At 38.8% G+C, this 69,129-nt stretch overlaps 30 non-coding genes and 2 pseudogenes across 30 annotated transcripts; 31 read left to right on the top strand and 1 right to left on the bottom strand.

Moving 5' to 3' along the window:
* Nucleotides 1–16,984: 16,984 nt before the first annotated feature.
* TRNAN-AUU (transfer RNA asparagine (anticodon AUU)) lies at nt 16,985–17,058 on the bottom strand. Its single transcript has one exon. It is a non-coding gene; the product is annotated as a tRNA-Asn (tRNA).
* Nucleotides 17,059–25,710: 8,652 nt separating this feature from the next.
* Nucleotides 25,711–25,873, top strand: LOC135030969 (U1 spliceosomal RNA). The gene has a single exon (XR_010226866.1). It is a non-coding gene; the product is annotated as a U1 spliceosomal RNA (small nuclear RNA).
* Nucleotides 25,874–26,544: 671 nt separating this feature from the next.
* Nucleotides 26,545–26,708, top strand: LOC135030943 (U1 spliceosomal RNA). The gene has a single exon (XR_010226842.1). It is a non-coding gene; the product is annotated as a U1 spliceosomal RNA (small nuclear RNA).
* A 152-nt stretch (nt 26,709–26,860) lies between these two features.
* On the top strand, nt 26,861–27,023 carry LOC135030981 (U1 spliceosomal RNA). The gene has a single exon (XR_010226877.1). It is a non-coding gene; the product is annotated as a U1 spliceosomal RNA (small nuclear RNA).
* Nucleotides 27,024–27,669: 646 nt separating this feature from the next.
* Nucleotides 27,670–27,833, top strand: LOC135030956 (U1 spliceosomal RNA). The gene has a single exon (XR_010226853.1). It is a non-coding gene; the product is annotated as a U1 spliceosomal RNA (small nuclear RNA).
* A 152-nt stretch (nt 27,834–27,985) lies between these two features.
* LOC135030985 (U1 spliceosomal RNA) lies at nt 27,986–28,148 on the top strand. Its single transcript, XR_010226881.1, has one exon. It is a non-coding gene; the product is annotated as a U1 spliceosomal RNA (small nuclear RNA).
* Nucleotides 28,149–28,819: 671 nt separating this feature from the next.
* On the top strand, nt 28,820–28,983 carry LOC135030945 (U1 spliceosomal RNA). The gene has a single exon (XR_010226844.1). It is a non-coding gene; the product is annotated as a U1 spliceosomal RNA (small nuclear RNA).
* A 152-nt stretch (nt 28,984–29,135) lies between these two features.
* LOC135030974 (U1 spliceosomal RNA) lies at nt 29,136–29,298 on the top strand. The gene has a single exon (XR_010226871.1). It is a non-coding gene; the product is annotated as a U1 spliceosomal RNA (small nuclear RNA).
* Nucleotides 29,299–29,968: 670 nt separating this feature from the next.
* Nucleotides 29,969–30,132, top strand: LOC135030957 (U1 spliceosomal RNA). The gene has a single exon (XR_010226854.1). It is a non-coding gene; the product is annotated as a U1 spliceosomal RNA (small nuclear RNA).
* Nucleotides 30,133–30,284: 152 nt separating this feature from the next.
* On the top strand, nt 30,285–30,447 carry LOC135030976 (U1 spliceosomal RNA). The gene has a single exon (XR_010226873.1). It is a non-coding gene; the product is annotated as a U1 spliceosomal RNA (small nuclear RNA).
* Nucleotides 30,448–31,118: 671 nt separating this feature from the next.
* On the top strand, nt 31,119–31,282 carry LOC135030958 (U1 spliceosomal RNA). The gene has a single exon (XR_010226855.1). It is a non-coding gene; the product is annotated as a U1 spliceosomal RNA (small nuclear RNA).
* Nucleotides 31,283–31,434: 152 nt separating this feature from the next.
* Nucleotides 31,435–31,597, top strand: LOC135030971 (U1 spliceosomal RNA). Its single transcript, XR_010226868.1, has one exon. It is a non-coding gene; the product is annotated as a U1 spliceosomal RNA (small nuclear RNA).
* Nucleotides 31,598–32,268: 671 nt separating this feature from the next.
* On the top strand, nt 32,269–32,432 carry LOC135030963 (U1 spliceosomal RNA). The gene has a single exon (XR_010226860.1). It is a non-coding gene; the product is annotated as a U1 spliceosomal RNA (small nuclear RNA).
* A 152-nt stretch (nt 32,433–32,584) lies between these two features.
* On the top strand, nt 32,585–32,720 carry LOC135030938 (U1 spliceosomal RNA; annotated as a pseudogene).
* Nucleotides 32,721–33,418: 698 nt separating this feature from the next.
* On the top strand, nt 33,419–33,582 carry LOC135030946 (U1 spliceosomal RNA). Its single transcript, XR_010226845.1, has one exon. It is a non-coding gene; the product is annotated as a U1 spliceosomal RNA (small nuclear RNA).
* A 152-nt stretch (nt 33,583–33,734) lies between these two features.
* LOC135030975 (U1 spliceosomal RNA) lies at nt 33,735–33,897 on the top strand. Its single transcript, XR_010226872.1, has one exon. It is a non-coding gene; the product is annotated as a U1 spliceosomal RNA (small nuclear RNA).
* A 671-nt stretch (nt 33,898–34,568) lies between these two features.
* On the top strand, nt 34,569–34,732 carry LOC135030959 (U1 spliceosomal RNA). The gene has a single exon (XR_010226856.1). It is a non-coding gene; the product is annotated as a U1 spliceosomal RNA (small nuclear RNA).
* A 152-nt stretch (nt 34,733–34,884) lies between these two features.
* LOC135030972 (U1 spliceosomal RNA) lies at nt 34,885–35,047 on the top strand. The gene has a single exon (XR_010226869.1). It is a non-coding gene; the product is annotated as a U1 spliceosomal RNA (small nuclear RNA).
* A 671-nt stretch (nt 35,048–35,718) lies between these two features.
* Nucleotides 35,719–35,882, top strand: LOC135030960 (U1 spliceosomal RNA). The gene has a single exon (XR_010226857.1). It is a non-coding gene; the product is annotated as a U1 spliceosomal RNA (small nuclear RNA).
* Nucleotides 35,883–36,034: 152 nt separating this feature from the next.
* On the top strand, nt 36,035–36,197 carry LOC135030973 (U1 spliceosomal RNA). The gene has a single exon (XR_010226870.1). It is a non-coding gene; the product is annotated as a U1 spliceosomal RNA (small nuclear RNA).
* Nucleotides 36,198–36,868: 671 nt separating this feature from the next.
* LOC135030964 (U1 spliceosomal RNA) lies at nt 36,869–37,032 on the top strand. The gene has a single exon (XR_010226861.1). It is a non-coding gene; the product is annotated as a U1 spliceosomal RNA (small nuclear RNA).
* A 152-nt stretch (nt 37,033–37,184) lies between these two features.
* On the top strand, nt 37,185–37,320 carry LOC135030939 (U1 spliceosomal RNA; annotated as a pseudogene).
* Nucleotides 37,321–38,018: 698 nt separating this feature from the next.
* LOC135030949 (U1 spliceosomal RNA) lies at nt 38,019–38,182 on the top strand. The gene has a single exon (XR_010226848.1). It is a non-coding gene; the product is annotated as a U1 spliceosomal RNA (small nuclear RNA).
* Nucleotides 38,183–38,334: 152 nt separating this feature from the next.
* Nucleotides 38,335–38,497, top strand: LOC135030982 (U1 spliceosomal RNA). Its single transcript, XR_010226878.1, has one exon. It is a non-coding gene; the product is annotated as a U1 spliceosomal RNA (small nuclear RNA).
* Nucleotides 38,498–39,170: 673 nt separating this feature from the next.
* On the top strand, nt 39,171–39,334 carry LOC135030953 (U1 spliceosomal RNA). Its single transcript, XR_010226850.1, has one exon. It is a non-coding gene; the product is annotated as a U1 spliceosomal RNA (small nuclear RNA).
* Nucleotides 39,335–39,486: 152 nt separating this feature from the next.
* Nucleotides 39,487–39,649, top strand: LOC135030984 (U1 spliceosomal RNA). The gene has a single exon (XR_010226880.1). It is a non-coding gene; the product is annotated as a U1 spliceosomal RNA (small nuclear RNA).
* Nucleotides 39,650–40,320: 671 nt separating this feature from the next.
* On the top strand, nt 40,321–40,484 carry LOC135030962 (U1 spliceosomal RNA). Its single transcript, XR_010226859.1, has one exon. It is a non-coding gene; the product is annotated as a U1 spliceosomal RNA (small nuclear RNA).
* Nucleotides 40,485–40,636: 152 nt separating this feature from the next.
* LOC135030980 (U1 spliceosomal RNA) lies at nt 40,637–40,799 on the top strand. Its single transcript, XR_010226876.1, has one exon. It is a non-coding gene; the product is annotated as a U1 spliceosomal RNA (small nuclear RNA).
* Nucleotides 40,800–41,470: 671 nt separating this feature from the next.
* Nucleotides 41,471–41,634, top strand: LOC135030947 (U1 spliceosomal RNA). Its single transcript, XR_010226846.1, has one exon. It is a non-coding gene; the product is annotated as a U1 spliceosomal RNA (small nuclear RNA).
* A 152-nt stretch (nt 41,635–41,786) lies between these two features.
* Nucleotides 41,787–41,949, top strand: LOC135030968 (U1 spliceosomal RNA). Its single transcript, XR_010226865.1, has one exon. It is a non-coding gene; the product is annotated as a U1 spliceosomal RNA (small nuclear RNA).
* A 671-nt stretch (nt 41,950–42,620) lies between these two features.
* LOC135030948 (U1 spliceosomal RNA) lies at nt 42,621–42,784 on the top strand. The gene has a single exon (XR_010226847.1). It is a non-coding gene; the product is annotated as a U1 spliceosomal RNA (small nuclear RNA).
* Nucleotides 42,785–42,936: 152 nt separating this feature from the next.
* Nucleotides 42,937–43,099, top strand: LOC135030983 (U1 spliceosomal RNA). The gene has a single exon (XR_010226879.1). It is a non-coding gene; the product is annotated as a U1 spliceosomal RNA (small nuclear RNA).
* Nucleotides 43,100–69,129: the final 26,030 nt, after the last annotated feature.

Consider the following 69,129-nt stretch of genomic DNA (forward strand, 5'->3'; position numbering starts at 1 on the left):
AGCAATACAAAATGTACAAGTGATATATTAAAATCATCTTTCCAGCTTGAATTTCAATGATGCATTGGGGCAACGATTTTGTGAGAAACATCTTCACCCTTAAATAAAGATTTTCTTAATTCCTTACCTGTGTGCTAATTAGATATCACCTTGTTTTCACATTAAACAGACTTCCACATGAGAAAGCAGCAAGGATGCAGTGGCGTTAATGTTTCCTGGTGTCAACCTGTATTATTTCAGTAGACATTGAAATGAGGATGCATCTTGCTGCCTTTCCAATGAAGCAAGTTTAATTTAGTAATAGGTGAAAAACCATTCTTACAAAGGTGTTAATCAGAGACTTGGCTTTGTGGACACTTTTCAGAGAACAAATTTGTTAGCATAAAAATAAAGCCAGAAAATGAAGAGCTGTTTAATCACGCAATTTGATTTTTTTGCCAGCATATTTCTTTTTCTCTGCAACCCACTGCTAAATTGTGCTTCCTAGATGTTTTTATAAAATCACTGAATCAAATCTAACTCTGATTACATCAGAGAAGGCCAGGTACCCTACACCATAACAGGGGGTATGAAATTTGACTTGTCTACTTAAAGATCACCAAAATCTGATAACAAGGTCAACTAGGTCTCTGGGTGGGATTGAACCACCAACCTCTTGGTTAATAGCCATACATACTAACTGATTGCGCCACAGAGACACTTTGCAAAAGTCCATACTGACAAAGGATAATAAGCATTCATCTAAAACGTTTCCTAGAAAAACTTTAAAAAGTCAATAATCGGGAGAGTTTTTGTAAGATGTTTCTTCCATCAACCAACGAAGAAACACATTGGTACTTTCCCATGATGAGTGAGTGCTTCAGGATCTCTTGAACTTACATGTGCAGCAGAGTACTGCAATGGAAGCATGCTGGGCCCATAACCCAGAGGTAGGCAGATTGAAACTATCCTCTGCTATATGCATTTTTTTTTTGTTAAAGTAATCCAAAACTGGGATTGATATTTTGTCTCTTTTATTTTTACTTAAAGTACAATAACTTTTACCATTTTTATTTGTTTTAATAGTATATTGACAGTATTGTTTTCTTTCAAAAATCCACTTCATTTTCTTTACCCTATTATTAAAATGGTAATTGACAAAAACAAACTACATTGTCACCAGAAGAGCAATACAAAATGTACAAGTGATATATTAAAATCATCTTTCCAGCTTGAATTTCAATGATGCATTGGGTCAACAATTTTGTGAGAAACATCTTCACCCTTAAATAAAGATTTTCTTAATTCCTTACCTGTGTGCTAATTAGATATCACCTTGTTTTCACATTAAACAGACTTCCACATGAGAAAGCAGCAAGGATGCAGTGGCGTTAATGTTTCCTGGTGTCAACTTGTATTATTTCAGTAGACATTGAAATGAGGATGCATCTTGCTGCCTTTCCAATGAAGCAAGTTTAATTTAGTAATAGGTGAAAAACCATCCTTACAAAGGTGTTAATCAGAGACTTGGCTTTGTGGACACTTTTCAGAGAACAAATTTGTTAGCATAAAAAAAAGCCAGAAAATGAAGAGCTGTTTAATCACTCGATTGGATTTTTCTGCCAGCATATTTTTTTTCTCTGCAACCCACTGCTAAATTGTGCTTCCTAGCTGTTTTTTATAAAATCACTGAATCAAATCTAACTCTGATTACATCAGAGAAGGCCAGGTACCCTACACAATAAGAGGGGGTTTGAAATTTTGACTTGTCTACTTAAATATCACCAAAATCTGATCACAAGGTCAATTACGTCCCTGGGTGGGATTGAACCACCAACCTTTTGGTTAATAGCCGAACACACTAACCGATTGCGCCACAGAGACACTTTGCAAAAAGTACATACTGACAAAGGCTAATAAGCATACATCTAGAACGTTTCCTAGAAAAACATTAAAAAATCAATAATCTGGAGAGTTTTTGTAAGATGTTTCTTCCATCAACCAATGAATAAACACATTGGTACTTTCCCATGATGAGTGAGTGCTTCAGGATCTCTTGCACTTACATGTGCAGCAGAGTACTGCAATGGAAGCATGCTGGACCCATAACCCAGAGGTAGGCAGATTGAAACTATCCTTTGCTATATGCATTTTTTTTTGTTAATTTAAGTAATCAAAACTGGGATTGATATTTTTGCTCTTTTATTTTTACTTAAAGTACAATAACTTTTACCATTTTAATTTGTTTTAATAGTATATTGACAGTATAGTTTTCTTTCAAAAATCCACTTAATTTTCTTTACCCTATTATTAAAATGGTAATTGACAAAAAAAACTACATTGTCACCAGAAGTGCAATACAAAATGTACAAGTGATATATTAAAATCATCTTTCCAGCTTGAATTTCAATGATGCATTGGGGCAACAATTTTGTGAGAAACATCTTCACCCTTAAATAAAGATTTTCGTAATTTCTTACCTGTGTGCTAATTAGATATCACCTTGTTTTCACATTAAACAGACTTCCACATGAGAAAGCAGCAAGGATGCAGTGGCGTTAATGTTTCCTGGTGTCAACCTGTATTATTTCAGTAGACATTGAAATGAGGATGCATCTTGCTGCCTTTCCAATGAAGCAAGTTTAATTTAGTAATAGGTGAAAAACCATCCCTACAAAGGTGTTAATCAGAGACTTGGCTTTGTGGACACTTTTCAGAGAACAAATTTGTTAGCATAAAAATAAAGCCAGAAAATGAAGAGCTGTTTAATCACGCAATTTGATTTTTTTGCCAGCATATTTCTTTTTCTCTGCAACCCACTGCTAAATTGTGCTTCCTAGATGTTTTTATAAAATCACTGAATCAAATCTAACTCTGATTACATCAGAGAAGGCCAGGTACCCTACACCATAACAGGGGGTATGAAATTTGACTTGTCTACTTAAAGATCACCAAAATCTGATAACAAGGTCAATTAGGTCCCTGGGTGGGATTGAACCACCAACCTTTTGGTTAATAGCCGAACATACTAACTGATTGCGCCACAGAGACACTTTGCAAAAGTTCATACTGACAAAGGCTAATAAGCATTCATCTAAAACGTTTCCTAGAAAAACTTTAAAAAGTCAATAATCTGGAGAGTTTTTGTAAGATGTTTCTTCCATCAACCAACGAAGAAACACATTGGTACTTTCCCATGATGAGTGAGTGCTTCAGGATCTCTTGCACTTACATGTGCAGCAGAGTACTGCAATGGAAGCATGCTGGGCCCATAACCCAGAGGTAGGCAGATTGAAACTATCCTCTGCTATATGCATTTTTTTTTGTTAATTAAAGTAATCCAAAACTGGGATTGATATTTTGGCTCTTTTATTTTTACTTAAAGTACAATAACTTTTACCATTTTAATTTGTTTTAATAGTATATTGACAGTATTGTTTTCTTTCAAAAATCCACTTCATTTTCTTTACCCTATTATTAAAATGGTAATTGACAAAAACAAACTACATTGTCACCAGAAGAGCAATACAAAATGTACAAGTGATATATTAAAATCATCTTTCCAGCTTGAATTTCAATGATGCATTGGGGCAACGATTTTGTGAGAAACATCTTCACCCTTAAATAAAGATTTTCTTAATTCCTTACCTGTGTGCTAATTAGATATCACCTTGTTTTCACATTAAACAGACTTCCACATGAGAAAGCAGCAAGGATGCAGTGGCGTTAATGTTTCCTGGTGTCAACCTGTATTATTTCAGTAGACATTGAAATGAGGATGCATCTTGCTGCCTTTCCAATGAAGCAAGTTTAATTTAGTAATAGGTGAAAAACCATCCTTACAAAGGTGTTAATCAGAGACTTGGCTTTGTGGACACTTTTCAGAGAACAAATTTGTTAGCATAAAAATAAAGCCAGAAAATAAAGAGCTGTTTAATCACTCAATTGGATTTTTCTGCCAGCATATTTTTTTTCTCTGCAACCCACTGCTAAATTGTGCTTCCTAGCTGTTTTTATAAAATCACTGAATCAAATCTAACTCTGATTACATCAGAGAAGGCCAGGTACCCTACACCATAACAGGGGGTTTGAAATTTTGACTTGTCTACTTAAAGATCACCAAAATCTGATAACAAGGTCAATTAGGTCCCTGGGTGCGATTGAACCACCAACCTTTTGGTTAATAGCCGTACATACTAACTGATTGCGCCACAGAGACACTTTGCAAAAGTCCATACTGACAAAGGCTAATAAGCATTCATCTAAAACGTTTCCTAGAAAAACTTTAAAAAGTCAATAATCTGGAGAGTTTTTGTAAGATGTTTCTTCCATCAACCAACGAAGAAACACATTGGTACTTTCCCATGATGAGTGAGTGCTTCAGGATCTCTTGCACTTACATGTGCAGCAGAGTACTGCAATGGAAGCATGCTGGGCCCATAACCCAGAGGTAGGCAGATTGAAACTATCCTCTGCTATATGCATTTTTTTTTTGTTAATTAAAGTAATCCAAAACTGGGATTGATATTTTGTCTCTTTTATTTTTACTTAAAGTACAATAACTTTTACCATTTTAATTTGTTTTAATAGTATATTGACAGTATTGTTTTCTTTCAAAAATCCACTTCATTTTCTTTACCCTATTATTAAAATGGTAATTGACAAAAACAAACTACATTGTCACCAGAAGAGCAATACAAAATGTACAAGTGATATATTAAAATCATATTTCCAGCTTGAATTTCAATGATGCATTGGGGCAACGATTTTGTGAGAAACATCTTCACCCTTAAATAAAGATTTTCTTAATTCCTTACCTGTGTGCTAATTAGATATCACCTTGTTTTCACATTAAACAGACTTCCACATGAGAAAGCAGCAAGGATGCAGTGGCGTTAATGTTTCCTGGTGTCAACTTGTATTATTTCAGTAGACATTGAAATGAGGATGCATCTTGCTGCCTTTCCAATGAATCAAGTTTAATTTAGTAATAGGTGAAAAACCATCCTTACAAAGGTGTTAATCAGAGACTTGGCTTTGTGGACACTTTTCAGAGAACAAATTTGTTAGCATAAAAATAAAGCCAGAAAATGAAGAGCTGTTTAATCACTCAATTGGATTTTTCTGCCAGCATATTTTTTTTCTCTGCAACCCACTGCTAAATTGTGCTTCCTAGCTGTTTTTATAAAATCACTGAATCAAATCTAACTCTGATTACATCAGAGAAGGCCAGGTGCCCTACACCATAACAGGGGGTTTGAAATTTTGACTTGTCTACTTAAAGATCACCAAAATCTGATAACAAGGTCAATTAGGTCCCTGGGTGGGATTGAACCACCAACCTTATGGTTAATAGCCGTACATACTAACCGATTGCGCCACAGAGACACTTTGCGAAAGTCCATACTGACAAAGGCTAATAAGCATTCATCTAAAACGTTTCCTAGAAAAACTTTAAAAAGTCAATAATCTGGAGAGTTTTTGTAAGATGTTTCTTCCATCAACCAACGAAGAAACACATTGGTACTTTCCCATGATGAGTGAGTGCTTCAGGATCTCCTGCACTTACATGTGCAGCAGAGTACTGCAATGGAAGCATGCTGTGCCCATAACCCAGAGGTAGGCAGATTGAAACTATCCTCTGCTATATGCATTTTTTTTTGTTAATTAAAGTAATCCAAAACTGGGATTGATATTTTGTCTCTTTTATTTTTACTTAAAGTACAATAACTTTTACTATTTTAATTTGTTTTAATAGTATATTGACAGTATTGTTTTCTTTCAAAAATCCACTTCATTTTCTTTACCCTATTATTAAAATGGTGATTGACAAAAACAAACTACATTGTCACCAGAAGAGCAATACAAAATGTACAAGTGATATATTAAAATCATCTTTCCAGCTTGAATTTCAATGATGCATTGGGGCAACGATTTTGTGAGAAACATCTTCACCCTTAAATAAAGATTTTCTTAATTCCTTACCTGTGTGCTAATTAGATATCACCTTGTTTTCACATTAAACAGACTTCCACATGAGAAAGCAGCAAGGATGCAGTGGCGTTAATGTTTCCTGGTGTCAACCTGTATTATTTCAGTAGACATTGAAATGAGGATACATCTTGCTGCCTTTCCAATGAAGCAAGTTTAATTTAGTAATAGGTGAAAAACCATCCCTACAAAGGTGTTAATCAGAGACTTGGCTTTGTGGACACTTTTCAGAGAACAAATTTGTTAGCATAAAAATAAAGCTAGAAAATGAAGAGCTGTTTAATCACGCAATTTGGTTTTTTTGCCAGCATATTTCTTTTTCTCTGCAACCCACTGCTAAATTGTGCTTCCTAGATGTTTTTATAAAATCACTGAATCAAATCTAACTCTGATTACATCAGAGAAGGCCAGGTACCCTACACCATAACAGGGGGTATGAAATTTGACTTGTCTACTTAAAGATCACCAAAATCTGATAACAATGTCAATTACGTCCCTGGGTGGGATTGAACCACCAACCTTTTGGTTAATAGCCGTACACACTAACTGATTGCGCCACAGAGACACTTTGCAAAAAGTACATACTGACAAATGCTAATAAGCATTCATCTAAAACGTTTCCTAGAAAAACTTAAAAAAGTCAATAATCTGGAGAGTTTTTGTAAGATGTTTCTTCTATCAACCAACGAAGAAACACATTGGTACTTTCCCATGATGAGTGAGTGCTTCAGGATCTCTTGCACTTACATGTGCAGCAGAGTACAGCAATGGAAGCATGCTGGGCCCATAACCCAGAGGTAGGCAGATTGAAACTATCCTCTGCTATATGCATTTTTTTTTTGTTAATTAAAGTAATCCAAAACTGGGATTGATATTTTGTCTCTTTTATTTTTACTTAAAGTACAATAACTTTTACCATTTTAATTTGTTTTAATAGTATATTGACAGTATTGTTTTCTTTCAAAAATCCACTTCATTTTCTTTACCCTATTATTAAAATGGTAATTGACAAAAACAAACTACATTGTCACCAGAAGAGCAATACAAAATGTACAAGTGATATATTAAAATCATATTTCCAGCTTGAATTTCAATGATGCATTGGGGCAACGATTTTGTGAGAAACATCTTCACCCTTAAATAAAGATTTTCTTAATTCCTTACCTGTGTGCTAATTAGATATCACCTTGTTTTCACATTAAACAGACTTCCACATGAGAAAGCAGCAAGGATGCAGTGGCGTTAATGTTTCCTGGTGTCAACTTGTATTATTTCAGTAGACATTGAAATGAGGATGCATCTTGCTGCCTTTCCAATGAATCAAGTTTAATTTAGTAATAGGTGAAAAACCATCCTTACAAAGGTGTTAATCAGAGACTTGGCTTTGTGGACACTTTTCAGAGAACAAATTTGTTAGCATAAAAATAAAGCCAGAAAATGAAGAGCTGTTTAATCACTCAATTGGATTTTTCTGCCAGCATATTTTTTTTCTCTGCAACCCACTGCTAAATTGTGCTTCCTAGCTGTTTTTATAAAATCACTGAATCAAATCTAACTCTGATTACATCAGAGAAGGCCAGGTGCCCTACACCATAACAGGGGGTTTGAAATTTTGACTTGTCTACTTAAAGATCACCAAAATCTGATAACAAGGTCAATTAGGTCCCTGGGTGGGATTGAACCACCAACCTTATGGTTAATAGCCGTACATACTAACCGATTGCGCCACAGAGACACTTTGCGAAAGTCCATACTGACAAAGGCTAATAAGCATTCATCTAAAACGTTTCCTAGAAAAACTTTAAAAAGTCAATAATCTGGAGAGTTTTTGTAAGATGTTTCTTCCATCAACCAACGAAGAAACACATTGGTACTTTCCCATGATGAGTGAGTGCTTCAGGATCTCCTGCACTTACATGTGCAGCAGAGTACTGCAATGGAAGCATGCTGGGCCCATAACCCAGAGGTAGGCAGATTGAAACTATCCTCTGCTATATGCATTTTTTTTTGTTAATTAAAGTAATCCAAAACTGGGATTGATATTTTGTCTCTTTTATTTTTACTTAAAGTACAATAACTTTTACTATTTTAATTTGTTTTAATAGTATATTGACAGTATTGTTTTCTTTCAAAAATCCACTTCATTTTCTTTACCCTATTATTAAAATGGTGATTGACAAAAACAAACTACATTGTCACCAGAAGAGCAATACAAAATGTACAAGTGATATATTAAAATCATCTTTCCAGCTTGAATTTCAATGATGCATTGGGGCAACGATTTTGTGAGAAACATCTTCACCCTTAAATAAAGATTTTCTTAATTCCTTACCTGTGTGCTAATTAGATATCACCTTGTTTTCACATTAAACAGACTTCCACATGAGAAAGCAGCAAGGATGCAGTGGCGTTAATGTTTCCTGGTGTCAACCTGTATTATTTCAGTAGACATTGAAATGAGGATACATCTTGCTGCCTTTCCAATGAAGCAAGTTTAATTTAGTAATAGGTGAAAAACCATCCCTACAAAGGTGTTAATCAGAGACTTGGCTTTGTGGACACTTTTCAGAGAACAAATTTGTTAGCATAAAAATAAAGCTAGAAAATGAAGAGCTGTTTAATCACGCAATTTGGTTATTTTGCCAGCATATTTCTTTTTCTCTGCAACCCACTGCTAAATTGTGCTTCCTAGATGTTTTTATAAAATCACTGAATCAAATCTAACTCTGATTACATCAGAGAAGGCCAGGTACCCTACACCATAACAGGGGGTATGAAATTTGACTTGTCTACTTAAAGATCACCAAAATCTGATAACAATGTCAATTACGTCCCTGGGTGGGATTGAACCACCAACCTTTTGGTTAATAGCCGTACACACTAACTGATTGCGCCACAGAGACACTTTGCAAAAAGTACATACTGACAAATGCTAATAAGCATTCATCTAAAACGTTTCCTAGAAAAACTTAAAAAAGTCAATAATCTGGAGAGTTTTTGTAAGATGTTTCTTCTATCAACCAACGAAGAAACACATTGGTACTTTCCCATGATGAGTGAGTGCTTCAGGATCTCTTGCACTTACATGTGCAGCAGAGTACAGCAATGGAAGCATGCTGGGCCCATAACCCAGAGGTAGGCAGATTGAAACTATCCTCTGCTATATGCATTTTTTTGTTTGTTAATTAAAGTAATCCAATACTGGGATTGATATTTTGGCTCTTTTATTTTTACTTAAAGTACAATAACTTTTACCATTTTAATTTGTTTTAATAGTATATTGACAGTATTGTTTTCTTTCAAAAATCCACTTAATTTTCTTTACCCTATTATTAAAATGGTAATTGACAAAAACAAACTACATTGTCACCAGAAGAGCAATACAAAATGTTCAAGTGATATATTAAAATCATCTTTCCAGCTTGAATTTCAATGATGCATTGGGGCAACGATTTTGTGAGAAACATCTTCACCCTTAAATAAAGATTTTCTTAATTCCTTACCTGTGTGCTAATTAGATATCACCTTGTTTTCACATTAAACAGACTTCCACATGAGAAAGCAGCAAGGATGCAGTGGCGTTAATGTTTCCTGGTGTCAACCTGTATTATTTCAGTAGACATTGAAATGAGGATGCATCTTGCTGCCTTTCCAATGAAGCAAGTTTAATTTAGTAATAGGTGAAAAACCATCCCTACAAAGGTGTTAATCAGAGACTTGGCTTTGTGGACACTTTTCAGAGAACAAATATGTTAGCATAAAAATAAAGCCAGAAAATGAAGAGCTGTTTAATCACGCAATTTGATTTTTTTGCCAGCATATTTTTTTTTCTCTGCAACCCACTGCTAAATTGTGCTTCCTAGATGTTTTTATAAAATCACTGAATCAAATCTAACTCTGATTACATCAGAGAAGGCCAGGTACCCTACACCATAACAGGGGGTATGAAATTTGACTTGTCTACTTAAAGATCACCAAAATCTGATAACAAGGTCAATTAGGTCCCTGGGTGGGATTGAACCACCAACCTTTTGGTTAATAGCCATACATACTAACTGATTGCGCCACAGAGACACTTTGCAAAAGTTCATACTGACAAAGGCTAATAAGCATTCATCTAAAACGTTTCCTAGAAAAACTTAAAAAAGTCAATAATCTGGAGAGTTTTTGTAAGATGTTTCTTCTATCAACCAACGAAGAAACACATTGGTACTTTCCCATGATGAGTGAGTGCTTCAGGATCTCTTGCACTTACATGTGCAGCAGAGTACAGCAATGGAAGCATGCTGGGCCCATAACCCAGAGGTAGGCAGATTGAAACTATCCTCTGCTATATGCATTTTTTGTTTGTTAATTAAAGTAATCCAAAACTGGGATTGATATTTTGTCTCTTTTATTTTTACTTAAAGTACAATAACTTTTACCATTTTAATTTGTTTTAATAGTATATTGACAGTATTGTTTTCTTTCAAAAATCCACTTCATTTTCTTTACCCTATTATTAAAATGGTAATTGACAAAAACAAACTACATTGTCACCAGAAGAGCAATACAAAATGTACAAGTGATATATTAAAATCATCTTTCCAGCTTGAATTTCAATGATGCATTGGGGCAACGATTTTGTGAGAAACATCTTCACCCTTAAATAAAGATTTTCTTAATTCCTTACCTGTGTGCTAATTAGATATCACCTTGTTTTCACATTAAACAGACTTCCACATGAGAAAGCAGCAAGGATGCAGTGGCGTTAATGTTTCCTGGTGTCAACCTGTATTATTTCAGTAGACATTGAAATGAGGATGCATCTTGCTGCCTTTCCAATGAAGCAAGTTTAATTTAGTAATAGGTGAAAAACCATCCTTACAAAGGTGTTAATCAGAGACTTGGCTTTGTGGACACTTTTCAGAGAACAAATTTGTTAGCATAAAAATAAAGCCAGAAAATGAAGAGCTGTTTAATCACGCAATTTGATTTTTTTGCCAGCATATTTCTTTTTCTCTGCAACCCACTGCTAAATTGTGCTTCCTAGATGTTTTTATAAAATCACTGAATCAAATCTAACTCTGATTACATCAGAGAAGGCCAGGTACCCTACACCATAACAGGGGGTATGAAATTTGACTTGTCTACTTAAAGATCACCAAAATCTGATAACAATGTCAATTACGTCCCTGGGTGGGATTGAACCACCAACCTTTTGGTTAATAGCCGTACACACTAACTGATTGCGCCACAGAGACACTTTGCAAAAATTACATACTGACAAATGCTAATAAGCATTCATCTAAAACGTTTCCTAGAAAAACTTAAAAAAGTCAATAATCTGGAGAGTTTTTGTAAGATGTTTCTTCCATCAACCAACGAAGAAACACATTGGTACTTTCCCATGATGAGTGAGTGCTTCAGGATCTCTTGCACTTACATGTGCAGCAGAGTACTGCAATGGAAGCATGCTGGGCCCATAACCCAGAGGTAGGCAGATTGAAACTATCCTCTGCTATATGCATTTTTTTTTGTTAATTAAAGTAATCCAAAACTGGGATTGATATTTTGGCTCTTTTATTTTTACTTAAAGTACAATAACTTTTACCATTTTAATTTGTTTTAATAGTATATTGACAGTATTGTTTTCTTTCAAAAATCCACTTCATTTTCTTTACCCTATTATTAAAATGGTAATTGACAAAAACAAACTACATTGTCACCAGAAGAGCAATACAAAATGTACAAGTGATATATTAAAATCATCTTTCCAGCTTGAATTTCAATGATGCATTGGGGCAACGATTTTGTGAGAAACATCTTCACCCTTAAATAAAGATTTTCTTAATTCCTTACCTGTGTGCTAATTAGATATCACCTTGTTTTCACATTAAACAGACTTCCACATGAGAAAGCAGCAAGGATGCAGTGGCGTTAATGTTTCCTGGTGTCAACCTGTATTATTTCAGTAGACATTGAAATGAGGATGCATCTTGCTGCCTTTCCAATGAAGCAAGTTTAATTTAGTAATAGGTGAAAAACCATCCTTACAAAGGTGTTAATCAGAGACTTGGCTTTGTGGACACTTTTCAGAGAACAAATTTGTTAGCATAAAAATAAAGCCAGAAAATAAAGAGCTGTTTAATCACTCAATTGGATTTTTCTGCCAGCATATTTTTTTTCTCTGCAACCCACTGCTAAATTGTGCTTCCTAGCTGTTTTTATAAAATCACTGAATCAAATCTAACTCTGATTACATCAGAGAAGGCCAGGTACCCTACACCATAACAGGGGATTTGAAATTTTGACTTGTCTACTTAAAGATCACCAAAATCTGATAACAAGGTCAATTAAGTCCCTGGGTGCGATTGAACCACCAACCTTTTGGTTAATAGCCGTACATACTAACTGATTGCGCCACAGAGACACTTTGCGAAAGTCCATACTGACAAAGGCTAATAAGCATTCATCTAAAACGTTTCCTAGAAAAACTTTAAAAAGTCAATAATCTGGAGAGTTTTTGTAAGATGTTTCTTCCATCAACCAACGAAGAAACACATTGGTACTTTCCCATGATGAGTGAGTGCTTCAGGATCTCTTGCACTTACATGTGCAGCAGAGTACTGCAATGGAAGCATGCTGGGCCCATAACCCAGAGGTAGGCAGATTGAAACTATCCTCTGCTATATGCATTTTTTTTTGTTAATTAAAGTAATCCAAAACTGGGATTGATATTTTGTCTCTTTTATTTTTACTTAAAGTACAATAACTTTTACCATTTTAATTTGTTTTAATAGTATATTGACAGTATTGTTTTCTTTCAAAAATCCACTTCATTTTCTTTACCCTATTATTAAAATGGTAATTGACAAAAACAAACTACATTGTCACCAGAAGAGCAATACAAAATGTACAAGTGATATATTAAAATCATCTTTCCAGCTTGAATTTCAATGATGCATTGGGGCAACGATTTTGTGAGAAACATCTTCACCCTTAAATAAAGATTTTCTTAATTCCTTACCTGTGTGCTAATTAGATATCACCTTGTTTTCACATTAAACAGACTTCCACATGAGAAAGCAGCAAGGATGCAGTGGCGTTAATGTTTCCTGGTGTCAACCTGTATTATTTCAGTAGACATTGAAATGAGGATGCATCTTGCTGCCTTTCCAATGAAGCAAGTTTAATTTAGTAATAGGTGAAAAACCATCCTTACAAAGGTGTTAATCAGAGACTTGGCTTTGTGGACACTTTTCAGAGAACAAATTTGTTAGCATAAAAATAAAGCCAGAAAATGAAGAGCTGTTTAATCACGCAATTTGATTTTTTTGCCAGCATATTTCTTTTTCTCTGCAACCCACTGCTAAATTGTGCTTCCTAGATGTTTTTATAAAATCACTGAATCAAATCTAACTCTGATTACATCAGAGAAGGCCAGGTACCCTACACCATAACAGGGGGTATGAAATTTGACTTGTCTACTTAAAGATCACCAAAATCTGATAACAAGGTCAATTACGTCCCTGGGTGGGATTGAACCACCAACCTTTTGGTTAATAGCCGTACACACTAACTGATTGCGCCACAGAGACACTTTGCAAAAGTACATACTGACAAATGCTAATAAGCATTCATCTAAAACGTTTCCTAGAAAAACTTAAAAAAGTCAATAATCTGGAGAGTTTTTGTAAGATGTTTCTTCTATCAACCAACGAAGAAACACATTGGTACTTTCCCATGATGAGTGAGTGCTTCAGGATCTCTTGCACTTACATGTGCAGCAGAGTACAGCAATGGAAGCATGCTGGGCCCATAACCCAGAGGTAGGCAGATTGAAACTATCCTCTGCTATATGCATTTTTTGTTTGTTAATTAAAGTAATCCAAAACTGGGATTGATATTTTGTCTCTTTTATTTTTACTTAAAGTACAATAACTTTTACCATTTTAATTTGTTTTAATAGTATATTGACAGTATTGTTTTCTTTCAAAAATCCACTTCATTTTCTTTACCCTATTATTAAAATGGTAATTGACAAAAACAAACTACATTGTCACCAGAAGAGCAATACAAAATGTACAAGTGATATATTAAAATCATCTTTCCAGCTTGAATTTCAATGATGCATTGGGGCAACGATTTTGTGAGAAACATCTTCACCCTTAAATAAAGATTTTCTTAATTCCTTACCTGTGTGCTAATTAGATATCACCTTGTTTTCACATTAAACAGACTTCCACATGAGAAAGCAGCAAGGATGCAGTGGCGTTAATGTTTCCTGGTGTCAACCTGTATTATTTCAGTAGACATTGAAATGAGGATGCATCTTGCTGCCTTTCCAATGAAGCAAGTTTAATTTAGTAATAGGTGAAAAACCATCCTTACAAAGGTGTTAATCAGAGACTTGGCTTTGTGGACACTTTTCAGAGAACAAATTTGTTAGCATAAAAATAAAGCCAGAAAATGAAGAGCTGTTTAATCACGCAATTTGATTTTTTTGCCAGCATATTTCTTTTTCTCTGCAACCCACTGCTAAATTGTGCTTCCTAGATGTTTTTATAAAATCACTGAATCAAATCTAACTCTGATTACATCAGAGAAGGCCAGGTACCCTACACCATAACAGGGGGTATGAAATTTGACTTGTCTACTTAAAGATCACCAAAATCTGATAACAATGTCAATTACGTCCCTGGGTGGGATTGAACCACCAACCTTTTGGTTAATAGCCGTACACACTAACTGATTGCGCCACAGAGACACTTTGCAAAAATTACATACTGACAAATGCTAATAAGCATTCATCTAAAACGTTTCCTAGAAAAACTTAAAAAAGTCAATAATCTGGAGAGTTTTTGTAAGATGTTTCTTCCATCAACCAACGAAGAAACACATTGGTACTTTCCCATGATGAGTGAGTGCTTCAGGATCTCTTGCACTTACATGTGCAGCAGAGTACTGCAATGGAAGCATGCTGGGCCCATAACCCAGAGGTAGGCAGATTGAAACTATCCTCTGCTATATGCATTTTTTTTTGTTAATTAAAGTAATCCAAAACTGGGATTGATATTTTGGCTCTTTTATTTTTACTTAAAGTACAATAACTTTTACCATTTTAATTTGTTTTAATAGTATATTGACAGTATTGTTTTCTTTCAAAAATCCACTTCATTTTCTTTACCCTATTATTAAAATGGTAATTGACAAAAACAAACTACATTGTCACCAGAAGAGCAATACAAAATGTACAAGTGATATATTAAAATCATCTTTCCAGCTTGAATTTCAATGATGCATTGGGGCAACGATTTTGTGAGAAACATCTTCACCCTTAAATAAAGATTTTCTTAATTCCTTACCTGTGTGCTAATTAGATATCACCTTGTTTTCACATTAAACAGACTTCCACATGAGAAAGCAGCAAGGATGCAGTGGCGTTAATGTTTCCTGGTGTCAACCTGTATTATTTCAGTAGACATTGAAATGAGGATGCATCTTGCTGCCTTTCCAATGAAGCAAGTTTAATTTAGTAATAGGTGAAAAACCATCCTTACAAAGGTGTTAATCAGAGACTTGGCTTTGTGGACACTTTTCAGAGAACAAATTTGTTAGCATAAAAATAAAGCCAGAAAATAAAGAGCTGTTTAATCACTCAATTGGATTTTTCTGCCAGCATATTTTTTTTCTCTGCAACCCACTGCTAAATTGTGCTTCCTAGCTGTTTTTATAAAATCACTGAATCAAATCTAACTCTGATTACATCAGAGAAGGCCAGGTACCCTACACCATAACAGGGGGTTTGAAATTTTGACTTGTCTACTTAAAGATCACCAAAATCTGATAACAAGGTCAATTAGGTCCCTGGGTGGGATTGAACCACCAACCCTTTGGTTAATGGCCGTACATACTAACTGATTGCGCCACAGAGACACTTTGCAAAAGTCCATACTGACAAAGGCTAATAAGCATTTAACTAAAACGTTTCCTAGAAAAACTTTAAAAAGTCAATAATCTGGAGAGTTTTTGTAAGATGTTTCTTCCATCAACCAACGAAGAAACACATTGGTACTTTCCCATGATGAGTGAGTGCTTCAGGATCTCTTGAACTTACATGTGCAGCAGAGTACAGCAATGGAAGCATGCTGGGCCCATAACCCAGAGGTAGGCAGATTGAAACTATCCTCTGCTATATGCATTTTTTTTTTGTTAATTAAAGTAATCCAAAACTGGGATTGATATTTTGTCTCTTTTATTTTTACTTAAAGTACAATAACTTTTACCATTTTAATTTGTTTTAATAGTATATTGACAGTATTGTTTTCTTTCATAAATCCACTTCATTTTCTTTACCCTATTATTAAAATGGTAATTGACTAAAACAAACTACATTGTCACCAGAAGAGCAATACAAAATGTACAAGTGATATATTAAAATCATCTTTCCAGCTTGAATTTCAATGATGCATTGGGTCAACAATTTTGTGAGAAACATCTTCACCCTTAAATAAAGATTTTCTTAATTCCTTACCTGTGTGCTAATTATATATCACCTTGTTTTCACATTAAACAGACTTCCACATGAGAAAGCAGCAAGGATGCAGTGGCGTTAATGTTTCCTGGTGTCAACTTGTATTATTTCAGTAGACATTGAAATGAGGATGCATCTTGCTGCCTTTCCAATGAAGCAAGTTTAATTTAGTAATAGGTGAAAAACCATCCTTACAAAGGTGTTAATCAGAGACTTGGCTTTGTGGACACTTTTCAGAGAACAAATTTGTTAGCATAAAAATAAAGCCAGAAAATGAAGAGCTGTTTAATCACTCGATTGGATTTTTCTGCCAGCATATTTTTTTTCTCTGCAACCCACTGCTAAATTGTGCTTCCTAGCTGTTTTTTATAAAATCACTGAATCAAATCTAACTCTGATTACATCAGAGAAGGCCATGTACCCTACACCATAAGAGGAGGTTTGACATTTTGACTTGTCTACTTAAATATCACCAAAATCTGATCACAAGGTTAATTACGTCCCTGGGTGGGATTGAACCACCAACCTTTTGGTTAATAGCCAAACACACTAACCGATTGCGCCACAGAGACACTTTGCAAAAAGTACATACTGACAAAGGCTAATAAGCATACATCTAGAACGTTTCCTAGAAAAACATTAAAAAATCAATAATCTGGAGAGTTTTTGTAAGATGTTTCTTCCATCAACCAACGAATAAACACATTGGTACTTTCCCATGATGAGTGAGTGCTTCAGGATCTCTTGCACTTACATGGGCAGCAGAGTACTGCAATGGAAGCATGCTGGACCCATAACCCAGAGGTAGGCAGATTGAAACTATCCTTTGCTATATGCATTTTTTTTGTTAATTTAAGTAATCAAAACTGGGATTGATATTTTTGCTCTTTTATTTTTACTTAAAGTACAATAACTTTTACCATTTTAATTTGTTTTAATAGTATATTGACAGTATAGTTTTCTTTCAAAAATCCACTTAATTTTCTTTACCCTGTTATTAAAATGGTAATTGACAAAAAAACTACATTGTCACCAGAAGAGCAATACAAAATGTACAAGTGATATATTAAAATCATCTTTCCAGCTTGAATTTCAATGATGCATTGGGGCAACAATTTTGTGAGAAACATCTTCACCCTTAAATAAAGATTTTCGTAATTCCTTACCTGTGTGCTAATTAGATATCACCTTGTTTTCACATTAAACAGACTTCCACATGAGAAAGCAGCAAGGATGCAGTGGCGTTAATGTTTCCTGGTGTCAACCTGTATTATTTCAGTAGACATTGAAATGAGGATGCATCTTGCTGCCTTTCCAATGAAGCAAGTTTAATTTAGTAATAGGTGAAAAACCATCCTTACAAAGGTGTTAATCAGAGACTTGGCTTTGTGGACACTTTTCAGAGAACAAATTTGTTAGCATAAAAATAAAGCCAGAAAATGAAGAGCTGTTTAATCACGCAATTTGATTTTTTTGCCAGCATATTTCTTTTTCTCTGCAACCCACTGCTAAATTGTGCTTCCTAGATGTTTTTATAAAATCACTGAATCAAATCTAATTACATCAGAGCAGGCCAGGTACCCTACACCATAACAGGGGGTATGAAATTTGACTTGTCTACTTAAAGATCACCAAAATCTGATAACAAGGTCAATTAGGTCCCTGGGTGGGATTGAACCACCAACCTTTTGGTTAATAGCCATACATACTAACTGATTGCACCACAGAGACACTTTGCAAAAGTTCATACTGACAAAGGCTAATAAGCATTCATCTAAAACGTTTCCTAGAAAAACTTTAAAAAGTCAATAATCTGGAGAGTTTTTGTAAGATGTTTCTTCCATCAACCAACGAAGAAACACATTGGTACTTTCCCATGATGAGTGAGTGCTTCAGGATCTCTTGCACTTACATGTGCAGCAGAGTACAGCAATGGAAGCATGCTGGGCCCATAACCCAGAGGTAGGCAGATTGAAACTATCCTCTGCTATATGCATTTTTTTGTTTGTTAATTAAAGTAATCCAAAACTGGGATTGATATTTTGGCTCTTTTATTTTTACTTAAAGTACAATAACTTTTACCATTTTAATTTGTTTTAATAGTATATTGACAGTATTGTTTTCTTTCAAAAATCCACTTAAATTTCTTTACCCTATTATTAAAATGGTAATTGACAAAAACAAACTACATTGTCACCAGAAGAGCAATACAAAATGTACAAGTGATATATTAAAATCATCTTTCCAGCTTGAATTTCAATGATGCATTGGGGCAACGATTTTGTGAGAAACATCTTCACCCTTAAATAAAGATTTTCTTAATTCCTTACCTGTGTGCTAATTAGATATCACCTTGTTTTCACATTAAACAGACTTCCACATGAGAAAGCAGCAAGGATGCAGTGGCGTTAATGTTTCCTGGTGTCAACCTGTATTATTTCAGTAGACATTGAAATGAGGATGCATCTTGCTGCCTTTCCAATGAAGCAAGTTTAATTTAGTAATAGGTGAAAAACCATCCTTACAAAGGTGTTAATCAGAGACTTGGCTTTGTGGACACTTTTCAGAGAACAAATTTGTTAGCATAAAAATAAAGCCAGAAAATAAAGAGCTGTTTAATCACTCAATTGGATTTTTCTGCCAGCATATTTTTTTTCTCTGCAACCCACTGCTAAATTGTGCTTCCTAGCTGTTTTTATAAAATCACTGAATCAAATCTAACTCTGATTACATCAGAGAAGGCCAGGTACCCTACACCATAACAGGGGGTTTGAAATTTTGACTTGTCTACTTAAAGATCACCAAAATCTGATAACAAGGTCAATTAGGTCCCTGGGTGGGATTGAACCACCAACCTTTTGGTTAATAGCCATACATACTAACTGATTGCGCCACAGAGACACTTTGCAAAAGTCCATACTGACAAAGGCTAATAAGCATTCATCTAAAACGTTTCCTAGAAAAACTTAAAAAAGTCAATAATCTGGAGAGTTTTTGTAAGATGTTTCTTCCATCAACCAACGAAGAAACACATTGGTACTTTCCCATGATGAGTGAGTGCTTCAGGATCTCTTGAACTTACATGTGCAGCAGAGTACTGCAATGGAAGCATGCTGGGCCCATAACCCAGAGGTAGGCAGATTGAAACTATCCTCTGCTATATGCATTTTTTTTTTGTTAATTAAAGTAATCCAAAACTGGGATTGATATTTTGTCTCTTTTATTTTTACTTAAAGTACAATAACTGTTACCATTTTAATTTGTTTTAATAGTATATTGACAGTATTGTTTTCTTTCAAAAATCCACTTCATTTTCTTTACCCTATTATTAAAATGGTAATTGACAAAAACAAACTACATTGTCACCAGAAGAGCAATACAAAATGTACAAGTGATATATTAAAATCATCTTTCCAGCTTGAATTTCAATGATGCATTGGGTCAACAATTTTGTGAGAAACATCTTCACCCTTAAATAAAGATTTTCTTAATTCCTTACCTGTGTGCTAATTAGATATCACCTTGTTTTCACATTAAACAGACTTCCACATGAGAAAGCAGCAAGGATGCAGTGGCGTTTATGTTTCCTGGTGTCAACTTGTATTATTTCAGTAGACATTGAAATGAGGATGCATCTTGCTGCCTTTCCAATGAAGCAAGTTTAATTTAGTAATAGGTGAAAAACCATCCTTACAAAGGTGTTAATCAGAGACTTGGCTTTGTGGACACTTTTCAGAGAACAAATTTGTTAGCATAAAAATAAAGCCAGAAAATGAAGAGCTGTTTAATCACTCGATTGGATTTTTCTGCCAGCATATTTTTTTTCTCTGCAACCCACTGCTAAATTGTGCTTCCTAGCTGTTTTTTATAAAATGACTGAATCAAATCTAACTCTGATTACATCAGAGAAGGCCATGTACCCTACACCATAAGAGGAGGTTTGAAATTTTGACTTGTCTAATTAAATATCACCAAAATCTGATCACAAGGTTAATTACGTCCCTGGGTGGGATTGAACCACCAACCTTTTGGTTAATAACCAAACACACAAACCGATTGCGCCACAGAGACACTTTGCAAAAAGTACATACTGACAAAGGCTAATAAGCATACATCTAGAACGTTTCCTAGAAAAACATTAAAAAATCAATAATCTGGAGAGTTTTTGTAAGATGTTTCTTCCATCAACCAACGAATAAACACATTGGTACTTTCCCATGATGAGTGAGTGCTTCAGGATCTCTTGCACTTACATGTGCAGCAGAGTACTGCAATGGAAGCATGCTGGACCCATAACCCAGAGGTAGGCAGATTGAAACTATCCTTTGCTATATGCATTTTTTTTGTTAATTTAAGTAATCAAAACTGGGATTGATATTTTTGCTCTTTTATTTTTACTTAAAGTACAATAACTTTTACCATTTTAATTTGTTTTAATAGTATATTGACAGTATAGTTTTCTTTCAAAAATCCACTTAATTTTCTTTACCCTATTATTAAAATGGTAATTGACAAAAAAAACTACATTGTCACCAGAAGAGCAATACAAAATGTACAAGTGATATATTAAAATCATCTTTCCAGCTTGAATTTCAATGATGCATTGGGGCAACAATTTTGTGAGAAACATCTTCACCCTTAAATAAAGATTTTCGTAATTTCTTACCTGTGTGCTAATTAGATATCACCTTGTTTTCACATTAAACAGACTTCCACATGAGAAAGCAGCAAGGATGCAGTGGCGTTAATGTTTCCTGGTGTCAACCTGTATTATTTCAGTAGACATTGAAATGAGGATGCATCTTGCTGCCTTTCCAATGAAGCAAGTTTAATTTAGTAATAGGTGAAAAACCATCCCTACAAAGGTGTTAATCAGAGACTTGGCTTTGTGGACACTTTTCAGAGAACAAATTTGTTAGCATAAAAATAAAGCCAGAAAATGAAGAGCTGTTTAATCACGCAATTTGATTTTTTTGCCAGCATATTTCTTTTTCTCTGCAACCCACTGCTAAATTGTGCTTCCTATATGTTTTTATAAAATCACTGAATCAAATCTAACTCTGATTACATCAGAGAAGGCCAGGTACCCTACACCATAACAGGGGGTATGAAATTTGACTTGTCTACTTAAAGATCACCAAAATCTGATAACAAGGTCAATTAGGTCCCTGGGTGGGATTGAACCACCAACCTTTTGGTTAATAGCCATACATACTAACTGATTGCGCCACAGAGACACTTTGCAAAAGTTCATACTGAAAAAGGCTAATAAGCATTCATCTAAAACGTTTCCTAGAAAAACTTTAAAAAGTCAATAATCTGGAGAGTTTTTGTAAGATGTTTCTTCCATCAACCAACGAAGAAACACATTGGTACTTTCCCATGATGAGTGAGTGCTTCAGGATCTCTTGCACTTACATGTGCAGCAGAGTACTGCAATGGAAGCATGCTGGGCCCATAACCCAGAGGTAGGCAGATTGAAACTATCCTCTGCTATATGCATTTTTTTTTTGTTAATTAAAGTAATCCAAAACTGGGATTGATATTTTGGCTCTTTTATTTTTACTTAAAGTACAATAACTTTTACCATTTTAATTTGTTTTAATAGTATATTGACAGTATTGTTTTCTTTCAAAAATCCACTTCATTTTCTTTACCCTATTATTAAAATGGTAATTGACAAAAACAAACTACATTGTCACCAGAAGAGCAATACAAAATGTACAAGTGATATATTAAAATCATCTTTCCAGCTTGAATTTCAATGATGCATTGGGGCAACGATTTTGTGAGAAACATCTTCACCCTTAAATAAAGATTTTCTTAATTCCTTACCTGTGTGCTAATTAGATATCACCTTGTTTTCATATTAAACAGACTTCCACATGAGAAAGCAGCAAGGATGCAGTGGCGTTAATGTTTCCTGGTGTCAACCTGTATTATTTCAGTAGACATTGAAATGAGGATGCATCTTGCTGCCTTTCCAATGAAGCAAGTTTAATTTAGTAATAGGTGAAAAACCATCCTTACAAAGGTGTTAATCAGAGACTTGGCTTTGTGGACACTTTTCAGAGAACAAATTTGTTAGCATAAAAATAAAGCCAGAAAATAAAGAGCTGTTTAATCACTCAATTGGATTTTTCTGCCAGCATATTTTTTTTCTCTGCAACCCACTGCTAAATTGTGCTTCCTAGCTGTTTTTATAAAATCACTGAATCAAATCTAACTCTAATTACATCAGAGAAGGCCAAGTACCCTACACCATAACAGGGGGTTTGAAATTTTGACTTGTCTACTTAAAGATCACCAAAATCTGATAACAAGGTCAATTAGGTCCCTGGGTGGGATTGAACCACCAACCTTTTGGTTAATAGCCGTACATACTAACTGATTGCGCCACAGAGACACTTTGCAAAAGTCCATACTGACAAAGGCTAATAAGCATTCATCTAAAACGTTTCCTAGCAAAACTTTAAAAAGTCAATAAACGGGAGAGTTTTTGTAAGATGTTTCTTCCATCAACCAACGAAGAAACACATTGGTACTTTCCCATGATGAGTGAGTGCTTCAGGATCTCTTGCACTTACATGTGCAGCAGAGTACTGCAATGGAAGCATGCTGGGCCCATAACCCAGAGGTAGGCAGATTGAAACTATCCTCTGCTATATGCATTTTTTTTTGTTAATTAAAGTAATCCAAAACTGGGATTGATATTTTGTCTCTTTTATTTTTACTTAAAGTACAATAACGTTTACCATTTTAATTTGTTTTAATAGTATATTGACAGTATTGTTTTCTTTCAAAAATCCACTTCATTTTCTTTACCCTATTATTAAAATGGTAATTGACAAAAACAAACTACATTGTCACCAGAAGAGCAATACAAAATGTACAAGTGATATATTAAATTCATCTTTCCAGCTTGAATTTCAATGATGCATTGGGTCAACAATTTTGTGAGAAACATCTTCACCCTTAAATAAAGATTTTCTTAATTCCTTACCTGTGTGCTAATTAGATATCACCTTGTTTTCACATTAAACAGACTTCCACATGAGAAAGCAGCAAGGATGCAGTGGCGTTAATGTTTCCTGGTGTCAACTTGTATTATTTCAGTAGACATTGAAATGAGGATGCATCTTGCTGCCTTTCCAATGAAGCAAGTTTAATTTAGTAATAGGTGAAAAACCATCCTTACAAAGGTGTTAATCAGAGACTTGGCTTTGTGGACACTTTTCAGAGAACAAATTTGTTAGCATAAAAATAAAGCCAGAAAATGAAGAGCTGTTTAATCACTCAATTGGATTTTTCTGCCAGCATATTTTTTTTCTCTGCAACCCACTGCTAAATTGTGCTTCCTAGCTCTTTTTTATAAAATCACTGAATCAAATCTAACTCTGATTACATCAGAGAAGGCCAGGTACCCTACACAATAAGAGGGGGTTTGAAATTTTGACTTGTCTACTTAAATATCACCAAAATCTGATCACAAGGTCAATTACGTCCCTGGGTGGGATTGAACCACCAACCTTTTGGTTAATAGCCGAACACACTAACCGATTGCGCCACAGAGACACTTTGCAAACAGTACATACTGACAAAGGCTAATAAGCATACATCTAGAACGTTTCCTAGAAAAACATTAAAAAATCAATAATCTGGAGAGTTTTTGTAAGATGTTTCTTCCATCAACCAATGAATAAACACATTGGTACTTTCCCATGATGAGTGAGTGCTTCAGGATCTCTTGCACTTACATGTGCAGCAGAGTACTGCAATGGAAGCATGCTGGACCCATAACCCAGAGGTAGGCAGATTGAAACTATCCTTTGCTATATGCATTTTTTTTTGTTAATTTAAGTAATCAAAACTGGGATTGATATTTTTGCTCTTTTATTTTTACTTAAAGTACAATAACTTTTACCATTTTAATTTGTTTTAATAGTATATTGACAGTATACTTTTCTTTCAAAAATCCACTTAATTTTCTTTACCCTATTATTAAAATGGTAATTGACAAAAAAAACTACATTGTCACCAGAAGAGCAATACAAAATGTACAAGTGATATATTAAAATCATCTTTCCAGCTTGAATTTCAATGATGCATTGGGGCAACAATTTTGTGAGAAACATCTTCACCCTTAAATAAAGATTTTCGTAATTTCTTACCTGTGTGCTAATTAGATATCACCTTGTTTTCACATTAAACAGACTTCCACATGAGAAAGCAGCAAGGATGCAGTGGCGTTAATGTTTCCTGGTGTCAACCTGTATTATTTCAGTAGACATTGAAATGAGGATGCATCTTGCTGCCTTTCCAATGAAGCAAGTTTAATTTAGTAATAGGTGAAAAACCATCCCTACAAAGGTGTTAATCAGAGACTTGGCTTTGTGGACACTTTTCAGAGAACAAATTTGTTAGCATAAAAATAAAGCCAGAAAATGAAGAGCTGTTTAATCACGCAATTTGATTTTTTTGCCAGCATATTTCTTTTTCTCTGCAACCCACTGCTAAATAGTGCTTCCTACATGTTTTTATAAAATCACTGAATCAAATCTAACTCTGATTACATCAGAGAAGGCCAGGTACCCTACACCATAACAGGGGGTATGAAATTTGACTTGTCTACTTAAAGATCACCAAAATCTGATAACAAGGTCAATTAGGTCCCTGGGTGGGATTGAACCACCAACCTTTTGGTTAATAGCCGTACATACTAACTGATTGCGCCACATAGACCCTTTTACTTGCCTTATAGAGCAGCTCTGGAGCTGTTACAGTGCCCGGCTGCTGCAAGAAATCAGCTTGAATGCTTAAGCGGCTGGGGCATAGCCAACATGAGCCCCACACCGAAGGAGGGTGGAGGTGTTTAATGCGAACTAGGGGTCATCCAAGCGCCGCATAAGGCCGCCATGCCCTGCACGCCCCTTTTCTCTTTTCATATGCAGACGAGGGTTGATGTGATGACATCACCATATGCAAATCCATCTGCTGCAGGCCTTCCCCCAGGAATGCTTGCACTAGTTGTTGCATTTGGTTTGTTGTTTGGGGGTGCTTCAGTATTAGGCAGCCTTCTGCCCTCCCATGTTCATCTGAAAATATGTGTTCTCCCTGCAGTTGTTGTCCCCAGATGAGAGTTCCCTTGTGCTGCCTCAGTTGGATCTCCTTCACTTGACAGGGGGGTACCCGAGCAGCAACCCTCCCCAGCTCTAGCCCAACTCCTACTTACCTGCCAGGTGAGATACTATGATCATGAAGGTGCTTCTCCCAGGGCAAGGCTCACCCATTGCACTCTGGGTGTGCTGCTCCTGCGATTTCCCCAAATGTGGGAAACTTGACTGCATAATTTGTGTTTCCCCTGGTCGGCTCTCGTATAATTCAGATCTCTTTGTCTCAGGTCTCTCTCCAGCCTAGTTTGCTGTCTGTTTCCACTTCTCTTTTCTTGAGCCGCTCCTTTCTATGCCCTTGCGCACTATCCTGACTTCTCCCGTCTGCTTACTTTGTGCTTTCCAATGCACAATGCAAACTACAGGTAGTACTGCAGGGCCCACACCCTTTTACTTGCCTTACAGAGCAGCTCTGGGGCTGTTACAGTGCCCAGCTGCTGCAAGAAATCAGCTTGAATGCTTCAGGGGCTGGGGCATAGCCAACATGAGCCCCACACCGAAGAAGGGTGGAGGTGTTTAATGCGAACTAGGGGTCATCCAAGCGCCGCAAAAGGCCGCCATGCCCTGCACGCCCCTTTTCTCTTTTCATATGCAGACGAGGGTTGAAGCCAACTTTGACCCACTGCTTGGATGGCATTACCATATGCAAATCAATCTGCTGCAGGCCTTCCCCCAGGAATGCTTGTACTAGTTGTTGCATTTGGTTTGTTGTTTGGGGGTGCTTCAGTATTAGGCAGCCTTCTGCCCTCCCATGTTCATCTGAAAATATGTGTTCTCCCTGCAGTTGTTGTCCCCAGATGAGAGTTCCCTTGTGCTGCCTCAGTTGAATCTCCTTTACTTGACAGAGATGTGCCTGAGCAGCGGCCCTCCCCCGCCCTATCTCAAATCATACTTATTTTGCATAGGAGATACCATGGTCATGAAGATTGTTCTCCCAGGGTGAGGTTCATTCATTGCATTCTGGGTATGCTGACCCCTGTGATTTCCCCAAATGTGGGAAACTCAACTGCATTATTTGTGGTAGTGGGGGACTGTGTTTGTGCTTTCCTCTGGTCAGCTCTGGTAAAAGTCAGATTTCTTTGTCTCAGATCTTCCTCTAACCTTGTTCTTCTTTCGAGAGTTCCCTTGTGCTGCCTCAGTTGGATCTCCTTCACTTGACAGGGGGGTGCACGAGCAGCGACCCTCCCCAGCTCTAGCCCAACTCCTATTTACCTGCCAGGTGAGATACTATGATCAGGAAGGTGCTTCTCCCAGGGCAAGGCTCACCCATTGCACTCTGGGTGTGCTGCTCCTGCGATTTCCCCAAATGTGGGACACTTGACTGCATAATTTGTGTTTCTTCTGGTCGGCTCTCATATAATTCAGATCTCTTTGTCTCAGGTCTTTCTCCAGCCTAGTTTGCTGTCTGTTTCCACTTCTCTTTTCTTGAGCCGCTCCCTTCTATGCAGTTGCGCACTATCCTGACCTCTCCCGTCTGCTTACTTTGTGCCTTCCAACGCACAATGCATACTACAGGTAGTGCTGCAGGGCCCACACCCTTTTACATGCTTTACAGAGCAACTCTGGAGCTGTTACAGTTCCCAGCTGCTGCAAGAAATCATCTTGAATGCTTCAGGGGCTGGGGCATAGCCAACATGAGCCCCACACCGAAGGAGGGGTCATCCAAGCGCCACAAAAGGACACCATGCCCTGCACATCCCTTTTTTCTTTTCATATGCAGACGAGGGTTGAAGCCAACTTTGACCCACTGCTTGGATGACATCACCATATACAAATCCATCTGCTGCAGGCCTTCCCCCAGGAATGCTTGCACTAGTTGTTGCATTTGGTTTGTTGTTTGGGGGTGCTTCAGTATTAGGCAGCCTTCTGCCCTCCCATGTTCATCTGAAAATATGTGTTCTCCCTGCAGTTGTTGTCCCCAGATGAGAGTTCCCTTGTGCTGCCTCAGTTGAATCTCCTTTACTTGACAGAGATGTGCCTGAGCAGCGGCCCTCCCCAGCCCTATCCCAAATCATACTTATTTTGCATAGGAGATACCATGGTCATGAAGATTGTTCTCCCAGGGTGAGGTTCATTCATTGCATTCTGGGTATGCTGACCCCTGTGATTTCCCCAAATGTGGGAAACTCGACTGCATTATTTGTGGTAGTGGGGGACTGTGTTTGTGCTTTCTTCTGGTCAACTCTGGTAAAAATCAGATTTCTTTGTCTCAGATCTTCCTCTAGCCTTGTTCCTCTTTCGAGAGTTCCCTTGTGCTGCCTCAGTTGGATCTCCTTCACTTGACAGGGGGGTACCCGAGCAGCGACCCTCCCCAGCTCTAGCCCAACTCCTACTTACCTGCCAGGTGAGATACTATGATCATGTAGGTGCTTCTCCCAGGGCAAGGCTCACCCATTGCACTCTGGGTGTGCTGCCCCTGTGATTTCCCCAAATGTGGGAAACTTGACTGCATAATTTGTGTTTCCCCTGGTCGTCTCTCGTATAATTCAGATCTCTTTGTCTCAGGTCTCTCTCCAGCCTAGTTTGCTGTCTGTTTCCACTTCTCTTTTCTTGAGCCGCTCCCTTCTATGCCCTTGCGCACTATCCTGACTTCTCCCGTCTGCTTACTTTGTGCCTTCCAACACACAATGCAAACTACAGGTAGTGCTGCAGGGCCCACACCCTTTTACTTGCCTCACAGAGCAGCTCTGGAGCTGTTACAGTACCCAGCTGCTGCAAGAAATCAGCTTGAATGCTTCAGGGGCTGGGGCATTGCCAACATGAGCCCCACACCGAAGGAGGGTGGGGGTGTTTAATGCGAACTAAGGGTCACCCAAGCGCCGCAAAAGGCCGCCATGCCCTGCACGCCCCTTTTCTCTTTTCATATGCAGACGAGGGTTGAAGCCAACTTTGACCCACTGCTTGGATGGCATTACCATATGCAAATCAATCTGCTGCAGGCCTTCCCCCAGGAATGCTTGCACTAGTTGTTGCATTTGGTTTGTTGTTTGGGGGTGCTTCAGTATTAGGCAGCCTTCTGCCCTCCCATGTTCATCTGAAAATATGTGTTCTCCCTGCAGTTGTTGTCCCCAGATGAGAGTTCCCTTGTGCTGCCTCAGTTGAATCTCCTTTACTTGACAGAGATGTGCCTGAGCAGCGGCCCTCCCCTGCCCTATCCCAAATCATACTTATTTTGCATAGGAGATACCATGGTCATGAAGATTGTTCTCCCAGGGTGAGGTTCATTCATTGCATTCTGGGTATGCTGACCCCTGTGATTTCCCCAAATGTGGGAAACTCGACTGCATTATTTGTGGTAGTGGGGGACTGTGTTTGTGCTTTCCTCTGCTCAGCTCTGGTAAAAGTCAGATTTCTTTGTCTCAGATCTTCCTCTAGCCTTGTTCTTCTTTCGAGAGTTCCCTTGTGCTGCCTCAGTTGGATCTCCTTCACTTGACAGGGGGGTGCCCGAGCAGCGACCCTCCCCAGCTCTAGCCCAACTCCTACTTACCTGCCAGGTGAGATACTATGATCATGTAGGTGCTTCTCCCAGGGCAAGGCTCACCCATTGCACTCTGGGTGTGCTGCTCCTGCGATTTCCCCCAATGTGGGAAACTTGACTGCATAATTTGTGTTTCCTCTGGTCGGCTCTCGTATAATTCAGATCTCTTTGTCTCAGGTCTTTCTCCAGCCTAGTTTGCTGTCTGTTTCCACTTCTCTTTTCTTGAGCCGCTCCCTTCTATGCCCTTGCGCACTATCCTGACCTCTCCCGTCTGCTTACTTTGTGCCTTCCAACGCACAATGCATACTACAGGTAGTGCTGCAGGCCCACACCCTTTTACATGCTTTACAGAACAGCTCTGGAGCTGTTACAGTGCCCAGCTGCTGCAAGAAATCATCTTGAATGCTTCAGGGGCTGGGGCATAGCCAACATGAGCCCCACACCGAAGGAGGGTGGAGATGTTTAATGCGAATTAAGGGTCATCCAAGCGCCACAAAAGGACGCCATGCCCTGCACATCCCTTTTTTCTTTTCATATGCAGACGAGGGTTGAAGCCAACTTTGACCCACTGCTTGGATGACATCACCATATGCAAATCCATCTGCTGCAGGCCTTCCCCCAGGAATGCTTGTACTAGTTGTTGCATTTGGTTTGTTGTTTGGGGGTGCTTCAGTATTAGGCAGCCTTCTGCCCTCCCATGTTCATCTGAAAATATGTGTTCTCCCTGCAGTTGTTGTCCCCAGATGAGAGTTCCCTTGTGCTGCCTCAGTTGAATCGCCTTTACTTGACAGAGATGTGCCTGAGCAGCGGCCCTCCCCAGCCCTATCCCAAATCATACTTATTTTGCATAGGAGATATCATGGTCATGAAGATTGTTCTCCCAGGGTGAGGTTCATTCATTGCATTCTGGGTATGATGACCCCTGTGATTTCCCCAAATGTGGGAAACTCGACTGCATTATTTGTGGTAGAGGGGGACTGTGTTTGTGCTTTCCTCTGGTCAGCTCTGGTAAAAGTCAGATTTCTTTGTCTCAGATCTTCCTCTAGCCTTGTTCTTCTTTCGAGAGTTCCCTTGTGCTGCCTCAGTTGGATCTCCTTCACTTGACAGGGGGGTGCCCGAGCAGCGACCCTCCCCAGCTCTAGCTCAACTCCTACTTACCTGCCAGGTGAGATACTGTGATCAGGAAGGTGCTTCTCCCAGGGCAAGGCTCACCCATTGCACTCTGGGTGTGCTGCTCCTGCGATTTCCCCAAATGTGGGACACTTGACTGCATAATTTGTGTTTCCTCTGGTCGGCTCTCGTATAATTCAGATCTCTTTGTCTCAGGTCTCTCTCCAGCCTAGTTTGCTGTCTGTTTCCACTTCTCTTTTCTTGAACCGCTCCCTTCTATGCCCTTGCGCACTATCCTGACTTCTCCCGTCTGCTTACTTTGTGCCTTCCAACGCACAATGCGAACTACAGGTAGTGCTGCAGGGCCCACACCCTTTTAGATGCCTTACAGAGCAGCTCTGGAGCTGTTACAGTGCCCAGCTGCTGCAAGAAATCAGCTTGAATGCTTCAGGTACTGGGGCATAGCCAACATGAGCCCCACACCGAAGGAGGGTGGAGGTGTTTAATGCGAATTAGGGGTCATGCAAGCGCCGCAAAAGGCCGCCATGCCCTGCACATCCCTTTTTTCTTTTCATATGCAGACGAGGGTTGAAGCCAACTTTGACCCACTGCTTGGATGACATCACCATATGCAAATCCATCTGCTGCAGGCCTTCCCCCAGGAATGCTTGTACTAGTTGTTGCATTTGGTTTGTTGTTTGGGGGTGCTTCAGTATTAGGCAGCCTTCTGCCCTCCCATGTTCATCTGAAAATATGTGTTCTCCCTGCAGTTGTTGTCCCCAGATGAGAGTTCCCTTGTGCTGCCTCAGTTGAATCGCCTTTACTTGACAGAGATGTGCCTGAGCAGCGGCCCTCCCCAGCCCTATCCCAAATCATACTTATTTTGCATAGGAGATATCATGGTCATGAAGATTGTTCTCCCAGGGTGAGGTTCATTCATTGCATTCTGGGTATGATGACCCCTGTGATTTCCCCAAATGTGGGAAACTCGACTGCATTATTTGTGGTAGAGGGGGACTGTGTTTGTGCTTTCCTCTGGTCAGCTCTGGCAAAAGTCAGATTTCTTTGTCTCAGATCTTCCTCTAGCCTTGTTCTTCTTTCGAGAGTTCCCTTGTGCTGCCTCAGTTGGATCTCCTTCACTTGACAGGGGGGTGCCCGAGCAGCGACCCTCCCCAGCTCTAGCTCAACTCCTACTTACCTGCCAGGTGAGATACTATGATCAGGAAGGTGCTTCTCCCAGGGCAAGGCTCACCCATTGCACTCTGGGTGTGCTGCTCCTGCGATTTCCCCAAATGTGGGACACTTGACTGCATAATTTGTGTTTCCTCTGGTCGGCTCTCGTATAATTCAGATCTCTTTGTCTCAGGTCTCTCTCCAGCCTAGTTTGCTGTCTGTTTCCACTTCTCTTTTCTTGAACCGCTCCCTTCTATGCCCTTGCGCACTATCCTGACTTCTCCCGTCTGCTTACTTTGTGCCTTCCAACGCACAATACGAACTACAGGTAGTGCTGCAGGGCCCACACCCTTTTAGTTGCCTTACAGAGCAGCTCTGGAGCTGTTACAGTGCCCAGCTGCTGCAAGAAATCAGCTTGAATGCTTCAGGTGCTGGGGCATAGCCAACATGAGCCCCACACCAAAGGAGGGTGGAGGTGTTTAATGCGAATTAGGGGTCATGCAAGCGCCGCAAAAGGCCGCCATGCCCTGCACATCCCTTTTTTCTTTTCATATGCAGACGAGGGTTGAAGCCAACTTTGACCCACTGCTTGGATGACATCACCATATGCAAATCCATCTGCTGCAGGCCTTCCCCCAGGAATGCTTGCACTAGTTGTTGCATTTGGTTTGTTGTTTGGGGGTGCTTCAGTATTAGGCAGCCTTCTGCCCTCCCATGTTCATCTGAAAATATGTGTTCTCCCTGCAGTTGTTGTCCCCAGATGAGAGTTCCCTTGTGCTGCCTCAGTTGAATCGCCTTTACTTGACAGAGATGTGCCTGAGCAGCGGCCCTCCCCAGCCCTATCCCAAATCATACTTATTTTGCATAGGAGATTTCATGGTCATGAAGATTGTTCTCCCAGGGTGAGGTTCATTCATTGCATTCTGGGTATGATGACCCCTGTGATTTCCCCAAATGTGGGAAACTCGACTGCATTATTTGTGGTAGTGGGGGACTGTGTTTGTGCTTTCCTCTGGTCAGCTCTGGTAAAAGTCAGATTTCTTTGTCTCAGATCTTCCTCTAGCCTTGTTCTTCTTTCGAGAGTTCCCTTGTGCTGCCTCAGTTGGATCTCCTTCACTTGACAGGGGGGTGCCCAAGCAGCGACCCTCCCCAGCTCTAGCCCAACTCCTACTTACCTGCCAGGTGAGATACTATGATCATGTAGGTGCTTCTCCCAGGGCAAGGCTCACCTATTGCACTCTGGGTGTGCTGCCCCTTTGATTTCCCCAAATGTGGGAAACTTGACTGCATAATTTGTGTTTCCCTTGGTCGGCTCTCATATAATTCAGATCTCTTTGTCTCAGGTCTCTCTACAGCCTAGTTTGCTGTCTGTTTCCACTTCTCTTTTCTTGAGCCGCTCCCTTCTATGCCCTTGCGCACTATCCTGACTTCTCCCGTCTGCTTACTTTGTGCCTTCCAACACACAATGCAAACTACAGGTAGTGCTGCAGGGCCCACACCCTTTTACTTGCCTCACAGAGCAGCTCTGGAGCTGTTACAGTACCCAGCTGCTGCAAGAAATCAGCTTGAATGCTTCAGGGGCTGGGGCATTGCCAACATGAGCCCCACACCGAAGGAGGGTGGGGGTGTTTAATGCGAACTAAGGGTCACCCAAGCGCCGCAAAAGGCCGCCATGCCCTGCACGCCCCTTTTCTCTTTTCATATGCAGACGAGGGTTGAAGCCAACTTTGACCCACTGCTTGGATTGCATTACCATATGCAAATCAATCTGCTGCAGGCCTTCCCCCAGGAATGCTTGCACTAGTTGTTGCATTTGGTTTGTTGTTTGGGGGTGCTTCAGTATTAGGCAGCCTTCTGCCCTCCCATGTTCATCTGAAAATATGTGTTCTCCCTGCAGTTGTTGTCCCCAGATGAGAGTTCCCTTGTGCTGCCTCAGTTGAATCTCCTTTACTTGACAGAGATGTGCCTGAGCAGCGGCCCTCCCCTGCCCTATCCCAAATCATACTTATTTTGCATAGGAGATACCATGGTCATGAAGATTGTTCTCCCAGGGTGAGGTTCATTCATTGCATTCTGGGTATGCTGACCCCTGTGATTTCCCCAAATGTGGGAAACTCGACTGCATTATTTGTGGTAGTGGGGGACTGTGTTTGTGCTTTCCTCTGCTCAGCTCTGGTAAAAGTCAGATTTCTTTGTCTCAGATCTTCCTCTAGCCTTGTTCTTCTTTCGAGAGTTCCCTTGTGCTGCCTCAGTTGGATCTCCTTCACTTGACAGGGGGGTGCCCGAGCAGCGACCCTCCCCAGCTCTAGCCCAACTCCTACTTACCTGCCAGGTGAGATACTATGATCATGTAGGTGCTTCTCCCAGGGCAAGGCTCACCCATTGCACTCTGGGTGTGCTGCTCCTGCGATTTCCCCCAATGTGGGAAACTTGACTGCATAATTTGTGTTTCCTCTGGTCGGCTCTCGTATAATTCAGATCTCTTTGTCTCAGGTCTTTCTCCAGCCTAGTTTGCTGTCTGTTTCCACTTCTCTTTTCTTGAGCCGCTCCCTTCTATGCCCTTGCGCACTATCCTGACCTCTCCCGTCTGCTTACTTTGTGCCTTCCAACGCACAATGCATACTACAGGTAGTGCTGCAGGGCCCACACCCTTTTACATGCTTTACAGAACAGCTCTGGAGCTGTTACAGTGCCCAGCTGCTGCAAGAAATCATCTTGAATGCTTCAGGGGCTGGGGCATAGCCAACATGAGCCCCACACCGAAGGAGGGTGGAGATGTTTAATGCGAATTAAGGGTCATCCAAGCGCCACAAAAGGACGCCATGCCCTGCACATCCCTTTTTTCTTTTCATATGCAGACGAGGGTTGAAGCCAACTTTGACCCACTGCTTGGATGACATCACCATATGCAAATCCATCTGCTGCAGGCCTTCCCCCAGGAATGCTTGTACTAGTTGTTGCATTTGGTTTGTTGTTTGGGGGTGCTTCAGTATTAGGCAGCCTTCTGCCCTCCCATGTTCATCTGAAAATATGTGTTCTCCCTGCAGTTGTTGTCCCCAGATGAGAGTTCCCTTGTGCTGCCTCAGTTGAATCGCCTTTACTTGACAGAGATGTGCCTGAGCAGCGGCCCTCCCCAGCCCTATCCCAAATCATACTTATTTTGCATAGGAGATATCATGGTCATGAAGATTGTTCTCCCAGGGTGAGGTTCATTCATTGCATTCTGGGTATGATGACCCCTGTGATTTCCCCAAATGTGGGAAACTCGACTGCATTATTTGTGGTAGAGGGGGACTGTGTTTGTGCTTTCCTCTGGTCAGCTCTGGTAAAAGTCAGATTTCTTTGTCTCAGATCTTCCTCTAGCCTTGTTCTTCTTTCGAGAGTTCCCTTGTGCTGCCTCAGTTGGATCTCCTTCACTTGACAGGGGGGTGCCCGAGCAGCGACCCTCCCCAGCTCTAGCTCAACTCCTACTTACCTGCCAGGTGAGATACTATGATCAGGAAGGTGCTTCTCCCAGGGCAAGGCTCACCCATTGCACTCTGGGTGTGCTGCTCCTGCGATTTCCCCAAATGTGGGACACTTGACTGCATAATTTGTGTTTCCTCTGGTCGGCTCTCGTATAATTCAGATCTCTTTGTCTCAGGTCTCTCTCCAGCCTAGTTTGCTGTCTGTTTCCACTTCTCTTTTCTTGAACCGCTCCCTTCTATGCCCTTGCGCACTATCCTGACTTCTCCCGTCTGCTTACTTTGTGCCTTCCAACGCACAATGCGAACTACAGGTAGTGCTGCAGGGCCCACACCCTTTTAGATGCCTTACAGAGCAGCTCTGGAGCTGTTACAGTGCCCAGCTGCTGCAAGAAATCAGCTTGAATGCTTCAGGTACTGGGGCATAGCCAACATGAGCCCCACACCGAAGGAGGGTGGAGGTGTTTAATGCGAATTAGGGGTCATGCAAGCGCCGCAAAAGGCCGCCATGCCCTGCACATCCCTTTTTTCTTTTCATATGCAGACGAGGGTTGAAGCCAACTTTGACCCACTGCTTGGATGACATCACCATATGCAAATCCATCTGCTGCAGGCCTTCCCCCAGGAATGCTTGTACTAGTTGTTGCATTTGGTTTGTTGTTTGGGGGTGCTTCAGTATTAGGCAGCCTTCTGCCCTCCCATGTTCATCTGAAAATATGTGTTCTCCCTGCAGTTGTTGTCCCCAGATGAGAGTTCCCTTGTGCTGCCTCAGTTGAATCGCCTTTACTTGACAGAGATGTGCCTGAGCAGCGGCCCTCCCCAGCCCTATCCCAAATCATACTTATTTTGCATAGGAGATATCATGGTCATGAAGATTGTTCTCCCAGGGTGAGGTTCATTCATTGCATTCTGGGTATGATGACCCCTGTGATTTCCCCAAATGTGGGAAACTCGACTGCATTATTTGTGGTAGAGGGGGACTGTGTTTGTGCTTTCCTCTGGTCAGCTCTGGCAAAAGTCAGATTTCTTTGTCTCAGATCTTCCTCTAGCCTTGTTCTTCTTTCGAGAGTTCCCTTGTGCTGCCTCAGTTGGATCTCCTTCACTTGACAGGGGGGTGCCCGAGCAGCGACCCTCCCCAGCTCTAGCTCAACTCCTACTTACCTGCCAGGTGAGATACTATGATCAGGAAGGTGCTTCTCCCAGGGCAAGGCTCACCCATTGCACTCTGGGTGTGCTGCTCCTGCGATTTCCCCAAATGTGGGACACTTGACTGCATAATTTGTGTTTCCTCTGGTCGGCTCTCGTATAATTCAGATCTCTTTGTCTCAGGTCTCTCTCCAGCCTAGTTTGCTGTCTGTTTCCACTTCTCTTTTCTTGAACCGCTCCCTTCTATGCCCTTGCGCACTATCCTGACTTCTCCCGTCTGCTTACTTTGTGCCTTCCAACGCACAATACGAACTACAGGTAGTGCTGCAGGGCCCACACCCTTTTAGTTGCCTTACAGAGCAGCTCTGGAGCTGTTACAGTGCCCAGCTGCTGCAAGAAATCAGCTTGAATGCTTCAGGTGCTGGGGCATAGCCAACATGAGCCCCACACCAAAGGAGGGTGGAGGTGTTTAATGCGAATTAGGGGTCATGCAAGCGCCGCAAAAGGCCGCCATGCCCTGCACATCCCTTTTTTCTTTTCATATGCAGACGAGGGTTGAAGCCAACTTTGACCCACTGCTTGGATGACATCACCATATGCAAATCCATCTGCTGCAGGCCTTCCCCCAGGAATGCTTGCACTAGTTGTTGCATTTGGTTTGTTGTTTGGGGGTGCTTCAGTATTAGGCAGCCTTCTGCCCTCCCATGTTCATCTGAAAATATGTGTTCTCCCTGCAGTTGTTGTCCCCAGATGAGAGTTCCCTTGTGCTGCCTCAGTTGAATCGCCTTTACTTGACAGAGATGTGCCTGAGCAGCGGCCCTCCCCAGCCCTATCCCAAATCATACTTATTTTGCATAGGAGATTTCATGGTCATGAAGATTGTTCTCCCAGGGTGAGGTTCATTCATTGCATTCTGGGTATGATGACCCCTGTGATTTCCCCAAATGTGGGAAACTCGACTGCATTATTTGTGGTAGTGGGGGACTGTGTTTGTGCTTTCCTCTGGTCAGCTCTGGTAAAAGTCAGATTTCTTTGTCTCAGATCTTCCTCTAGCCTTGTTCTTCTTTCGAGAGTTCCCTTGTGCTGCCTCAGTTGGATCTCCTTCACTTGACAGGGGGGTGCCCAAGCAGCGACCTTCCCCAGCTCTAGCCCAACTCCTACTTACCTGCCAGGTGAGATACTATGATCATGTAGGTGCTTCTCCCAGGGCAAGGCTCACCTATTGCACTCTGGGTGTGCTGCCCCTTTGATTTCCCCAAATGTGGGAAACTTGACTGCATAATTTGTGTTTCCCTTGGTCGGCTCTCATATAATTCAGATCTCTTTGTCTCAGGTCTCTCTCCAGCCTAGTTTGCTGTCTGTTTCCACTTCTCTTTTCTTGAGCCGCTCCCTTCTATGCCCTTGCGCACTATCCTGACTTCTCCCGTCTGCTTACTTTGTGCCTTCCAACGCACAATGCGAACTACAGGTAGTGCTGCAGGGCCCACACCCTTTTACTTGCCTTACAGAGCAGCTCTGGAGCTGTTACAGTGCCCAGCTGCTGCAAGAAATCAGCTTGAATGCTTCAGGGGCTGGGGCATAGCCAACATGAGCCCCACACCGAATGAGGGTGGAGGTGTTTAATGCGAACTAGGGGTCATCCAAGCGCCGCAAAAGGCCGCCATGCCCTGCACGCCCCTTTTCTCTTTTCATATGCAGATGAGGGTTGAAGCCAACTTTGACCCACTGCTTGGATGACATCACCCTCTACAAATCCATCTGCTGCAGGCCTTCCCCCAGGAATGCTTGTACTAGTTGTTGCATTTGGTTTGTTGTTTGGGGGTGCTTCAGTATTAGGCAGCCTTCTGCCCTCCCATGTTCATCTGAAAATATGTGTTCTCCCTGCAGTTGTTGTCCCCAGATGAGAGTTCCCTTGTGCTGCCTCAGTTGAATCTCCTTTACTTGACAGAGATGTGCCTGAGCAGCGGCCCTCCCCAGCCCTATCCCAAATCATACTTATTTTGCATAGGAGATACCATGGTCATGAAGATTGTTCTCCCAGGGTGAGGTTCATTCATTGCATTCTGGGTATGCTGACCCCTGTGATTTCCCCAAATGTGGGAAACTCGACTGCATTATTTGTGGTAGAGGGGGACTGTGTTTGTGCTTTCCTCTTGTCAGCTCTGGTAAAAGTCAGATTTCTTTGTCTCAGATCTTCCTCTAGCCTTGTTCCTCTTTCAAGAGTTCCCTTGTGCTGCCTCAGTTGGATCTCCTTCACTTGACAGGGGGGTGCCCGAGCAGCGACCCTCCCCAGCTCTAGCCCAACTCCTACTTACCTGCCAGGTGAGATACTATGATCATGAAGGTGCTACTCCCAGGGCAAGGCTCACCCATTGCACTCTGGGTGTGCTGCTCCTGCAATTTCCCCAAATGTGGGACACTTGACTGCATAATTTGTGTTTCCCCTGGTCGGCTCTCGTATAATTCAGATCTCTTTGTCTCAGGTCTCTCTCCAGCCTAGTTTGTTGTCTGTTTCCACTTCTCTTTTCTTGAGCCGCTCCCTTCTATGCCCTTGCGCACTATCCTGACTTCTCCCGTCTGCTTACTTTGTGCCTTCCAATGCACAATGCAAACTACAGGTAGTGCTGCAGGGCCCACACCCTTTTACTTGCCTTACAGAGCAGCTCTTGAGCTGTTACAGTGCCCAGCTGCTGCAAGAAATCAGCTTGAATGCTTCAGGGGCTGGGGCATAGCCAACATGAGCCCCACACCGAAGGAGGGTGGAGGTGTTTAATGCAAACTAGGGGTCATCCAAGCGCCGCAAAAGGCCGCCATGCCCTGCACGCCCCTTTTCTCTTTTTTGATATGCAGACGAGGGTTGAAGCCAACTTTGACCCACTGCTTGGATGGCATTACCATATGCAAATCAATCTGCTGCAGGCCTTCCCCCAGGATTGCTTGCACTAGTTGTTGCATTTGGTTTGTTGTTTGGGGGTGCTTCAGTATTAGGCAGCCTTCTGCCCTCCCATGTTCATCTGAAAATATGTGTTCTCCCTGCAGTTGTTGTCCCCAGATGAGTGTTCCCTTGTGCTGCCTCAGTTGAATCTCCTTTACTTGACAGAGATGTGCCTGAGCAGCGGCCCTCCCCAGCCCTATCCCAAATCATACTTATTTTGCATAGGAGATACCATGGTCATGAAGATTGTTCTCCCAGGGTGAGGTTCATTCGTTGCATTCTGGGTATGCTGACCCCTGTGATTTCCCCAAATGTGGGAAACTCAACTGCATTATTTGTGGTAGTGGGGGACTGTGTTTGTGCTTTCCTCTGGTCAGCTCTGGTAAAAGTCAGATTTCTTTGTCTCAGATCTTCCTCTAGCCTTGTTCTTCTTTCGAGAGTTCCCTTGTGCTGCCTCAGTTGGATCTCCTTCACTTGACAGGGGGGTGCACGAGCAGCGACCCTCCCCAGCTCTAGCCCAACTCCTATTTACCTGCCAGGTGAGATACTATGATCAGGAAGGTGCTTCTCCCAGGGCAAGGCTCACCCATTGCACTCTGGGTGTGCTGCTCCTGCGATTTCCCCAAATGTGGGACACTTGACTGCATAATTTGTGTTTCCTCTGGTCGGCTCTCATATAATTCAGATCTCTTTGTCTCAGGTCTTTCTCCAGCCTAGTTTGCTGTCTGTTTCCACTTCTCTTTTCTTGAGCCGCTCCCTTCTATGCCCTTGCGCACTATCCTGACCTCTCCCGTCTGCTTACTTTGTGCCTTCCAACGCACAATGCATACTACAGGTAGTGCTACAGGGCCCACACCCTTTTACATGCTTTACAGAGCAGCTCTGGAGCTGCTACAGTGCCCAGCTGCTGCAAGAAATCATCTTGAATGCTTCAGGGGCTGGGGCATAGCCAACATGAGCCCCACACCGAAGGAGGGTGGAGATGTTTAATGCGAATTAGGGGTCATCCAAGCGCCACAAAAGGACGCCATGCCCTGCACATCCCTTTTTTCTTTTCATATGCAGACGAGGGTTGAAGCCAACTTTGACCCACTGCTTGGATGACATCACCATATGCAAATCCATCTGCTGCAGGCCTTCCCCCAGGAATGCTTGCACTAGTTGTTGCATTTGGTTTGTTGTTTGGGGGTGCTTCAGTATTAGGCAGCCTTCTGCCCTCCCATGTTCATCTGAAAATATGTGTTCTCCCTGCAGTTGTTGTCCCCAGATGAGAGTTCCCTTGTGCTGCCTCAGTTGAATCTCCTTTACTTGACAGAGATGTGCCTGAGCAGCGGCCCTCCCCAGCCCTATCCCAAATCATACTCATTTTGCATAGGAGATACCATGGTCATGAAGATTGTTCTCCCAGGGTGAGGTTCATTCATTGCATTCTGGGTATGCTGACCCCTGTGATTTCCCCAAATGTGGGAAACTCAACTGCATTATTTGTGGTAGTGTGGGACTGTGTTTGTGCTTTCTTCTGGTCAACTCTGGTAAAAATCAGATTTCTTTGTCTCAGATCTTCCTCTAGCCTTGTTCCTCTTTCGAGAGTTCCCTTGTGCTGCCTCAGTTGGATCTCCTTCACTTGACAGGGGGGTACCCGAGCAGCGACCCTTCGCAGCTCTAGCCCAACTCCTACTTACCTGCCAGGTGAGATACTATGATCATGTAGGTGCTTCTCCCAGGGCAAGGCTCACCCATTGCACTCTGGGTGTGCTGCCCCTGTGATTTCCCCAAATGTGGGAAACTTGACTGCATAATTTGTGTTTCCTCTGGTCGGCTCTCGTATAATTCAGATCTCTTTGTCTCAGGTCTCTCTCCAGCCTAGTTTGCTGTCTGTTTCCACTTCTCTTTTCTTGAGCCGCTCCCTTCTATGCCCTTGCGCACTATCCTGACTTCTCCCGTCTGCTTACTTTGTGCCTTCCAACACACAATGCAAACTACAGGTAGTGCTGCAGGGCCCACACCCTTTTACTTGCCTCACAGAGCAGCTCTGGAGCTGTTACAGTGCCCAGCTGCTGCAAGAAATCAGCTTGAATGCTTCAGGGGCTGGGGCATTGCCAACATGAGCCCCACACCGAAGGAGGGTGGGGGTGTTTAATGCGAACTAAGGGTCACCCAAGCGCCGCAAAAGGCCGCCATGCCCTGCACGCCCCTTTTCTCTTTTCATATGCAGACGAGGGTTGAAGCCAACTTTGACCCACTGCTTGGATGGCATTACCATATGCAAATCAATCTGCTGCAGGCCTTCCCCCAGGAATGCTTGCACTAGTTGTTGCATTTGGTTTGTTGTTTGGGGGTGCTTCAGTATTAGGCAGCCTTCTGCCCTCCCATGTTCATCTGAAAATATGTGTTCTCCCTGCAGTTGTTGTCCCCAGATGAGAGTTCCCTTGTGCTGCCTCAGTTGAATCTCCTTTACTTGACAGAGATGTGCCTGAGCAGCGGCCCTCCCCAGCCCTATCCCAAATCATACTTATTTTGCATAGGAGATACCATGGTCATGAAGATTGTTCTCCCAGGGTGAGGTTCATTCATTGCATTCTGGGTATGCTGACCCCTGTGATTTCCCCAAATGTGGGAAACTCGACTGCATTATTTGTGGTAGTGGGGGACTGTGTTTGTGCTTTCCTCTGCTCAGCTCTGGTAAAAGTCAGATTTCTTTGTCTCAGATCTTCCTCTAGCCTTGTTCTTCTTTTGAGAGTTCCCTTGTGCTGCCTCAGTTGGATCTCCTTCACTTGACAGGGGGGTGCACGAGCAGCGACCCTCCCTAGCTCTAGCCCAACTCCTACTTACCTGCCAGGTGAGATATTATGATCAGGAAGGTGCTTCTCCCAGGGAAAGGCTCACCCATTGCACTCTGGGTGTGCTGCTCCTGCGATTTCCCCAAATGTGGGAAACTTGACTGCATAATTTGTGTTTCCTCTGGTCGGCTCTCGTATAATTCAGATCTCCTTGTCTCAGGTCTTTCTCCAGCCTAGTTTGCTGTCTGTTTCCACTTCTCTTTTCTTGAGCCGCTCCCTTCTATGCCCTTGCGCACTATCCTGACCTCTCCCGTCTGCTTACTTTGTGCCTTCCAACGCACAATGCATACTACAGGTAGTGCTGCAGGGCCCACACCCTTTTACATGCTTTACAGAACAGCTCTGGAGCTGTTACAGTGCCCAGCTGCTGCAAGAAATCATCTTGAATGCTTCAGGGGCTGGGGCATAGCCAACATGAGCCCCACACCGAAGGAGGGTGGAGATGTTTAATGCGAATTAAGGGTCATCCAAGCGCCACAAAAGGATGCCATGCCCTGCACATCCCTTTTTTCTTTTCATATGCAGACGAGGGTTGAAGCCAACTTTGACCCACTGCTTGGATGACATCACCATATGCAAATCCATCTGCTGCAGGCCTTCCCCCAGGAATGCTTGTACTAGTTGTTGCATTTGGTTTGTTGTTTGGGGGTGCTTCAGTATTAGGCAGCCTTCTGCCCTCCCATGTTCATCTGAAAATATGTGTTCTACCTGCAGTTGTTGTCCCCAGATGAGAGTTCCCTTGTGCTGCCTCAGTTGAATCTCCTTTACTTGACAGAGATGTGCCTGAGCAGCGGCCCTCCCCAGCCCTATCCCAAATCATACTTATTTTGCATAGGAGATACCATGGTCATGAAGATTGTTCTCCCAGGGTGAGGTTCATTCATTGCATTCTGGGTATGCTGACCCCTGTGATTTCCCCAAATGTGGGAAACTCGACTGCATTATTTGTGGTAGTGGGGGACTGTGTTTGTGCTTTCCTCTGCTCAGCTCTGGTAAAAGTCAGATTTCTTTGTCTCAGATCTTCCTCTAGCCTTGTTCTTCTTTTGAGAGTTCCCTTGTGCTGCCTCAGTTGGATCTCCTTCACTTGACAGGGGGTTGCCCGAGCAGCGACCCTCCTCAGCTCTTGCCCAACTCCTACTTACCTGCCAGGTGAGATACTATGATCATGAAGGTGCTTCTCCCAGGGCAAGGCTCACCCATTGCACTCTGTGTGTGCTGCTCCAGCGATTTCCCCAAATGTGGGAAACTCGACTGCATAATTTGTGTTTCCCCTGGTCGGCTCTCGTATAATTCAGATCTCTTTGTCTCAGGTCTTTCTCCAGCCTAGTTTGCTGTCTGTTTCCACTTCTCTTTTCTTGAGCCGCTCCCTTCTATGCCCTTGCGCACTATCCTGACTTCTCCCGTCTGCTTACTTTGTGCCTTCCAACGCACAATGCGAACTACAGGTAGTGCTGCAGGGCCCACACCCTTTTAGTTGCCTTACAGAGCAGCTCTGGAGCTGTTACAGTGCCCAGCTGCTGCAAGAAATCAGCTTGAATGTTCTTCGTTGATTGATGGAAGAAACATCTTACAAAAACTCTCCAGATTATTGACTTTTTAAAGTTTTTCTAGGAAACGTTCTAGATGAATGCTTATTAGCGTTTGTCAGAATGTACGTTTGCAAAGTGTCACTGTGGCGCAATCAGTTAGTGTGTTCGGTTATTATCCAAAAGGTTGGTGGTTCAATCCCACCCAGGGACGTAATTTACCTTGTTATCAGATTTTGGTGATCTTTAAGTAGACAAGTCAAAATTTCAAACCCCCTCTTGTGGTGTAGGGTACCTGGCCTTCTCTGATGTAATCAGAGTTAGATTTGATTCAGTGATTTTATAAAAAAAACAGCTAGGAAGCACAATTTAGCAGTGGGTTGCAGAGAAAAAGAAATATGCTGGCAAAAAAATCCAATTGAGTGATTAAACAGCTCTTCATTTTCTGGCTTTATTTTTATGCTAACAAATTTGTTCTCTGAAAAGTGTCCACAAAGCCAAGTATCTGATTAACACCTTTGTAGGGATGGTTTTTCACCTATTACTAAATTAAACTTGCTTCATTGGAAAGGCAGCAAGATGCATCGTCATTTCAATATCTACTGAAATAATACAGGTTGACACCAGGAAACATTAACGCCACTGCATCCTTGCTGCTTTCTCATGTGGAAGTCTGTTTAATGTGAAAACAAGGTGATATCTAATTAGCACACAGGTAAGGAATTAAGAAAATCTTTATTTTAGGGTGAAGATGTTTCTCACAAAATCGTTGCCCCAATGCATCATTGAAATTCAAGCTGGAAAGATGATTTTAATATATCACTTGTACATTTTGTATTGCTCTTCTGGTGACAATGTAGTTTGTTTTTGTCAATTACCATTTTAATAATAGGGTAAAGAAAATGAAGTGGATTTTTGAAAGAAAACAATACTGTCAATATACTATTAAAACAAATTAAAATGGTAAAAGTTATTGTACTTTAAGTAAAAATAAAAGAGCCAAAATATCAATCCCAGTTTTGGATTACTTTAATTAACAAAAAAAAAATGCATATAGCAGAGGATAGTTTCAATCTGCCTACCTCTGGGTTATGGGCCCAGCATGCTTCCATTGCAGTACTCTGCTGCACATGTAAGTGCAAGAGATCCTGAAGCACTCACTCATCATGGGAAAGTACCAATGTGTTTCTTCGTTGGTTGATGGAAGAAACATCTTACAAAAACTCTCCAGATTATTGACTTTTTAAAGTTTTTCTAGGAAACGTTTTAGATGAATGCTTATTAGCCCTTGTCGGTATATACTTTTGCAATGTGTCTCTGTGGCGCAATTAGTTAGTGTGTACGGCTATTAACCAAAAGGTTGGTGGTTCAATCCCACCCAGGTACGTAATTGACCTTGTTATCAGATTTTGGTGATCTTTAAGTAGACAAGTCAAAATTTCAAACCCCCTGTTATGGTGTAGGGTACCTGGCCTTCTCTGATGTAATCAGAGTTAGATTTGATTCAGTGATTTTATAAAAACAGCTAGGAAGCACAATTTAGCAGTGGGTTGCAGAGAAAAAGAAATATGCTGGCAGAAAAATCCAATTGAGTGATTAAACAGCTCTTCATTTTCTGGCTTTATTTTTATGCTAACAAATTTGTTCTCTGAAAAGTGTCCACAAAGCAAAGTCTCTGATTAACACCTTTGTAGGGATGGTTTTTCACCTATTACTAAATTAAACTTGCTTCATTGGAAAGGCAGCAAGATGCATCCTCATTTCAATGTCTACTGAAATAATACAAGTTGACACCAGGAAACATTAACGCCACTGCATCCTTGCTGCTTTCTCATGTGGAAGTCTGTTTAATGTGAAAACAAGGTGATATCTAATTAGCACACAGGTAAGGAATTAAGAAAATCTTTATTTAAGGGTGAAGATGTTTCTCACAAAATCGTTGCCCCAATGCATCATTGAAATTCAAGCTGGAAAGATGATTTTAATATATCACTTGTACATTTTGTATTGCTCTTCTGGTGACAATGTAGTTTGTTTTTGTCAATTACCATTTTAATAATAGGGTAAAGAAAATGAAGTGGATTTTTGAAAGAAAACAATACTGTCAATATACTATTAAAACAAATTAAAATGGTAAAAGTTATTGTACTTTAAGTAAAAATAAAAGAGCCAAAATATCAATCCCAGTTTTGGATTACTTTAATTAACAAAAAAAAATGCATATAGCAGAGGATAGTTTCAATCTGCCTACCTCTGGGTTATGGGCCCAGCATGCTTCCATTGCTGTACTCTGCTGCACATGTAAGTGCAAGAGATCCTGAAGCACTCACTCATCATGGGAAAGTACCAATGTGTTTCTTCGTTGGTTGATAGAAGAAACATCTTACAAAAACTCTCCAGATTGTTGACTTTATTAATTTTTTCTAGGAAACGTTTTAGATGAATGCTTATTAGCCTTTGTCAGTATGTACTTTTGCAAAGTGTCTCTGTGGCGCAATCAGTTAGTATGTACGGCTATTAACCAAAAGGTTGGTGGTTCAATCCCACCCAGGGACCTAATTGACCTTGTTATCAGATTTTGGTGATCTTTAAGTAGACAAGTCAAAATTTCAAACCCCCTGTTATGGTGTAGGGTACCTGGCCTTCTCTGATGTAATCAGAGTTAGATTTGATTCAGTGATTTTATAAAAACAGCTAGGAAGCACAATTTAGCAGTGGGTTGCAGAGAAAAAAAATATGCTGGCAGAAAAATCCAATTGAGTGATTAAACAGCTCTTTATTTTCTGGCTTTATTTTTATGCTAACAAATTTGTTCTCTGAAAGGTGTCCACAAAGCCAAGTCTCTGATTAACACCTCTGTAAGGATGGTTTTTCACCTATTACTAAATTAAATTGCTTCATTGGAAAGGCAGCAAGATGCATCCTCATTTCAATGTCTACTGAAATAATACAGGTTGACACCAGGAAACATTAACGCCACTGCATCCTTGCTGCTTTCTCATGTGGAAGTCTGTTTAATGTGAAAACAAGGTGATATCTAATTAGCACACAGGTAAGGAATTAAGAAAATCTTTATTTAAGGGTGAAGATGTTTCTCACAAAATCGTTGCCCCAATGCATCATTGAAATTCAAGCTGGAAAGATGATTTTAATATATCACTTGTACATTTTGTATTGCTCTTCTGGTGACAATGTAGTTTGTTTTTGTCAATTACCATTTTAATAATAGGGTAAAGAAAATTAAGTGGATTTTTGAAAGAAAACAATACTGTCAATATACTATTAAAACAAATTAAAATGGTAAAAGTTATTGTACTTTAAGTAAAAATAAAAGAGCCAAAATATCAATCCCAGTTTTGGATTACTTTAATTAACAAACAAAAAAATGCATATAGCAGAGGATAGTTTCAATCTGCCTACCTCTGGGTTATGGGCCCAGCATGCTTCCATTGCTGTACTCTGCTGCACATGTAAGTGCAAGAGATCCTGAAGCACTCACTCATCATGGGAAAGTACCAATGTGTTTATTCGTTGGTTGATGGAAGAAACATCTTACAAAAACTCTCCAGATTATTGATTTTTTAATGTTTTTCTAGGAAATGTTCTAGATGTATGCTTATTAGCCTTTGTCAGTATGTACTTTTTGCAAAGTGTCTCTGTGGCGCAATCGGTTAGTGTGTTCGGCTATTAACCAAAAGGTTGGTGGTTCAATCCCACCCAGGGACGTAATTGACCTTGTGATCAGATTTTGGTGATATTTAAGTAGACAAGTCAAAATTTCATACCCCCTCTTATTGTGTAGGGTACCTGGCCTTCTCTGATGTAATCAGAGTTAGATTTGATTCAGTGATTTTATAAAAAACAGCTAGGAAGCACAATTTAGCAGTGGGTTGCAGAGAAAAAAAATATGCTGGCAGAAAAATCCAATTGAGTGATTAAACAGCTCTTCATTTTCTGGCTTTATTTTTATGCTAACAAATTTGTTCTCTGAAAAGTGTCCACAAAGCCAAGTCTCTGATTAACACCTTTGTAAGGATGGTTTTTCACCTATTACTAAATTAAACTTGCTTCATTGGAAAGGCAGCAAGATGCATCCTCATTTCAATGTCTACTGAAATAATACAAGTTGACACCAGGAAACATTAACGCCACTGCATCCTTGCTGCTTTCTCATGTGGAAGTCTGTTTAATGTGAAAAAAACAAGGTGATATCTAATTAGCACACAGGCAAGGAATTAAGAAAATCTTTATTTAAGGGTGAAGATGTTTCTCACAAAATTGTTGACCCAATGCATCATTGAAATTCAAGCTGGAAAGATGAATTTAATATATCACTTGTACATTTTGTATTGCTCTTCTGGTGACAATGTAGTTTGTTTTTGTCAATTACCATTTTAATAATAGGGTAAAGAAAATGAAGTGGATTTTTGAAAGAAAACAATACTGTCAATATACTATTAAAACAAATTAAAATGGTAAAAGTTATTGTACTTTAAGTAAAAATAAAAGAGCCAAAATATCAATCCCAGTTTTGGATTACTTTAATTAACAAACAAACAAATGCATATAGCAGAGGATAGTTTCAATCTGCCTACCTCTGGGTTATGGGCCCAGCATGCTTCCATTGCTGTACTCTGCTGCACATGTAAGTGCAAGAGATCCTGAAGCACTCACTCATCATGGGAAAGTACCAATGTGTTTCTTCGTTGGTTGATAGAAGAAACATCTTACAAAAACTCTCCAGATTATTGACTTTATTAATTTTTTCTAGGAAACGTTTTAGATGAATGCTTATTAGCCTTTGTCAGTATGTACTTTTGCAAAGTGTCTCTGTGGCGCAATCAGTTAGTATGTACGGCTATTAACCAAAAGGTTGGTGGTTCAATCCCACCCAGGGACCTAATTGACCTTGTTATCAGATTTTGGTGATCTTTAAGTAGACAAGTCAAAATTTCAAACCCCCTGTTATGGTGTAGGGTACCTGGCCTTCTCTGATGTAATCAGAGTTAGATTTGATTCAGTGATTTTATAAAAACAGCTAGGAAGCACAATTTAGCAGTGGGTTGCAGAGAAAAAAAATATGCTGGCAGAAAAATCCAATTGAGTGATTAAACAGCTCTTTATTTTCTGGCTTTATTTTTATGCTAACAAATTTGTTCTCTGAAAGGTGTCCACAAAGCCAAGTCTCTGATTAACACCTTTGTAAGGATGGTTTTTCACCTATTACTAAATTAAACTTGCTTCATTGGAAAGGCAGCAAGATGCATCCTCATTTCAATGTCTACTGAAATAATACAGGTTGACACCAGGAAACATTAACGCCACTGCATCCTTGCTGCTTTCTCATGTGGAAGTCTGTTTAATGTGAAAACAAGGTGATATCTAATTAGCACACAGGTAAGGAATTAAGAAAATCTTTATTTAAGGGTGAAGATGTTTCTCACAAAATCGTTGCCCCAATGCATCATTGAAATTCAAGCTGGAAAGATGATTTTAATATATCACTTGTACATTTTGTATTGCTCTTCTGGTGACAATGTAGTTTGTTTTTGTCAATTACCATTTTAATAATAGGGTAAAGAAAATTAAGTGGATTTTTGAAAGAAAACAATACTGTCAATATACTATTAAAACAAATTAAAATGGTAAAAGTTATTGTACTTTAAGTAAAAATAAAAGAGACAAAATATCAATCCCAGTTTTGGATTACTTTAATTAACAAACAAAAAAATGCATATAGCAGAGGATAGTTTCAATCTGCCTACCTCTGGGTTATGGGCCCAGCATGCTTCCATTGCTGTACTCTGCTGCACATGTAAGTGCAAGAGATCCTGAAGCACTCACTCATCATGGGAAAGTACCAATGTGTTTATTCGTTGGTTGATGGAAGAAACATCTTACAAAAACTCTCCAGATTATTGATTTTTTAATGTTTTTCTAGGAAATGTTCTAGATGTATGCTTATTAGCATTTGTCAGTATGTACTTTTTGCAAAGTGTCTCTGTGGCGCAATCGGTTAGTGTGTTCGGCTATTAACCAAAAGGTTGGTGGTTCAATCCCACCCAGGAACGTAATTGACCTTGTGATCAGATTTTGGTGATATTTAAGTAGACAAGTCAAAATTTCAAACCCCCTCTTATTGTGTAGGGTACCTGGCCTTCTCTGATGTAATCAGAGTTAGATTTGATTCAGTGATTTTATAAAAAACAGCTAGGAAGCACAATTTAGCAGTGGGTTGCAGAGAAAAAAAATATGCTGGCAGAAAAATCCAATTGAGTGATTAAACAGCTCTTCATTTTCTGGCTTTATTTTTATGCTAACAAATTTGTTCTCTGAAAAGTGTCCACAAAGCCAAGTCTCTGATTAACACCTTTGTAAGGATGGTTTTTCACCTATTACTAAATTAAACTTGCTTCATTGGAAAGGCAGCAAGATGCATCCTCATTTCAATGTCTACTGAAATAATACAAGTTGACACCAGGAAACATTAACGCCACTGCATCATTGCTGCTTTCTCATGTGGAAGTCTGTTTAATGTAAAAAAAACAAGGTGATATCTAATTAGCACACAGGCAAGGAATTAAGAAAATCTTTATTTAAGGGTGAAGATGTTTCTCACAAAATTGTTGACCCAATGCATCATTGAAATTCAAGCTGGAAAGATGAATTTAATATATCACTTGTACATTTTGTATTGCTCTTCTGGTGACAATGTAGTTTGTTTTTGTCAATTACCATTTTAATAATAGGGTAAAGAAAATGAAGTGGATTTTTGAAAGAAAACAATACTGTCAATATACAATTAAAACAAATTAAAATGGTAAAAGTTATTGTACTTTAAGTAAAAATAAAAGAGCCAAAATATCAATCCCAGTTTTGGATTACTTTAATTAACAAACAAAAAAATGCATATAGCAGAGGATAGTTTCAATCTGCCTACCTCTGGGTTATGGGCCCAGCATGCTTCCTTTGCTGTACTCTGCTGCACATGTAAGTGCAAGAGATCCTGAAGCACTCACTCATCATGGGAAAGTACCAATGTGTTTCTTCGTTGGTTGATAGAAGAAACATCTTACAAAAACTCTCCAGATTATTGACTTTATTAATTTTTTCTAGGAAACGTTTTAGATGAATGCTTATTAGCCTTTGTCAGTATGTACTTTTGCAAAGTGTCTCTGTGGCGCAATCAGTTAGTATGTACGGCTATTAACCAAAAGGTTGGTGGTTCAATCCCACCCAGGGACCTAATTGACCTTGTTATCAGATTTTGGTGATCTTTAAGTAGACAAGTCAAAATTTCAAACCCCCTGTTATGGTGTAGGGTACCTGGCCTTCTCTGATGTAATCAGAGTTAGATTTGATTCAGTGATTTTATAAAAACAGCTAGGAAGCACAATTTAGCAGTGGGTTGCAGAGAAAAAAAATATGCTGGCAGAAAAATGCAATTGAGTGATTAAACAGCTCTTTATTTTCTGGCTTTATTTTTATGCTAACAAATTTGTTCTCTGAAAGGTGTCCACAAAGCCAAGTCTCTGATTAACACCTTTGTAAGGATGGTTTTTCACCTATTACTAAATTAAACTTGCCTCATTGGAAAGGCAGCAAGATGCATCCTCATTTCAATGTCTACTGAAATAATACAGGTTGACACCAGGAAACATTAACGCCACTGCATCCTTGCTGCTTTCTCATGTGGAAGTCTGTTTAATGTGAAAACAAGGTGATATCTAATTAGCACACAGGTAAGGAATTAAGAAAATCTTTATTTAAGGGTGAAGATGTTTCTCACAAAATCGTTGCCCCAATGCATCATTGAAATTCAAGCTGGAAAGATGATTTTAATATATCACTTGTACATTTTGTATTGCTCTTCTGGTGACAATGTAGTTTGTTTTTGTCAATTACCATTTTAATAATAGGGTAAAGAAAATGAAGTGGATTTTTGAAAGAAAACAATACTGTCAATATACTATTAAAACAAATTAAAATGGTAAAAGTTATTGTACTTTAAGTAAAAATAAAAGAGCCAAAATATCAATCCCAGTTTTGGATTACTTTAATTAACAAACAAAAAAATGCATATAGCAGAGGATAGTTTCAATCTGCCTACCTCTGGGTTATGGGCCCAGCATGCTACCATTGCTGTACTCTGCTGCACATGTAAGTGCAAGAGATCCTGAAGCACTCACTCATCATGGGAAAGTACCAATGTGTTTCTTCGTTGGTTGATAGAAGAAACATCTTACAAAAACTCTCCAGATTATTGACTTTATTAAGTTTTTCTAGGAAACGTTTTAGATGAATGCTTATTAGCCTTTGTCAGTATGTACTTTTGCAAAGTGTCTCTGTGGCGCAATCAGTTAGTGTGTACGGCTATTAACCAAAAGGTTGGTGGTTCAATCCCACCCAGGGACGTAATTGACCTTGTTATCAGATTTTGGTGATCTTTAAGTAGACAAGTCAAATTTCATACCCCCTGTTATGGTGTAGGGTACCTGGCCTTCTCTGATGTAATCAGAGTTAGATTTGATACAGTGATTTTATAAAAACATCTAGGAAGCACTATTTAGCAGTGGGTTGCAGAGAAAAAGAAATATGCTGGCAAAAAAATCAAATTGTGTGATTTAACAGCTCTTAATTTTCTTGCTTTATTTTTTATGCTAACAAATTTGTTCTCTGAAAAGTGTCCACAAAGCCAAGTCTCTGATTAACACCTTTGTAGGGATGGTTTTTCACCTATTACTAAATTAAACTTGCTTCATTGGAAAGGCAGCAAGATGCATCCTCATTTCAATGTCTACTGAAATAATACAGGTTGACACCAGGAAACATTAACGCCACTGCATCCTTGCTGCTTTCTCATGTGGAAGTCTGTTTAATGTGAAAACAAGGTGATATCTAATTAGCACACAGGTAAGGAATTACGAAAATCTTTATTTAAGGGTGAAGATGTTTCTCACAAAATTGTTGCCCCAATGCATCATTGAAATTCAAGCTGGAAAAATGATTTTAATATATCACTTGTACATTTTGTATTGCTCTTCTGGTGACAATGTAGTTTTTTTTGTCAATTACCATTTTAATAACAGGGTAAAGAAAATTAAGTGGATTTTTGAAAGAAAACTATACTGTCAATATACTATTAAAACAAATTAAAATGGTAAAAGTTATTGTACTTTAAGTAAAAATAAAAGAGCAAAAATATCAATCCCAGTTTTGATTACTTAAATTAACAAAAAAAATGCATATAGCAAAGGATAGTTTCAATCTGCCTACCTCTGGGTTATGGGTCCAGCATGCTTCCATTGCAGTACTCTGCTGCACATGTAAGTGCAAGAGATCCTGAAGCACTCACTCATCATGGGAAAGTACCAATGTGTTTATTCGTTGGTTGATGGAAGAAACATCTTACAAAAACTCTCCAGATTATTGATTTTTTAATGTTTTCCTAGGAAACGTTCTAGATGTATGCTTATTAGCCTTTGTCAGTATGCACTTTTTGCAAAGTGTCTCTGTGGCGCAATCGGTTAGTGAGTTCGGCTATTAACCAAAAGGTTGGTGGTTCAATCCCACCCAGGGACGTAATTAAACTTGTGGTCAGATTTTGGTGATATTTAAGTAGACAAGTCAAAATTTCAAACCCCCTCTTATGGTGTAGGGTACCTGGCCTTCTCTGATGTAATCAGAGTTAGATTTGATTCAGTGATTTTATAAAAACAGCTAGGAAGCACAATTTAGCAGTGGGTTGCAGAGAAAAAGAAATATGCTGGCAGAAAAATCCAATTGAGTGATTAAACAGCTCTTCATTTTCTGGCTTTATTTTTATGCTAACAAATTTGTTCTCTGAAAAGTGTCCACAAAGCAAAGTCTCTGATTAACACCTTTGTAGGGATGGTTTTTCACCTATTACTAAATTAAACTTGCTTCATTGGAAAGGCAGCAAGATGCATCCTCATTTCAATGTCTACTGAAATAATACAGGTTGACACCAGGAAACATTAACGCCACTGCATCCTTGCTGCTTTCTCATGTGGAAGTCTGTTTAATGTGAAAACAAGGTGATATCTAATTAGCACACAGGTAAGGAATTAAGAAAATCTTTATTTAAGGGTGAAGATGTTTCTCACAAAATCGTTGCCCCAATGCATCATTGAAATTCAAGCTGGAAAGATGATTTTAATATATCACTTGTACATTTTGTATTGCTCTTCTGGTGACAATGTAGTTTGTTTTTGTCAATTACCATTTTAATAATAGGGTAAAGAAAATGAAGTGGATTTTTGAAAGAAAACAATACTGTCAATATACTATTAAAACAAATTAAAATGGTAAAAGTTATTGTACTTTAAGTAAAAATAAAAGAGCCAAAATATCAATCCCAGTTTTGGATTACTTTAATTAACAAAAAAAAAATGCATATAGCAGAGGATAGTTTCAATCTGCCTACCTCTGGGTTATGGGCCCAGCATGCTTCCATTGCTGTACTCTGCTGCACATGTAAGTGCAAGAGATCCTGAAGCACTCACTCATCATGGGAAAGTACCAATGTGTTTCTTCGTTGGTTGATAGAAGAAACATCTTACAAAAACTCTCCAGATTATTGACTTTTTTAAGTTTTTCTAGGAAACGTTTTAGATGAATGCTTATTAGCATTTGTCAGTATGGACTTTTGCAAAGTGTCTCTGTGGCGCAATCAGTTAGTGTGTACGGCTATTAACCAAAAGGTTGGTGGTTCAATCCCACCCAGGGACGTAATTGACCTTGTTATCAGATTTTGGTGATCTTTAAGTAGACAAGTCAAATGTCATACCCCCTCTTATTGTGTAGGGTACCTGGCCTTCTCTGATGTAATCAGAGTTAGATTTGATTCAATGATTTTATAAAAACATCTAGGAAGCACAATTTAGCAGTGGGTTGCAGAGAAAAAGAAATATGCTGGCAAAAAAATCAAATTGCGTGATTAAACAGCTCTTCATTTTCTGGCTTTATTTTTATGCTAACAAATTTGTTCTCTGAAAAGTGTCCACAAAGCCAAGTCTCTGATTAACACCTTTGTAGGGATGATTTTTCACCTATTACTAAATTAAACTTGCTTCATTGGAAAGGCAGCAAGATGCATCCTCATTTCAATGTCTACTGAAATAATACAGGTTGAAACCAGGAAACATTAACGCCACTGCATCCTTGCTGCTTTCTCATGTGGAAGTCTGTTTAATGTGAAAACAAGGTGATATCTAATTAGCACACAGGTAAGGAATTACGAAAATCTTTATTTAAGGGTGAAGATGTTTCTCACAAAATTGTTGCCCCAATGCATCATTGAAATTCAAGCTGGAAAGATGATTTTAATATATCACTTGTACATTTTGTATTGCTCTTCTGGTGACAATGTAGTTTGTTTTTGTCAATTACCATTTTAATAATAGGGTAAAGAAAATTAAGTGGATTTTTGAAAGAAAACAATACTGTCAATATACTATTAAAACAAATTAAAATGGTAAAAGTTATTGTACTTTAAGTAAAAATAAAAGAGCCAAAATATCAATCCCAGTTTTGGATTACTTTAATTAACAAAAAAAAAATGCATATAGCAGAGGATAGTTTCAATCTGCCTACCTCTGGGTTATGGGCCCAGCATGCTTCCATTGCAGTACTCTGCTGCACATGTAAGTGCATGAGATCCTGAAGCACTCACTCATCATGGGAAAGTACCAATGTGTTTCTTCGTTGGTTGATGGAAGAAACATCTTACAAAAACTCTCCAGATTATTGACTTTTTAAAGTTTTTCTAGGAAACGTTTTAGATGAATGCTTATTAGCCCTTGTCAGTATATACTTTTGCAATGTGTCTCTGTGGCGCAATCAGTTAGTGTGTATGGCTATTAACCAAAAGGTTGGTGGTTCAATCCCACCCAGGTACGTAATTGACATTGTTATCAGATTTTGGTGATCTTTAAGTAGACAAGTCAAAATTTCAAACCCCCTGTTATGGTGTAGGGTACCTGGCCTTCTCTGATGTAATCAGAGTTAGATTTGATTCAGTGATTTTATAAAAACAGCTAGGAAGCACAATTTAGCAGTGGGTTGCAGAGAAAAAGAAATATGCTGGCAGAAAAATCCAATTGAGTGATTAAACAGCTCTTCATTTTCTGGCTTTATTTTTATGCTAACAAATTTGTTCTCTGAAAAGTGTCCACAAAGCAAAGTCTCTGATTAACACCTTTGTAGGGATGGTTTTTCACCTATTACTAAATTAAACTTGCTTCATTGGAAAGGCAGCAAGATGCATCCTCATTTCAATGTCTACTGAAATAATACAGGTTGACACCAGGAAACATTAACGCCACTGCATCCTTGCTGCTTTCTCATGTGGAAGTCTGTTTAATGTGAAAACAAGGTGATATCTAATTAGCACACAGGTAAGGAATTAAGAAAATCTTTATTTAAGGGTGAAGATGTTTCTCACAAAATCGTTGCCCCAATGCATCATTGAAATTCAAGCTGGAAAGATGATTTTAATATATCACTTGTACATTTTGTATTGCTCTTCTGGTGACAATGTAGTTTGTTTTTGTCAATTACCATTTTAATAATAGGGTAAAGAAAATGAAGTGGATTTTTGAAAGAAAACAATACTGTCAATATACTATTAAAACAAATTAAAATGGTAAAAGTTATTGTACTTTAAGTAAAAATAAAAGAGCCAAAATATCAATCCCAGTTTTGGATTACTTTAATTAACAAAAAAAAAATGCATATAGCAGAGGATAGTTTCAATCTGCCTACCTCTGGGTTATGGGCCCAGCATGCTTCCATTGCTGTACTCTGCTGCACATGTAAGTGCAAGAGATCCTGAAGCACTCACTCATCATGGGAAAGTATCAATGTGTTTCTTCGTTGGTTGATAGAAGAAACATCTTACAAAAACTCTCCAGATTATTGACTTTTTTAAGTTTTTCTAGGAAACGTTTTAGATGAATGCTTATTAGCATTTGTCAGTATGGACTTTTGCAAAGTGTCTCTGTGGCGCAATCAGTTAGTGTGTACGGCTATTAACCAAAAGGTTGGTGGTTCAATCCCACCCAGGGACGTAATTGACCTTGTTATCAGATTTTGGTGATCTTTAAGTAGACAAGTCAAATGTCATACCCCCTCTTATTGTGTAGGGTACCTGGCCTTCTCTGATGTAATCAGAGTTAGATTTGATTCAATGATTTTATAAAAACATCTAGGAAGCACAATTTAGCAGTGGGTTGCAGAGAAAAAGAAATATGCTGGCAAAAAAATCAAATTGCGTGATTAAACAGCTCTTCATTTTCTGGCTTTATTTTTATGCTAACAAATTTGTTCTCTGAAAAGTGTCCACAAAGCCAAGTCTCTGATTAACACCTTTGTAGGGATGATTTTTCACCTATTACTAAATTAAACTTGCTTCATTGGAAAGGCAGCAAGATGCATCCTCATTTCAATGTCTACTGAAATAATACAGGTTGAAACCAGGAAACATTAACGCCACTGCATCCTTGCTGCTTTCTCATGTGGAAGTCTGTTTAATGTGAAAACAAGGTGATATCTAATTAGCACACAGGTAAGGAATTACGAAAATCTTTATTTAAGGGTGAAGATGTTTCTCACAAAATTGTTGCCCCAATGCATCATTGAAATTCAAGCTGGAAAGATGATTTTAATATATCACTTGTACATTTTGTATTGCTCTTCTGGTGACAATGTAGTTTTTTTTGTCAATTACCATTTTAATAATAGGGTAAAGAAAATTAAGTGGATTTTTGAAAGAAAACTATACTGTCAATATACTATTAAAACAAATTAAAATGGTAAAAAGTTATTGTACTTTAAGTAAAAATAAAAGAGCAAAAATATCAATCCCAGTTTTGATTACTTAAATTAACAAAAAAAAATGCATATAGCAAAGGATAGTTTCAATCTGCCAACCTCTGGGTTATGGGTCCAGCATGCTTCCATTGCAGTACTCTGCTGCACATGTAAGTGCAAGAGATCCTGAAGCACTCACTCATCATGGGAAAGTACCAATGTGTTTATTCGTTGGTTGATGGAAGAAACATCTTACAAAAACTCTCCAGATTATTGATTTTTTAATGTTTTTCTAGGAAACGTTCTAGATGTATGCTTATTAGCCTTTGTCAGTAGGCACTTTTTGCAAAGTGTCTCTGTGGCGCAATCGGTTAGTGTGTTCGGTTATTAACCAAAAGGTTGGTGGTTCAATCCCACCCAGGGACGTAATTAAACTTGTGGTCAGATTTTGGTGATATTTAAGTAGACAAGTCAAAATTTCAAACCCCCTCTTAGGGTGTAGGGTACATGGCCTTCTCTGATGTAATCAGAGTTAGATTTGATTCAGTGATTTTATAAAAAACAGCTAGGAAGCACAATTTAGCAGTGGGTTGCAGAGAAAAAAAATATGCTGGCAGAAAAATCCAATCGAGTGATTAAACAGCTCTTCATTTTCTGGCTTTATTTTTATGCTAACAAATTTGTTCTCTGAAAAGTGTCCACAAAGCCAAGTCTCTGATTAACACCTTTGTAAGGATGTTTTTTCACCTATTACTAAATTAAACTTGCTTCATTGGAAAGGCAGCAAGATGCATCCTCATTTCAATATCTACTGAAATAATACAGGTTGACACCAGGAAACATTAACGCCACTGCTTCCTTGCTGCTTTCTCATGTGGAAGTCTGTTTAATGTGAAAACAAGGTGATATCTAATTAGCACACAGGTAAGGAATTAAGAAAATCTTTATTTAAGGGTGAAGATGTTTCACAAATTTGTTGACCCAATGCATCATTGAAATTCAAGCTGGAAAGATGATTTTAATATATCACTTGTACATTTTGTATTGCTCTTCTGGTGACAATGTAGTTTGTTTTTGTCAATTACCATTTTAATAATAGGGTAAAGAAAATGAAGTGGATTTTTGAAAGAAAACAATACTGTCAATATACTATTAAAACAAATTAAAATGGTAAAAGTTATTGTACTTTAAGTAAAAATAAAAGAGACAAAATATCAATCCCAGTTTTGGATTACTTTAATTAACAAAAAAAAATGCATATAGCAGAGGATAGTTTCAATCTGCCTACCTCTGGGTTATGGGCCCAGCATGCTTCCATTGCAGTACTCTGCTGCACATGTAAGTGCAAGAGATCCTGAAGCACTCACTCATCATGGGAAAGTACCAATGTGTTTCTTCGTTGGTTGATGGAAGAAACATCTTACAAAAACTCTCCAGATTATTGACTTTTTAAAGTTTTTCTAGGAAACGTTCTTGATGAATGCTTATTAGCCTTTGTCAGTATGTACTTTTTGCAAAGTGTCTCTGTGGTGCAATTGGTTAGTGTGTAAGGCTATTAACCAAAAGGTTGGTGGTTCAATCCCACCCAAGAACGTATTTGACCTTGTGATCAGATTTTGGTGATATTTAAGTAGACAAGTCAAAATTTCAAACCCCCTCTTATTGTGTAGGGTACCTGGCCTTCTCTGATGTAATCAGAGTTAGATTTGATTCAGTGATTTTATAAAAAAACAGCTAGGAAGCACAATTTAGCAGTGGGTTGCAGAGAAAAAAAATATGCTGGCAAAAAAAATCCAATTGAGTGATTAAACAGCTCTTCATTTTCTGGCTTTATTTTTATGCTAACAAATTTGTTCTCTGAAAAGTGTCCACAAAGCCAAGTCTCTGATTAACACCTTTGTAAGGATGGTTTTTCACCTATTACTAAATTAAACTTGCTTCATTGGAAAGGCAGCAAGATGCATCCTCATTTCAATGTCTACTGAAATAATACAGGTTGACACCAGGAAACATTAACGCCACTGCATCCTTGCTGCTTTCTCATGTGGAAGTCTGTTTAATGTGAAAACAAGGTGATATCTAATTAGCACACAGGTAAGGAATTAAGAAAATCTTTATTTAAGGGTGAAGATGTTTCTCACAAAATCGTTGCCCCAATGCATCATTGAAATTCAAGCTGGAAAGATGATTTTAATATATCACTTGTACATTTTGTATTGCTCTTCTGGTGACAATGTAGTTTGTTTTTGTCAATTACCATTTTAATAATAGGGTAAAGAAAATGAAGTGGATTTTTGAAAGAAAACAATACTGTCAATATACTATTAAAACAAATTAAAATGGTAAAAGTTATTGTACTTTAAGTAAAAATAAAAGAGCCAAAATATCAATCCCAGTTTTGGATTACTTTAATTAACAAACAAAAAAATGCATATAGCAGAGGATAGTTTCAATCTGCCTACCTCTGGGTTATGGGCCCAGCATGCTTCCATTGCTGTACTCTGCTGCACATGTAAGTGCATGAGATCCTGAAGCACTCACTCATCATGGGAAAGTACCAATGTGTTTCTTCGTTGGTTGATAGAAGAAACATCTTACAAAAACGCTCCAGATTATTGACTTTTTTAAGTTTTTCTAGGAAACGTTTTAGATGAATGCTTATTAGCATTTGTCAGTATGTACTTTTGCAAAGTGTCTCTGTGGCGCAATCAGTTAGTGTGTACGGCTATTAACCAAAAGGTTGGTGGTTCAATTCCACCCAGGGACGTAATTGACCTTGTTATCAGATTTTGGTGATCTTTAAGTAGACAAGTCAAATTTCATACCCCCTGTTATGGTGTAGGGTACCTGGCCTTCTCTGATGTAATCAGAGTTAGATTTGATTCAGTGATTTTATAAAAACATCTAGGAAGCACAATTTAGCAGTGGGTTGCAGAGAAAAAGAAATATGCTGGCAAAAAAATCAAATTGCGTGATTAAACAGCTCTTCATTTTCTGGCTTTATTTTTATGCTAACAAATTTGTTCTCTGAAAAGTGTCCACAAAGCCAAGTCTCTGATTAACACCTTTGTAGGGATGGTTTTTCACCTATTACTAAATTAAACTTGCTTCATTGGAAAGGCAGCAAGATGTATCCTCATTTCAATGTCTACTGAAATAATACAGGTTGACACCAGGAAACATTAACGCCACTGCATCCTTGCTGCTTTCTCATGTGGAAGTCTGTTTAATGCGAAAACAAGGTGATATCTAATTAGCACACAGGTAAGGAATTAAGAAAATCTTTATTTAAGGGTGAAGATGTTTCTCACAAAATCGTTGCCCCAATGCATCATTGAAATTCAAGATGGAAAGATGATTTTAATATATCACTTGTACATTTTGTATTGCTCTTCTGGTGACAATGTAGTTTGTTTTTGTCAATTACCATTTTAATAATAGGGTAAAGAAAATTAAGTGGATTTTTGAAAGAAAACAATACTGTCAATATACTATTAAAACAAATTAAAATGGTAAAAGTTATTGTACTTTAAGTAAAAATAAAAGAGCCAAAATATCAATCCCAGTTTTGGATTACTTTAATTAACAAACAAAAAAATGCATATAGCAGAGGATAGTTTCAATCTGCCTACCTCTGGGTTATGGGCCCAACATGCTTCCATTGCTGTACTCTGCTGCACATGTAAGTGCAAGAGATCCTGAAGCACTCACTCATCATGGGAAAGTACCAATGTGTTTCTTCGTTGGTTGATAGAAGAAACATCTTACAAAAACTCTCCAGATTATTGACTTTATTAAGTTTTTCTAGGAAACGTTTTAGATGAATGCTTATTAGCCTTTGTCAGTATGTACTTTTGCAAAGTGTCTCTGTGGCGCAATCAGTTAGTGTGTACGGCTATTAACCAAAAGGTTGGTGGTTCAATCCCACCCAGGGACGTAATTGACCTTGTTATCAGATTTTGGTGATCTTTAAGTAGACAAGTCAAATTTCATACCCCCTGTTATGGTGTAGGGTACCTGGCCTTCTCTGATGTAATCAGAGTTAGATTTGATTCAGTGATTTTATAAAAACGTCTAGGAAGCACAATTTAGCAGTGGGTTGCAGAGAAAAAGAAATATGCTGGCAAAAAAATCAAATTGTGTGATTTAACAGCTCTTAATTTTCTTGCTTTATTTTTATGCTAACAAATTTGTTCTCTGAAAAGTGTCCACAAAGCCAAGTCTCTGATTAACACCTTTGTAGGGATGGTTTTTCACCTATTACTAAATTAAACTTGCTTCATTGGAAAGGCAGCAAGATGCATCCTCATTTCAATGTCTACTGAAATAATACAGGTTGACACCAGGAAACATTAACGCCACTGCATCCTTGCTGCTTTCTCATGTGGAAGTCTGTTTAATGTGAAAACAAGGTGATATCTAATTAGCACACAGGTAAGGAATTACAAAAATCTTTATTTAAGGGTGAAGATGTTTCTCACAAAATTGTTGCCCCAATGCATCATTGAAATTCAAGCTGGAAAGATGATTTTAATATATCACTTGTACATTTTGTATTGCTCTTCTGGTGACAATGTAGTTTTTTTTTGTCAATTACCATTTTAATAACAGGGTAAAGAAAATTAAGTGGATTTTTGAAAGAAAACTATACTGTCAATATACTATTAAAACAAATTAAAATGGTAAAAGTTATTGTACTTTAAGTAAAAATAAAAGAGCAAAAATATCAATCCCAGTTTTGATTACTTAAATTAACAAAAAAAATGCATATAGCAAAGGATAGTTTCAATCTGCCTACCTCTGGGTTATGGGTCCAGCATGCTTCCATTGCAGTACTCTGCTGCACATGTAAGTGCAAGAGATCCTGAAGCACTCACTCATCATGGGAAAGTACCAATGTGTTTATTCGTTGGTTGATGGAAGAAACATCTTACAAAAACTCTCCAGATTATTGATTTTTTAATGTTTTTCTAGGAAACGTTCTAGATGTATGCTTATTAGCCTTTGTCAGTATGCACTTTTTGCAAAGTGTCTCTGTGGCGCAATCGGTTAGTGTGTTCGGTTATTAACCAAAAGGTTGGTGGTTCAATCCCACCCAGGGACGTAATTAAACTTGTGGTCAGATTTTGGTGATATTTAAGTAGACAAGTCAAAATTTCAAACCCCCTCTTAGGGTGTAGGGTACATGGCCTTCTCTGATGTAATCAGAGTTAGATTTGATTCAGTGATTTTATAAAAAACAGCTAGGAAGCACAATTTAGCAGTGGGTTGCAGAGAAAAAAAATATGCTGGCAGAAAAATCCAATCGAGTGATTAAACAGCTCTTCATTTTCTGGCTTTATTTTTATGCTAACAAATTTGTTCTCTGAAAAGTGTCCACAAAGCCAAGTCTCTGATTAACACCTTTGTAAGGATGTTTTTTCACCTATTACTAAATTAAACTTGCTTCATTGGAAAGGCAGCAAGATGCATCCTCATTTCAATGTCTACTGAAATAATACAAGTTGACACCAGGAAACATTAACGCCACTGCTTCCTTGCTGCTTTCTCATGTGGAAGTCTGTTTAATGTGAAAACAAGGTGATATCTAATTAGCACACAGGTAAGGAATTAAGAAAATCTTTATTTAAGGGTGAAGATGTTTCTCACAAATTTGTTGACCCAATGCATCATTGAAATTCAAGCTGGAAAGATGATTTTAATATATCACTTGTACATTTTGTATTGCTCTTCTGGTGACAATGTAGTTTGTTTTTGTCAATTACCATTTTAATAATAGGGTAAAGAAAATGAAGTGGATTTTTGAAAGAAAACAATACTGTCAATATACTATTAAAACAAATTAAAATGGTAAAAGTTATTGTACTTTAAGTAAAAATAAAAGAGACAAAATATCAATCCCAGTTTTGGATTACTTTAATTAACAAAAAAAAATGCATATAGCAGAGGATAGTTTCAATCTGCCTACCTCTGGGTTATGGGCCCAGCATGCTTCCTTTGCAGTACTCTACTGCACATGTAAGTGCAAGAGATCCTGAAGCACTCACTCATCATGGGAAAGTACCAATGTGTTTCTTCGTTGGTTGATGGAAGAAACATCTTACAAAAACTCTCCAGATTATTGACTTTTTAAAGTTTTTCTAGGAAACGTTTTAGATGAATGCTTATTAGCCTTTGTCAGTATGGACATTTGCAAAGTGTCTCTGTGGCGCAATCAGTTAGTATGTACGGCTATTAACCAAAAGGTTGGTGGTTCAATCCCACCCAGGGACCTAATTGACCTTGTTATCAGATTTTGGTGATCTTTAAGTAGACAAGTCAAAATTTCAAACCCCCTGTTATGGTGTAGGGTACCTGGCCTTCTCTGATGTAATCAGAGTTAGATTTGATTCAGTGATTTTATAAAAACAGCTAGGAAGCACAATTTAGCAGTGGGTTGCAGAGAAAAAAAATATGCTGGCAGAAAAATCCAATTGAGTGATTAAACAGCTCTTTATTTTCTGGCTTTATTTTTATGCTAACAAATTTGTTCTCTGAAAAGTGTCCACAAAGCCAAGTCTCTGATTAACACCTTTGTAAGGATGGTTTTTCACCTATTACTAAATTAAACTTGCTTCATTGGAAAGGCAGCAAGATGCATCCTCATTTCAATGTCTACTGAAATAATACAGGTTGACACCAAGAAACATTAACGCCACTGCATCCTTGCTGCTTTCTCATGTGGAAGTCTGTTTAATGTGAAAACAAGGTGATATCTAATTAGCACACAGGTAAGGAATTAAGAAAATCTTTATTTAAGGGTGAAGATGTTTCTCACAAAATCGTTGCCCCAATGCATCATTGAAATTCAAGCTGGAAAGATGATTTTAATATATCACTTGTACATTTTGTATTGCTCTTCTGGTGACAATGTAGTTTGTTTTTGTCAATTACCATTTTAATAATAGGGTAAAGAAAATGAAGTGGATTTTTGAAAGAAAACAATACTGTCAATATACTATTAAAACAAATTAAAATGGTAAAAGTTATTGTACTTTAAGTAAAAATAAAAGAGCCAAAATATCAATCCCAGTTTTGGATTACTTTAATTAACAAACAAAAAAATGCATATAGCAGAGGATAGTTTCAATCTGCCTACCTCTGGGTTATGGGCCCAGCATGCTTCCATTGCTGTAATCTGCTGCACATGTAAGTGCAAGAGATCCTGAAGCACTCACTCATCATGGGAAAGTACCAATGTGTTTCTTCGTTGGTTGATAGAAGAAACATCTTACAAAAACGCTCCAGATTATTGACTTTTTTAAGTTTTTCTAGGAAACGTTTTAGATGAATGCTTATTAGCATTTGTCAGTATGTACTTTTGCAAAGTGTCTCTGTGGCGCAATCAGTTAGTGTGTACGGCTATTAACCAAAAGGTTGGTGGTTCAATCCCACCCAGGGACGTAATTGACCTTGTTATCAGATTTTGGTGATCTTTAAGTAGACAAGTCAAATTTCATACCCCCTGTTATGGTGTAGGGTACCTGGCCTTCTCTGATGTAATCAGAGTTAGATTTGATTCAGTGATTTTATAAAAACATCTAGGAAGCACAATTTAGCAGTGGGTTGCAGAGAAAAAGAAATATGCTGGCAAAAAAATCAAATTGCGTGATTTAACAGCTCTTCATTTTCTGGCTTTATTTTTATGCTAACAAATTTGTTCTCTGAAAAGTGTCCACAAAGCCAAGTCTCTGATTAATACCTTTGTAGGGATGGTTTTTCACCTATTACTAAATTAAACTTGCTTCATTGGAAAGGCAGCAAGATGTATCCTCATTTCAATGTCTACTGAAATAATACAGGTTGACACCAGGAAACATTAACGCCACTGCATCTTTGCTGCTTTCTCATGTGGAAGTCTGTTTAATGTGAAAACAAGGTGATATCTAATTAGCACACAGGTAAGGAATTAAGAAAATCTTTATTTAAGGGTGAAGATGTTTCTCACAAAATTGTTGCCCCAATGCATCATTGAAATTCAAGCTGGAAAGATGATTTTAATATATCACTTGTACATTTTGTATTGCTCTTCTGGTGACAATGTAGTTTGTTTTTGTCAATTACCATTTTAATAATAGGGTAAAGAAAATGAAGTGGATTTTTGAAAGAAAACAATACTGTCAATATACTATTAAAACAAATTAAAATGGTAAACGTTATTGTACTTTAAGTAAAAATAAAAGAGACAAAATATCAATCCCAGTTTTGGATTACTTTAATTAACAAAAAAAAATGCATATAGCAGAGGATAGTTTCAATCTGCCTACCTCTGGGTTATGGGCCCAGCATGCTTCCATTGCAGTACTCTGCTGCACATGTAAGTGCAAGAGATCCTGAAGCACTCACTCATCATGGGAAAGTACCAATGTGTTTCTTCGTTGGTTGATGGAAGAAACATCTTACAAAAACTCTCCAGATTATTGACTTTTTAAAGTTTTTCTAGGAAACGTTTTAGATGAATGCTTATTAGCCTTTGTCAGTATGGACATTTGCAAAGTGTCTCTGTGGCGCAATCAGTTAGTATGTACGGCTATTAACCATAAGGTTGGTGGTTCAATCCCACCCAGGGACCTAATTTCCCTTGTTATCAGATTTTGGTGATCTTTAAGTAGACAAGTCAAAATTTCAAACCCCCTGTTACGGTGTAGGGTACCTGGCCTTCTCTGATGTAATCAGAGTTAGATTTGATTCAGTGATTTTATAAAAACAGCTAGGAAGCACAATTTAGCAGTGGGTTGCAGAGAAAAAAAATATGCTGGCAGAAAAATCCAATTGAGTGATTAAACAGCTCTTCATTTTCTGGCTTTATTTTTATGCTAACAAATTTGTTCTCTGAAAAGTGTCCACAAAGCCAAGTCTCTGATTAACACCTTTGTAAGGATGGTTTTTCACCTATTACTAAATTAAACTTGCTTCATTGGAAAGGCAGCAAGATGCATCCTCATTTCAATGTCTACTGAAATAATACAAGTTGACACCAGGAAACATTAACGCCACTGCATCCTTGCTGCTTTCTCATGTGGAAGTCTGTTTAATATGAAAACAAGGTGATATCTAATTAGCACAAAGGTAAGGAATTAAGAAAATCTTTATTTAAGGGTGAAGATGTTTCTCACAAAATCGTTGCCCCAATGCATCATTGAAATTCAAGCTGGAAAGATGATTTTAATATATCACTTGTACATTTTGTATTGCTCTTCTGGTGACAATGTAGTTTGTTTTTGTCAATTACCATTTTAATAATAGGGTAAAGAAAATTAAGTGGATTTTTGAAAGAAAACAATACTGTCAATATACTATTAAAACAAATTAAAATGGTAAAAGTTATTGTACTTTAAGTAAAAATAAAAGAGCCAAAATATCAATCCCAGTTTTGGATTACTTTAATTAACAAAAAAAAAAGCATATAGCAGAGGATAGTTTCAATCTGCCTACCTCTGGGTTATGGGCCCAGCATGCTTCCATTGCTGTACTCTGCTGCACATGTAAGTGCAAGAGATCCTGAAGCACTCACTCATCATGGGAAAGTACCAATGTGTTTCTTCGTTGGTTGATAGAAGAAACATCTTACAAAAACTCTCCAGATTATTGACTTTTTTAAGTTTTTCTAGGAAACGTTTTAGATGAATGCTTATTAGCATTTGTCAGTATGTTGTTTTGCAAAGTGTCTCTGTGGCGCAATCAATTAGTGTGTACGGCTATTAACCAAAAGGTTGGTGGTTCAATCCCACCCAGGGACGTAATTGACCTTGTTATCAGATTTTGGTGATCTTTAAGTAGACAAGTCAAATTTCATACCCCCTGTTATGGTGTAGGGTACCTGGCCTTCTCTGATGTAATCAGAGTTAGATTTGATTCAGTGATTTTATAAAAACATCTAGGAAGCACAATTTAGCAGTGGGTTGCAGAGAAAAAGAAATATGCTGGCAAAAAAATCAAATTGCGTGATTAAACAGCTCTTCATTTTCTGGCTTTATTTTTATGCTAACAAATTTGTTCTCTGAAAAGTGTCCACAAAGCCAAGTCTCTGATTAACACCTTTGTAGGGATGGTTTTTCACCTATTACTAAATTAAACTTGCTTCATTGGAAAGGCAGCAAGATGTATCCTCATTTCAATGTCTACTGAAATAATACAGGTTGACACCAGGAAACATTAACGCCACTGCATCCTTGCTGCTTTCTCATGTGGAAGTCTGTTTAATGTGAAAACAAGGTGATATCTAATTAGCACACAGGTAAGGAATTAAGAAAATCTTTATTTAAGGGTGAAGATGTTTCTCACAAAATTGTTGACCCAATGCATCATTGAAATTCAAGCTGGAAAGATGATTTTAATATATCACTTGTACATTTTGTATTGCTCTTCTGGTGACAATGTAGTTTGTTTTTGTCAATTACCATTTTAATAATAGGGTAAAGAAAATGAAGTGGATTTTTGAAAGAAAACAATACTGTCAATATACTATTAAAACAAATTAAAATGGTAAAAGTTATTGTACTTTAAGTAAAAATAAAAGAGACAAAATATCAATCCCAGTTTTGGATTACTTTAATTAACAAAAAAAAATGCATATAGCAGAGGATAGTTTCAATCTGCCTACCTCTGGGTTATGGGCCCAGCATGCTTCCATTGCAGTACTCTGCTGCACATGTAAGTGCAAGAGATCCTGAAGCACTCACTCATCATGGGAAAGTACCAATGTGTTTCTTCGTTGGTTGATGGAAGAAACATCTTACAAAAACTCTCCAGATTATTGACTTTTTAAAGTTTTTCTAGGAAACGTTTTAGATGAATGCTTATTAGCCTTTGTCAGTATGGACTTTTGCAAAGTGTCTCTGTGGCGCAATCAGTTAGTATGTATGGCTATTAACCATAAGGTTGGTGGTTCAATCCCACCAAGGGACCTAATTGACCTTGTTATCAGATTTTGGTGATCTTTAAGTAGACAAGTCAAAATTTCAAACCCCCTGTTACGGTGTAGGGTACCTGGCCTTCTCTGATGTAATCAGAGTTAGATTTGATTCAGTGATTTTATAAAAACAGCTAGGAAGCACAATTTAGCAGTGGGTTGCAGAGAAAAAAAATATGCTGGCAGAAAAATCCAATTGAGTGATTAAACAGCTCTTCATTTTCTGGCTTTATTTTTATGCTAACAAATTTGTTCTCTGAAAAGTGTCCACAAAGCCAAGTCTCTGATTAACACCTTTGTAAGGATGGTTTTTCACCTATTACTAAATTAAACTTGCTTCATTGGAAAGGCAGCAAGATGCATCCTCATTTCAATGTCTACTGAAATAATACAAGTTGACACCAGGAAACATTAACGCCACTGCATCCTTGCTGCTTTCTCATGTGGAAGTCTGTTTAATATGAAAACAAGGTGATATCTAATTAGCACAAAGGTAAGGAATTAAGAAAATCTTTATTTAAGGGTGAAGATGTTTCTCACAAAATCGTTGCCCCAATGCATCATTGAAATTCAAGCTGGAAAGATGATTTTAATATATCACTTGTACATTTTGTATTGCTCTTCTGGTGACAATGTAGTTTGTTTTTGTCAATTACCATTTTAATAATAGGGTAAAGAAAATTAAGTGGATTTTTGAAAGAAAACAATACTGTCAATATACTATTAAAACAAATTAAAATGGTAAAAGTTATTGTACTTTAAGTAAAAATAAAAGAGCCAAAATATCAATCCCAGTTTTGGATTACTTTAATTAACAAAAAAAAAAGCATATAGCAGAGGATAGTTTCAATCTGCCTACCTCTGGGTTATGGGCCCAGCATGCTTCCATTGCTGTACTCTGCTGCACATGTAAGTGCAAGAGATCCTGAAGCACTCACTCATCATGGGAAAGTACCAATGTGTTTCTTCGTTGGTTGATAGAAGAAACATCTTACAAAAACTCTCCAGATTATTGAC

The sequence above is a fragment of the Pseudophryne corroboree genome, unplaced genomic scaffold, assembly GCF_028390025.1.
Source record: "Pseudophryne corroboree isolate aPseCor3 unplaced genomic scaffold, aPseCor3.hap2 scaffold_509, whole genome shotgun sequence".
Taxonomy (NCBI): Eukaryota; Metazoa; Chordata; class Amphibia; order Anura; family Myobatrachidae; genus Pseudophryne; species Pseudophryne corroboree.